At 47.4% G+C, this 60,451-nt stretch overlaps 3 protein-coding genes across 3 annotated transcripts; 1 reads left to right on the top strand and 2 right to left on the bottom strand.

Moving 5' to 3' along the window:
* Positions 1–10,365: 10,365 nt before the first annotated feature.
* LDLRAD1 (low density lipoprotein receptor class A domain containing 1) lies at positions 10,366–15,071 on the bottom strand (the record flags this gene model as incomplete). Its single annotated transcript, XM_078605801.1, has 4 exons — positions 10,366–11,007; positions 11,833–11,955; positions 13,835–13,972; positions 14,933–15,071. Coding segments are annotated over 4 exons (534 nt in total), but the record flags the coding sequence as incomplete, so codon positions are not given.
* Positions 15,072–29,380: 14,309 nt separating this feature from the next.
* Positions 29,381–34,055, top strand: IFT25 (intraflagellar transport 25). Its single transcript, XM_078605683.1, has 5 exons — positions 29,381–29,758; positions 30,768–30,874; positions 31,447–31,515; positions 32,274–32,317; positions 33,023–34,055. The coding sequence occupies exons 1-5, from the start codon at positions 29,667–29,669 to the stop codon at positions 33,128–33,130; spliced, it is 420 nt and encodes a 139-aa protein (XP_078461809.1). The 5' UTR covers positions 29,381–29,666; the 3' UTR covers positions 33,131–34,055.
* On the bottom strand, positions 33,297–56,980 carry LOC144726787 (protein Hook homolog 3-like). The gene is made up of 22 exons (XM_078605682.1): positions 56,700–56,980; positions 52,875–52,960; positions 51,529–51,601; positions 50,872–50,922; positions 49,986–50,118; positions 49,095–49,162; positions 48,557–48,628; positions 47,672–47,755; positions 47,067–47,245; positions 46,594–46,734; positions 46,245–46,446; positions 44,309–44,419; positions 43,072–43,147; positions 42,038–42,095; positions 41,207–41,347; positions 40,477–40,564; positions 39,318–39,352; positions 37,320–37,393; positions 36,513–36,613; positions 35,986–36,078; positions 35,572–35,643; positions 33,297–34,791 (listed from the first exon to the last, which is right to left on the bottom strand). Exons 1-22 carry the CDS (start codon positions 56,742–56,744, stop codon positions 34,588–34,590), a joined length of 2,187 nt encoding a protein of 728 aa, XP_078461808.1. The 5' UTR covers positions 56,745–56,980; the 3' UTR covers positions 33,297–34,587.
* Between the last annotated feature and the right edge of the window lie 3,471 nt (positions 56,981–60,451).

Raw genomic sequence — 60,451 nt, 5'->3', positions numbered from 1 at the left:
CCCAGGGCGTTGCTGGTTATAAACAATCCAAAGACGGCCACTACTAATGATACACTATCCAAAGGCGGCCACTGCATCGTGCTGCGCTTTCACATGTGCTTCTGCGGCCGTCTGGAACGTTTTTCCTTCCAACATTAGGAAGCCACTGGAGCTACGCACTTTTAAATCATCATCTAGTTTTACACACTAATTTCTTTAAAACTGCCTTGTTTGTGCTGAGTGTTGTCCCCCCCCCCTCCGCACCTCCGATTAGTACGGTTGGTTACGTACGGTGTGAAAGAATATAGTAATAGGTTTTTACCATTTTAACTGGCAACAAAACTGACACCTTTATACAAAGGATCATGTTTGCATTAACCACAACACTTGCGGTCAAAATGCAAACAAAAAGACAATTCTGATAATGAATGCACTGTCCTTACAATTGATTGGTCCACACCCGAGACAGCTTTTCTTAGAGCCTAGTCCCACATGGTGTTGGACCAGATGACGCCAAAAGGCGCACGACTCAAAGACAACGCACCATCAGAGTATTGAGAGCTCTGGGTAAGCATTTACATTATGAGACTTCCTTTGCCAGTAGCAAGATATCGTAATAGGTTTTTACCTTTTTAACTGGCATAATGTTGTGAAAGAAGTTAAATATACCCATAGATCCATGGAGGGCCGGGGTGCGAACAGGAGGCGGCAGTAGTGAGAGTGAGGAGCAAAACAGTGGAGGAGAGGGCGGGCAAGGATGAGTAGGTAAGTAGCAGGCAGTTACCAGAGGTGTGGACTCGAGTCATGTGACTTGGACTCGAGTCAGACTCGAGTCATGAATTTGATGACTTGCGACTCGACTTGGACTTGCATAACAATGACTTTGTCCCACCTATGAGATGTGGACTCGAGTCATGTGACTTGGACTCGAGTCAGACTCGAGTCATGAATTTGATGACTTGCGACTCGACTTGGACTTGCATAACAATGACTTTGTCCCACCTCTGGCAGTTACCGGGGGGTTAACCCAAGGGCATTTGGGTGGAAACGAAATGAGGGAAGGCGTTAAAACAAAACGGTGAAGCAGCGGAGAGGAATGAGGAGATGAGCAGGGAAAGTTTGTGTTGGGGGCCCTCCATAAATGATGTCACGCACCTAGGGAGGAGGGGGGTCAGACATTTGTGACGATGTGTGACGAAGGGGGGGGGGGGGCGTGAGAAATGTGACGTCACATCAAAAATGCGCAACTTTAAATACATTTAGACAACACGTTCTACTTAATTAAATAGACTATTTAATCAATGTTTTCTCCTACAACATCAGAGTGCAGCGCCACATTAAATGCGCACTACAATGACAATAGTTTAAAGCGATTTGAAGTATGTTTTATTTGGGGGGGGGGGGGGGGCAGAACTTTGTGACGTCATATTTGAGGGGGGGGGGTCTGACTTTTTGTGACGCCGTGTGACGAAGGGGGGGGGGGGGCAAAAATCGTCCAAAATCGCGTGACGTCATTTATGGACGGCCCCTTGGGGAAACAGAAACGTGATCGGTAGACAGCCACGTTGACCCTACAAGCTAGGAGCGAGGGAATGGCACACTCAGAAGGTGGACATCTTACCCACTGTATGGCCCCAGATGGCTCAGTGCAGCAAATACAATGCTATAACGATTTGTCGTAAGTCTGGCAGGTACGACATCACAAGAACAAAAAAACGTATCGTAACTTAGATTTAGTAACTCGCTTACCATTTCCTCAAATGTTTGTTTCACTCCTCAAAGAGCTTCATAACTCATCGGATTCCTCCCGCGGGTCTCCGTGAAGTAATTCTGAAACGTGGTTGCCCTAGTAACGAGATCGTAACCGGGACCTCCTCCTGTAAACGAGCCGTCGCTAAGGACCAAAGGTCATGAACTCGCACCGCTCCAGCCAATCAGCTGCCGGGAAGACGACCCCCGCCCCCCTCCCTCCCCAGGTGTGCAGGCGCCACGTGCTGCATCGCCTCGCCACTTTGTTTCAGAGTCACTGAAAACGCCTCTCTGTGTGTTTAACACGTCATTCTCTCGCTCTGGTGGTTTTCAAACGTCTTTCTCAGCTCTTCTTTCCTTGGTCGATGTTGAACTATTTCCGCCTTATTCTTAGGTTTTTTCGGTAAAGTCACGTAGGTAAAACATCAAAATTAATAAAAAATAAAATAAAATAAAAATCACGACGTTTCGGAGGCAACACAAGTCTCCGTCATCAGGTGGGACCGTCACAGCCGGATTAGCTGCATCAAGTGAGGCAATGATTCAAGATGTAATCCCTTAAAAGCAAGTTGAGGGGGGAGGAGAGGGGGGGAGCTCATCAGAATGTGGTAGCCAATGAATGGAACGTATCGGGAGGGAGGGGGGGCGGGGCTCAAAGACGGCACGGAGTGCCACGTACAACGCATCGGGAGGGGGAGGGGAGGCGGGGCCAAAAGAATGGACGACGGCTTGGACGCGGTTGCTGCTGCACACGCCAACACAATGGACAGAGAGGGGGAGGGGAGGCCTGATACACATGATATAAAAAGAACGAAAATGCCCATGTTTATTCCAATGCTGGCTGAACAATGAAGAGAGTACTGTTAATCACTAGGGATGTTAACACTCGGTAAAGTAAAGTAAAGTAGTGCCTGTCAGATAAGATGGTCCAAAAAAGTGTAATTAAGTCTTTTTTTGCGTGGTTGATAACATCTTTCCAATGATAACTAAGTTTGTACCCATCATCACGGTTGAAAATATGTCTGTGTTTGTATATTTGTATGGCTTCGTGTACAAACCTTTGATGGTAGCCGGGAGGTTTACAGAGAACCTTGGTCTCGGAAAAGACAATTTAATGAGAGCCCACCGAGTTGTAGCAATGATCGGCAACGGCCGAAGAATCAGTTCTGCCGTGTTTCAGATCTGACTTGTGCTCGCGGACACGATCAGAAACATGACGTTTCGTTTCTCCAATGTAGCAATCACCACAAATGCAACTCAATTTTTAGACTCCAGGATACTGTAAGTCAGGAACGACATCCTTCACAGATGGAATCAGATCACGGATTTTATGCACTGTACTGAATCGGACTTGGATCTTATGTTTGTTTAGAATTTTGGAGATCTTTTTGGTCACGCCTGCTATGTATGGTAACGTGATAGTTTTGGTCGGAGTTTCATGTGGCTGTTTCTGTGTGGTGGGAGAGACAGCTTGGCGGATAGAACGGTCAGAGTATCCGTTCATCCTGAGGGCCCGATGTACATGTCTTAATTCACCGGTCAGGTGGTGTTGGTCAGAAATGCCATGGGCTCTGTGGTATAGCGTTTTGATGAGATAATTCTTTTGAGATGGGTGGTGGTGGGAATCCGGTTTCAAGTAGGAATCTGTGTGGGTGGCTTTCCTGTAGACAGAATGTCCCAATGTCTACAGGAAAGCCACCCACACAGATTCCTACTTGAAACCGGATTCCCACCACCACCCATCTCAAAAGAATTCTCTCATCAAAACGCTATACCACAGAGCCCATGGCATTTCTGACCAACACCACCTGACCGGTGAATTAAGACATGTACATCGGGCCCTCAGGATGAACGGATACTCTGACCGTACTCTCCGCCAAGTTGTCTCTCCCACCACACAGAAACAGCCACATGAAACTCCGACCAAAACTATCACGTTACCATACATAGCAGGCGTGACCAAAAAGATCTCCAAAATTCTAAACAAACATAAGATCCAAGTCCGATTCAGTACAGTGCATAAAATCCGTGATCTGATTCCATCTGTGAAGGATGTCGTTCCTGACTTACAGTATCCTGGAGTCTACAAATTGAGTTGCATTTGTGGTGATTGCTACATTGGAGAAACGAAACGTCATGTTTCTGATCGTGTCCGCGAGCACAAGTCAGATCTGAAACACGGCAGAACTGATTCTTCGGCCGTTGCCGATTATTGATACAACTCGGTGGGCTCTCATGAAATTGTCTTTTCCGAGACCAAGGTTCTCTGTAAACCTCCCGGCTACCATCAAAGGTTTGTACACGAAGCTATACAAATATACAAACACAGACATAATTTCAACCGTGATGATGGGTACAAACTTAGTAATCATTGGAAAGATGTTATCAACCACGCAAAAAAAGACTTAATTACACTTTTTTGGACCATCTTATCTGACAGGCACTATTTTACTTTACTTTACCGAGTGTTAACATCCCTAGTGTTTAATAGTACTCTCTTCATTGTTCAGCCAGCATTGGTATAAACATGGGCATTTTCGTTCTTTTGTCTATCATGTGTATCAGACCTCCCCTCCCCCTCTCTGTCCATTGTGTTGGCGTGTGCAGCAGCAACCGCGTCCAAGCCGTCGTCCATTCTTTTGGCCCCGCCTCCCCTCCCCCTCCCGATGCGTTGTACGTGGCACTCCGTGCCGTCTTTGAGCCCCGCCCCCCCTCCCTCCCGATACGTTCCATTCATTGGCTACCACATTCTGATGAGCTCCCCCCCCTCTCCTCCCCCCTCAACTTGCTTTTAAGGGATTACATCTTGAATCATTGCCTCACTTGATGCAGCTAATCCGGCTGTGACGGTCCCACCTGATGACGGAGACTTGTGTTGCCTCCGAAACGTCGTGATTTTTATTTTATTTTATTTTTATTAATTTTGATGTTTTACCTACGTGACTTTACCGAAAAAACCTAAGAATATGAATCCTTGCAGTCACGAAAGCTTCAAATCTAGAATTATTTCCGCCTTGACATGCATAGCGCAACTGAGAACGAGTGTTGAAAAACATTTATATATATAAACATGTGATTATCCCATGCTGCGCTAGTTGACATTGCCCGTCGAGTTTATTGCGGATGAGAGAATTCGACTCATTGGTTCTTTCGGTAAAGTCACGTAGGTAGAAAATAAAATAAATCACGACGTTTCGGGCGCAACACAAGCGTCCATCATCAGGTGCACCCGAAACGTGATTTATTTTATTTTCTACTTACGTGACTTTACCGAAAGAACCAAAGAGTATGGATCCCTGCAGTCACGAAAGCTTCTCATCAAGAGAGAATTATAGTCCCAAAACAATGCTCCCGCCACTGCACCTTGGCCACCCGCTGCGTATGAAGAAGGGCTCTTGTTGGTGGCAGGCGAAATCCGAGGTCTCACTCGGAGCGGCGTTACGCGCCCATTGACTCCGTCACGCTGTTGTGGCCAGCTGCCCGGGCAGAATCGCTCCCACAAGTCACTCCCACAGCCGTCAACCCATGCGGCTTACCCCGTTTTGCTGTACAGGGGAATTGAGTTTCCAGGTCCATAAGGCGTTTTTACAGCCGTTTCAATAGGGGCAGCAACATCATTTGTTTGTGTGTTTGTGTTTCTCCCTTGTGATGGGACTTTGTAAGATGAACGTCGAGATTTGTAAGGGCACGGGGTGACCAATAAGGTCCGAATTTGTCTGTAATAAGGTAGGGCGCTGCTAAGGATGTTTGACAGCTTTGTAGTACCGGGGTCTATTCCCCAGACCATCGTTTGCCCCCCTCCACCCCTTCGTGACGCTCGCAAGACGCGGGGCCGCTTTTGAGCAGCACCTGCGCCCGGCTTGTGATGGGCATGCTCGGGCCTGCGCACGATGATCGACCCTGGGCGTTTGTGTCTTGCCGCTTGTCTACGAGACTCGCTCGCCCCCCACCCACAGACCGCGTGTTTATATACCAGCAGCGTGGGAGGGGCCTTGGCTTCTACCGTCCCCTGGTGGCCACAGCTACGAGTTGGGGGGCCCCCCTCCCCTTGACAAACCCCAATGTAATTTGTCTTCAACAACGGTGTCTAAATAACACGAACACTTACGTAACGATGTGATTAGGCAAGAGGAGGGGCGATATCGTACAATACGTTAGGTGCGACCGTGCGAGACAAATCAAACCATGGGGCCAGCACCCTGACCGATTCCTGCACCTCGCTGGCCTGACAATGTAAGTCACGACGCCACTGATAACGTCGTCACTACGTCACGGTGTCTAACCACTTATTACCACGCTTATTGAGCCAGAAAAAAAACTCCTCTGAGTCTCGTGACACGTTTTTTGTTCTTCAGGAGGGTCTTGCCAAGATTGATTTGCGTGCTGATGATGGCAAATTTGGACCGTGACTCGGGCGCGCGAGATGACGTCTCGGGCATCTTTTAATGGCCACTGCGAAGGGTATTGTTGTCTGTGGTTATTATGACACCCCCAGCAATAACCAGGGCGGCCACTTGAATTGAACCATGCACCACTGCCACAAGGTGCTCCTGCAAGGCCATGTCACCGCCCCTACGTTCGGGGCCATCACGGTGTGGGAGGGGGAGGGCTAGGCGATATTTTGTCTTAGTGCAGTGTGACGAGCGCGGTGGTTCGTGCATTGTGCCACATTCCCCTGAGCGTCATTTCCAGCCACGCGAGCTGCCGAGCGCCTCGCTGTGCCGGACCCATTTGTACTGCTGGTGGCTGGGCAGAGGCAATGGGGCGGGGGATGAATAAACTCTTGACCCCACCGCTTCAACTGCCGCAACGGGCGATCAAATGGAGATGGCGACCATCGGGATTCTCAGTGTGCTGACCGTTACACCACGGGTAGCATCCCCCGTTGCTGTCACACGCGGACTAAGGGGCCGTCCATAAATGACGTCACGCGATTTTGGACGATTTTTTACCCCCCCCCCTCGTCACACGGCGTCACAAAATGTCAGACCCCCCCCTTAAATATGACGTCACAAAGCTCTGCCCCCCCCCAAAACCATATTTCAATTTTGAAAATAAACATGCTTCAAATCGCTTTAAACTATTGTCATGTAGTGCGTATTTAATGTGGCGCTGCACTCTGATGTGGTAGGAGAAAACATTGATTAAAAAGTATATTTAATTAAGGTGAACGTGTTGTCTATATTTATTTAAAGTAGCGCATTTTTTTTATGTGACGTCACATTTCTCACCCCCCCCCCCCCTCGTCACACATCATCACAAATGTCTGACCCCCCCCCCCTAGGCGCGTGACGTCATTTATGGACGGCCCATAAATCCAGGTTTTTGCCCTAATTCATTTACTACCTGGCACCGAAGCATTACTATTGGGCCTATAAAAGCATTCTCATCTCCCGATGAGCTAGTACCTCGATTAAAAGCCCCAATACTCTCACTGTACTCCCACAGAGGTCAACCCAAGGGAAACAACACACACAAATGGGCATCACAGCACTACACACATTTTTTTTTATTGCCGTAACAAAAACCTCGTACAGAATTTATTACTTTACAATTTTATAGACTAGTACTGTACTTGCATATTCCAGCTTTGACACTCGGAAGATGTTATACAATATATAACGTATGAAGAAATAAGCAAGAATAGACTGTGACATTTATGACCTGCTTCTGGTCTAAATATAAAACGGTGAGAGCTGGGGTGTTTTTGCCACTGGCATTCCTTGTGGAAACGTATCTCAATAACAGTGGTGTAGATCTCTTAGCCTCGATTAAGTGGTGGCGGATATCGCGGATCCTGTAGTATCTCTGCAAATGTGCTCCACTTTTCCGCGATAAACATCTGGAGATAAGCACAGATAATTATAGGATACATTTGCCAATGAACTCTTCTCATCCTTAAACAAATATGAAGTGTTTCCCTGAAGTGCATGCCGTGAAGCAGGGCTGGGTCCAATAGCTGTGGGTAACGCACAAAATTCGCGGGTAATTACGTCTTGCTTGACTCCACTTATGCGTGAAACATTGGCAGATAATTGGAAGCCGTTTCACAGAGAATGGGACAACCCCCGGATAACTGCAGATAGTACGAAAAACGAGGCCTTGGATAATCGGAGTTTTTTTTGCGGGCATTACGGGTTGCGAATAAGAGTTATGTAAATCGGACAAAATAAAGGAAACGTTTGTAACCACATGCGTGTGCACATGTGATGGTTCCAGTAGGTGTTGTGAACATGCAATCCACACCACTGGGTTAGATCACATCTCCTGTAAAGTGCTATCATCGTTAATCATCGTCCACAACCTATCGACTGTTGGATGAAGGCATCCATCCCAAAGCAATCGGCACTCTCTCTACGGTGACACGATGCAACCGTCTTGCTCCTGCATTCCACGATCTCATTCGCTCCATCTCCACGGTGGACATCGCCGTCGGGCACGTGTGTTGCCTCCTTCGGCTACCACTGCACCATTCGTCTTGGCCTCTTACCATCACGGTGCTGTAAACTGCTTTCTTCCACTACCAACTCTTGCGAGCCCGCACTGAAAACCCAACAGCCAACAAATAGCATTGGCGCATTTTCCCTATTCATTCAGCTTTTCTTAAGCTGTCCGATTATAATAGTAAATACAGCATAGTTTTAGTACACACACACATAAAATACAAAAATTGTCAAATTAATAGACAGCAGTGACGGTGTATCTGTGGCACCGATGGCGGCATGCAAGCCAGGCACATCAGCGATAATATCCAGCTCATTATAATTCAGAGGCAATACAGTTCGAGGGTGGAGAAAGTAAAGTTCTGTGTGACATCCCCAGACATATCTGTGTCGCCTCGCACCGCGTGGGTTTCCACCGGCTGCTCTGCTTTCCTCCCACACGCACAAACACTCATTAATTGGCTGAAAACATCTTAATATATAGAAGACTAAAATCAACCAGGTAGGGTGTTGACTGGTGTGTTAGCCGACTCTCTGTGTTGTATTGCATTACATTTCTAAGTTTACTAGGTTTCCACACTCTTTGGTTCTTTCTGTAAAGTCACGTAGGTATAAAATAACATAAATTGTGATTTAATTTAATTCATTTTATTTTCTACCCACGTGACTTTACCGAAAGAACCAAAGAGTATGGATCCCTGCAGTCACGAAAACTTCAAATTTCGATTTACTAGCTTTGTTTTCTCATTCATTCTTACCTGATGACGATTGCTTGTGTTGCAATCGAAACGTCGTATTCTATTATTCAATTTATTTTCTTTCCATGTGACTTTACCGAAAGAACCAAAGAGCAATATAGAGGACTGCACAGCTGGGGCGATTGTTGATAACGCCGGCTCACCACCGCCTGACTGTCGGTGCTCCTTCAGCGATTGCGAGAATAAGTTTGCATGAACGAAAATTATCTTAAACGAAAACGTTATTATGAGAGCTACAGATCTATAATACTGTATTGAAAACACTGGCGCAGTGGTTTGAACCTGGTCACCTCACTTCTACTTAAGTGGCGAGTAATATTTGGCGCTGCATTGACCAGTACGGTGAAGTATGGTCAAACAACCCACGTGACCGACACGGTATGGGGATGCACTTTGTCCAACAGCGGATTGACAGAGGGATGTAAACTTCGCTTTGTTACCATATGGATGTTCACCTATTTCTTACCCATTGGAGCTTGGCATATTATTCAAATTGATGGACACTTGGCACTCCGCTCACATACAGGGCTGAGCAGGGAGCAGCGAGCCGCGGTTGTCGTTAATGAGATCATATTTAACGGTCATTACAAGGAGCCTGGTGGTATCTTCTTTCAAAGTCGGTCCAAGGAAAATGTGACGGAGTGCTCTCTCCATCGCTGTCGTCTCAGGAATGCACATTACCGTTGGGCTTGCTACCATTGCACTCAGGTGGCACAATGGGTGGGATCTCGTTGAAGGCACAAAGCCAGGGAAACTCCCCCAGAGTTATTGCTGGAAGCGCAACTCACTAACGCAACTGAGCTGCAGGCTGGGTTTTAACGAGAGGCTGAGCCATCCCTAGTGTCGATCGCCCCGGGCCCCGCGCTTTTGGGGGGCCTCCACACTTTGACGTCACGGGTGTCAGATGTAACATTTTCGCTTTAGTTTTAAGGAGTCGGTTGTGATTTGCCCCGGGCCCCGCACCCACCTAGGGACGGCCCTGATGACAGGAATAGTGTACAACGTACTTGAACAAGAGCAGGTGATGCGGTATAACCAACGTGACCTCCAGTTGGGGCGCAACCACAAGAATACGGACAAAAACAACCCGTGACATTTCATAAAAAAAATTGTGTTTTTTTTAGTTCGGGTTTTTCGGCTTTCAACAAGGCGAAATAAATGCCAATTATGCTGATGACAGACCCTTTCTATTGCACAGTAGTGCACGGACATTAGGCTCGATACTGTAGTCAGCAGCTCGTCGTTGGCATATATTTAATTTGTAATTAAAGTGCAGTAGAACTCCGAAGTGGGGGAGCAATTGCCAGGGATCCCATCTGTAATCTCACCCTTCGCTGAACACCACCCAACTTCTAAGGTAGTGGTTCTCAACCTTGTTTGGCGACTGCACCCCCCCCCCGCCTTGTTGAATTTTGTTTCAACCCAGTACTCCCCGTGCCTGACCCCAACATGGTTCTGAGAAATGAATGTATGAATAATGAACATCAATATTTTCACCAATTTTCCATTTTGTGAGGTATTCTAACTAGGCTAGTAGTTGCAAGCGAATAAAAAAATAATTTAACGGGCGCTCCGCATGCATGACGTAATTTGTTCGCGCTCGCTGGAAACCCGCGCATTGTTTACGATCGATGCGTTTCTATAGGTCGCTTTATCGTTCTCGGTTACCATACGAATTTAAATTTGATCGTAGTTATTTCATATTGACAGATTCATACATGATTATTCACCAATGACTCTAACGTGTGACATCGATTCACACAGTTCAACTCACTTACCCCCCTGGGACATTGACACGTAACCCCCAGGGGTCCCCATGTCCCCGGTTGAGAACCACCGTTCTAAGATATGGCTGTGCCCCTGACCTCCTTAATGACCTTTGGTGAGACACGTTGACCTCGCAGCTGGCTGTGGCCACAGCGATTCCACCGTGGGGTGCCGCCCTCAGCAAAGTAACTCATCGCTCCAGTTCACGCAGTCCTGCACCGAGTCATTGCAGCGCGTGGTTGGGATGCAGTCGCAGTCCTGAAAGAAGACGGTTGCGCAGCGCCACCCGCCACACACGGGGCACTGCGACGCTGTGGGAGACACACGACAGCGTAGACGGGCGTCAGAGAGAGGACGGCTCAAAACTGTCACGTGGTGTCTGGGCTGCTCAGAGGTCGCAGCGCCGAGATCCCTGACATTGAGTCGACGCAGCTGCCTGCGATTGAACCGGGCTCTCATGGGGTGTGGGTCGAGGTGGTCGGTCACCAGTTACTGCACAACATTATATGTCCCTATTAAATACACGCACACAGTTGTTTAAGCCTCATTTATAATTCGTGCAGAGTGCTACGTTCGGAAAATGACATGCTAATGTTCCATTAGGTAAATCAAACGAGACTGACTAAACAACGAGACGGTACAAACAACACGAAAGCTACAAATCAAGTTTAAAAACAAGCAATTATGGATTCTTAATTGAAATCGTGACACCCAAACTGTGTGCACAAAAACTGCTGTGACGTGTTTCCACCTCGCGAAAATTTGTTTTGCTCCACGACCTGGGAGCTTCTTGAGGAACTGAAGTTGGCATCTGTAGAAATTGAATTCAGTACCTGAACAAGGTCCCACGCATGTGTCGGGAAACGTCGGACATCGTGCCAAACGGTGCTCGGGTACAACCCGAACGCACACTGGAGAGCTTTACAGGAGAAACCGCGAAAACCTCTCCAGCGGGGTTCAGCGATTTCCAATTACGAGCGGACAACGTGATTTGTGACTCTGCACTCTGATGATTGATCGTGATGACACCGAAAAGTGATGGAGATGACGTTTGCTGGGGATGAGTCAAAGGGAGGTGATGATGTGACTGTGAGAGCGCGAGAGAGAGCGCGAGAGAAAGAGCGGCACTCCTGCACCTGTTTCGTCGGAGCAGTCCCCGCAGTCGTTGTGCATGTCGCACAGCTTGTCCGTGTACGTCCACGTCTTCCCGTCCCCGCACAGGAATATGATGGAACTCGGGAGGGTGTTTGCGGGGTCAGCTGCTCGCGCCGACAGTCAAATTAGAGGCGGTTACGCAGTGTGGCAACGCAGGTTGGAACAGGGGAACAGGGGTACAGCAAATGCATAAAAAAAAACGTGCGTGTTTATTACTTAGGAAAAATGTTTCTTAGACCGATGCTGCCACATTGGTGTAGCGGTCAGCACAATGGACTTGCAATCCAGAGGTTGCTGATTCGATTTTATCTCAAGGTGCGGCAGTTGACACAACAATAATTCACGTTTATATAGCTCCTTTCATCAAAAGATCACAAAGCGCTGCCCATTGATGCAAATTCCTTAACCCCCCCCCCGACGCCTCTGTCCACCCAGCGGCAGTATGAGGTCACTAGTCAGTCAATCAGAAGGTCACGTATGGTGTGGTGAAGTGTGGGTACTCCTGCCTCTTCCAAGATGGGGCCTTCGAGAGCACCCTGCAGACGATGCCCTGCCACAAGAAGTCACGTGGCCAAGCAGGCTGCACTTTCATCGCTTACCTTTACGGGATTATGCATATGCATCTCAATGGTTTGGTGTTTTTGTTGTTGCGGTTGTTATCATGAATGAATATTTCTTACACTGCATAAATGAACAACAACAAAAATGCCAACGTTTGAAGGCAGGAAAGAGCACAATGAGGTCTAGGATATGATTTGTGTGTTGGCAGAAAGCCACTTAAGCTGGCGGAGCTCTCCGCCGTGGCGGCACTAATGGAAAAGCACACAGAGCGAGTGCTCTAGCAGGATTAAATGGCCCCATGCCAACCCGTGAATCATGCCCACAGGCCCTAAAAATGACCAAACTTGCGGGAAAAAAATATTTCGCGGAAATGCATCAAAAGTTTTCCCGCTGCTCGTCCGGATGGCGTCCTGCGCACGGAAAATGTTTTCCTCCGAGGCCGGTTTCTCCGCAAACGGGGGACCTACTTGCGCATGATTAACGATATTCGTCTTTGCACATTGCCATGAATATTTATTTACACCTCGAGCAAGTTGTGGCCAGCGAGTGGCGAGGCGTTCCGTGTGTGTTCACCATGTCTGCGAAGACGGAATTTGCTACCACTCGTTTTTATTTACTCGTTATGCTAGGCAGGAAAGCGTTCCTGGCCTTTCACGGTAGGGGGCAATGACTGCTGTCTAGATTCCAATTGAGTCATTTGCCTGCCACTTTCTAATTTGCAGCGTGACGCGAGCACGCAACGGCCTACTCTTCCGAACGACGTCACGGGATCTTTAACGTCCGCTGTGAAGCAGGCGGCCGCGTACTTCTACGGTTAATGCACCAGGCCGGGCGCTAGGAGGTGCGTCCGGGGGTGGGCGCTGTACCACCTCACGTCCCCTTTGCCCCATTCAAGTTCTCTCTCCTTGTCGGTGAATCGCCGCTGTGGTGACCCTTTCCCCCCCCACACAACATCTCTACTGGCTCCCCCATCCAAGAGTAGGCGGGGCCGGACCAGGACATCCACAGTAATAAACTAAAACAAAACTAGTTTTTATTTTACCAGGTAAGGCCCACTGAGCAATATCGATCTTTCTCAGAAGCGACCTGGCCACAAATGATAGCACAACGAAGCTCTCATTATGTGAACATTTATAGCAGCCAAATTCTCTGAACGCATGTCGCTTCTAAACGTGGAGAGAAAAACCGGAATACCCGGAGAAAAATCCACGCGACCACGGGGAGAGAGACACGCAAACTCCAAATACACAGGGGTTAGGGTCGGTTCTTGAACCCACGACCTCCTGCAGACCAGGCGAGGAAGTTAACATCTCGCAACTGTGGTGCCGTAATAACCGGGGCGGCATGCCGGATTCGAACCGCGAACCTTTGGCACGAGCGACGCCGCGACCGACTGTGTTGCGGCGTCCGAAGTGCACTCACAGCAGTACTGCGTGCTCTCGTCAGCGCCCCCGGTGCAGTCGGAGCGCTGGTTGCAGACCTTGGAGGGCGAGATGCAGGTGATGCGGTCGTCGCAGAGAAATCCCGATTGGTTGAGCGTCGTCTGACACTCGCGGTTCACTGAGGGAGCGCACGCGGAGCACAGCGGCGGCACGAGTCTCGAGGAGCACTTGGGGCGCAGGGACGATCGCGGTGCGTGAGATGGATGGCGCAGCGCTTAGCCTTGCCACCCACCCGTTCCTGGTTTTCCAGGAGCATCTTCCTGTCCAGGGAAATCTTTAAAGTGTTCCCCGGTGCATTAAAAGTCTCAGTTTTGTGGTAGTTGCGTAATAATAATAACAACAATAATTCACCACTCAAGGCAATTTACTTTCGTGAAGTTTTTCCGAATTGCGGTTATTTTGAGATACTCAGCTTCCCATGTCAGTCAGCAAACAAGCTCCTGCTTGCGGTGCAAGCGAACGCGATGCTCTGGTCCGTGGAGGTGAAGGATTCTAAGACGCGTTGTATGAATGCGTGTGTGGTGTTATATAGTTGGAGCTACGGTGTAGTATTTTTAGTGCCAACCAACTAAAATTTGACCCCCCCCCATTCCCACTGGCACATCTCAGCCGAGCCAGCACGAGGCGCTTACAAAATAGCAAATAAAAATCTGATTTAAAAACAACTGTCACTTGAGAAATCGAAAATATTGCACAAACACAAATCGGACTTTAGTGTATTGATAAAATATATGGGTACATGTGTGTGGGTATATGTCGAGTGGGATCATAGCAGTCGGCATGATGCTCTTTGAACCTTTTCGTAACGGGTTTGATTCCCACTCACGGCCAACACCGGTGACGATTATCTGCACCAGTTCTTGGTCGACTCAGCTTTAAATGAGTATCTGGTTCAATGTGTGAACAGCACCACTAAGGAGACAAAGGCGGCCGGACAGAGTGCTGGCCACCCTCCCCCTCTGTGTGCTGTGCTGGCCTTCCATAGGTCCTACTCACTAACAGCACTTGCCCCAACAGTTTGCTACGGTGAACGCGGGACGGGGTAGGGGGGGGGTATCTTCGTCTTTATGCGGGTTACCTCCGCTGATTTTCGGCACCCCATACACCACCCCAAGCGCCACGGCCACCGCCACCACCGCCACCACCAGCAGGCAGATGAGGATCAGGCACACACAGCGCTGTGTGCACCAGCGCTGGCACCCGCCCTCGCAGCACCCTGCAGTCAGTCACCAGCAGCCACCAGCAACACCGATGTCAGCAGTAAGGAAAACAAGGTAGAGGTTCAGCTCTGCAATGTCTTGCTCACGCCCCTGCTAGCAGATGGGGCTTTTGTTACGAATGTTGTGGTACCGTCTCAAGCCCTTTGTCAATCCCCTGCTGGATGACAAAGGGCGCTCTTGAGGCTACTTGGTCTACTCTTCCACAGTGGCTACAAATGGGAGTAGGTACCCCACCACACACGACGTGCCAATGAACAAACTTGTGGTGTACACATTCACACTGCGGGGTGAACCTAGCCGTGGTGTGTGGGGGGGGGGGTTAACAAACTTTCCCCACTGCCTTGCCAGGAGATGGAATCGAACCGGTGACCTCTGGATTGCTAGGGACCTCACCTCCCATGTTGAATAGGATTCAGCAGTAGGGGATAGGGTGGTGGGGGCGTTATCCTCCCCCCCACCCCGACACTCTAAAACTTGCTCTATTGATGTTTGGTATTCACGTGGGAATCGATTTAAAGAACTTGACATGTCGTCACCGCCGCGCCAATCCCCCCCCCCCCTCCTGTGAAGTTTCCGATAGGGTCGCGGATTTGAGCAATTCTCCTGCCATGTCAGGCGCCACAGTTGCGAGATGTTGACTACCTCGTCTGGTATACAGAAGATCGTGGGTTCGATCCTGACCCTGACGCCTGCTGCTTCTGTATATTTTGAGTTTGCGTATCTTTCTCCCCGTCGTCACGTGGATTTTTCTCCGGGCCCTCTCGGTTTTCCCCTCCACATTTATAATCAACATCACGCGTTCAGAGTATTTGGCTGCTATAAATACCCAATGTGATAAGCCACACTTCGTTGAGCCATCATCTGTGGCCAGGTCGCTTCTGAAAAAGAACCGTATAGCTCAGTGGGCTTTTACCTGGTAAAGTAAGATAATGCGTTTATGGTTTAATATCAACAGCTGGCAGCGCAGACGCATTGACGGCCGCTACACTGACTGGGCCGTGTCAAACAGCAGCAAGTGCGGGAGGTCTCGCCTGTCTCTCTGTCGAACGTGAGGGTGGAGTCGAAGGACTCCTGGGATGGCGAGCGGCTGCGCTGTGGGAAGAAAACCACAACCACGAGAGAGCGCATGAATAAATCACTGGTCAACAAAAAAAAACATTTTTTTCTGGCCTGGACTTTTGCAGCTGTTTTAGACTAATTTCAGGGTGCTGATTCCAAATCTGATCTTAGATTTGCTCTATCACATCTCATTTTATGCTATCGGCATACCCCATTTTCATTGATTTTACCCGAAATTAACTCTGTCACTTATGATTGCAAGTTGTTGCGAGTCAGTGACTGCTTTATTGTTAGAATATGGTGCTGTATTTTTAGGATAGTGTGTTTATAATATCATTTATGTAGATATCTACATTTATTCAATATTTTTCTTCTGCAGTTTTTATTGAAAATGCAATATTTGATATCTCAAAAACCTGATGTGATAGACAAAAACTGATGCCAGATTTAGAATCAGCACCCCAAATTTACCTTAAAACCGTTGGAATACGTTATGCCAGAAAAAGTGTGTTGACCAGTGTAATGAACAATCAATTGGTGCGCATCTACGCATGTTGATCTTCTTTCGCGCCGTGCGTAGGCAACCGTGCTCATCGGAGATGCGGGGGAAGGACAACAAATTCGATATTCGCGCGATTCTCGGAGAGAAAGGCTACAGCGCGCATTCGTGATGGACTCGACTCAAACGTTTAGGTTTACTCATTAAGCCAGAGCTGTTGTTCCACAGATGGATTTAGTCTGCCAGCAGAGGGGGAATGTTGCATTGTGGTTTTACGCAATGAAGTAATTTGCCAGGTATAAATGTGCAGATGAATAGACAACCAACTATTCGTATATGTATCTATTTATGTGTCAGATTACAAACTGGTCGACAAGAAAACATTTTAAAAAATCATGGGACCTCCTTTTGCCAGTACCAAAATATGGGAAAAGTGTTTCCTCTTAAAACACCTGTTTTGTTGCCAGATAAAAGGGGAAAACAGGTGTTTTATTGCCAGATAAAAGGGGAAAAAGTTATTCTCATTTTCAAAAATGTCATTGTTATCAGGCCCCCATGGTGTAAACAGGCGCAGCCTCCAACTCTTACTATCCACTCCATCTCTCTGGCCCCTCTATATTTCCCCGCACCTCCGATTAGCACTGTTGGCTACGTACGGCGCGAAAGAAGTTCGGAATCAGAATATTTATTGAGACTGGAGAAATCCGATGAGCTATGAAGCTCATTTTCCACAGATGTCCAGTAAGGGCAGGTCAGAAGGCGACATACATACAGACACTGTTGTGACCCATACCCACTGTGCCTCGGTCTTTCCTGGCCGTGATCGGTATTGAGGAACACAGGGCGGCAGTCATCAATAAATGACGAAATAAAAGTTTTGGTAACGCAGCGTAGTTTTCCTTGGTTTCCGCTGCGTGATCCTCCTGCAATACAGCTCGCCCTCGCTCCCAACGCCGGCCACGTGCACATCACAAAGGGGTTGACGAGGTTCTAAACCGGCATCTGTGTATTCGTACGGCTCCCAGCACACAGGTACGCCAACAGACCTGTCATGTCGATTTACCCGTCTTCTTGTGCAGGGAAATTTAGTTTTCAGGTCCATACGGCGTACTACCGTTTCACTTCGAGCAAACAAAGTTTAGTTAATTTTTGGGTGTTTCTCTCTTGTGATGGGACTTTAATGTTAGATGGACGTTGAGATTTATAAGGGCATGGGGTGACCCAATAAGATCTGAATTGGTCTGTAATTAGGCACTGATGACTGGCTGACAGGTATGCGATTGCCTCTCTATACAGGCCTCCCTGTCTTCAAGATCCCATTGTCCAGTGGTCACGCGACTCTGGCAATTGAGTCACTTGCCTGCCTAACGCGCTTTTGACGAAGGGCCTGGCATCTATCCGAAGCCAATCGAGGCCCAGTAACATTCGCAAAGGTTTAACACCCACCAATTTACATCCTCCCTAATACGGTAGTGAGAATATATGCACCATTTATTAGTAACACAACCGCACTGGTGACACTATGAAGAAGGATCATTGCCCAAAGCGTCGCCTCACATATGTTTCCTTGTTTAAGGTCACACGGGTTTTTTTTTATTTTATCGACAGGGTGCTTTTTTGCCCGTGGGGTCACGAGGGAGTGACGTCAGCGTGTGCGCGACCCTGCCGCAGCAAGTGTTTACATTGACAACGCATTCTCACTCCGGCAATCAAAAACAACAACAACAACAAAGCGAAGCAGACGTGTTGACATTCGTTTGTTTGCACGCTCACCGCAAGTATGTGTTGTTAATGCAGACTTGATTCTTTTTGGAAAAGGTTTCTATTTGGTGTTTGAAAATCTTAACACAATTGTGTTCTTGCGAAAAAGGGCGAAACATATTCTTATTTTTTTATACTTTGATACTGGCAAAAAGGTCCCATTTTGTGTTGACATTCGTTTTATAATGCAAAGCAAGCGATGCGTCAATTATTGCGGCGTATTGGTTGTTGTCATATGCATGGTTGGCAACAGTGGAAGTTAACAAACTGATTAATGTACACTCTTTGATTAATACTCTAAGGTTTTTTTTCTACACTTATTTTGCTGTGCCTTTTTTACACCTGATGAAGGAAGCTTGTGTTGCCTCCGAAACGTCGTGATTTATTATTTATTTTATTTCTATTTTTATTTTTATTTTTTGTATTTTTTATTTTTACCCACGTGACTTTACCGAAAAAAACCTAAGAGTATGAATCCTTGCAGTCACGAAAGCTTCAAATCTAGAACTCTTTGAATAATGTAGTAACAGTCCGGAATGTATCCAATGCACCATATTTAATGTTTATAATCCTCGCCAATTGTTCAGTTATTTTGTTTGTTTGTCGCCCAGCATGTCTGTTGGGAAATGGTGTCGTGACTTCGTTTAATTTAGATGTGTGCAGTCTGGCGGTATGACCCGTTGCTCGTATTTACACATTCACTTTCTTTCTGTAAATTATTTTTATTGATCTAACCGGTAAGTGGGGGGTGGGTGTACAGCTTCCGTGACAGGTGAGTGGCGCATAGAGGAAAAGGCGGCTCGGACAGACAACCAACGTGGACGTGTAGGACCGTAGCGTCATGTGGTGCGCGGTGTGTCACATCTCTTTTCTTCGGGAAGGAAGGGGGGAAGAGTGGGGAGTCAGTCTCATTTCAAGTTCCATCAAGTCAACTTAGGGTCTCTGGAGTGGCATTCACGAGAGGGCCCCAGATCTGGGCGAACTCCAACTTCCCGATTCCTCAGTTTCACACTCGGGTGTTCTAAAGCTGCAAGGGCGAATCGCGAGCCAGAGGGTGAATGAGGGGCGCCATGATTCTTCCAGGAACTCAGGATGGTCTTTCTAATCGAAATGTGAAATGCTTGGAGAAGGGTGTGTTGGTGCCTGGTGATACTTTGGGGTTTAAGGTGCAGGAGGGAAGATTCAATGCTGGGTAGTATCTCGGTGCCAGACATCATGTTGACAGATCGGTTATTTTTTTTATCATAAAATGTCCTAATAGTCTCAGAAGGCGTCAATGTACGTTTACATATTCACTTTAATATCACCCATACCACACGATCCTGCACCTCCGATAAACACGGTTGGCTACATACGGTGCGAAAGAAGTTCAGCATACATACAGTAGTATGTAAACAAAGCCTCGCCTCGCCAATGTGATTGGCGCCGTGAAGCCTGTTCACTCAAAGACATCCAATCCTAACTGCATGGTCAGACATCCAATCCCAATTACATGGTCACCCATTAAGCGATGTCCTCTCGTCAAGGCACACTATTCAAATACATTTTGCCTTTTTTATAATTCCATCGCAGTGTGCAAAAAGGGGTGGGGGGGGGGGGAATGAATTGCGTTGGTTTCCAGCTCTCACTTCGTGTGTGGCGTGCGCGTGTGAGTAGACGCGCGTGGAGTCGAGTGTTGTTTTTACTGGGATTCAGAAGGAGGGTTTCCTAATCGCGTGTTTAAAGGCACGCCGAGCGAATGGTGTGACTTTGCCAATGGCTATCAAAACAGTTTCCCCACCCTACCCCCCCGTCAGTGAGCTTTGTCAGCGGGTATTGATTTTACTGAAAAATTAAAGGATAATAACAAAGTAGGATGAGCATAAAATTATTAATTCAATCACATATTGATTCATCATTGACTTCCCCCGTCCCCCAGGGAAAATCGACTATTTGTCACGATTCAAGTTCGTTATTCCACAACGGACTTTTTAAAAATGTGTGGTAACTGTAGCGGCCTCTCGTGGAGGCAGCGATCAAGTGAACACATCACGTGCAACATCCAGCAGAGGGATGACAAAACATTTCTATAGAAAATGACCCACACCATCATGAATCACGAGCGTAACAATCAATATGAATCAACAAATCAGTGCATCGTTACACCTCTAATGTTTGAGTTCAGAACGGTGCTGGGGGCCGTCCATAAATGACGTCACGCACCTGGGGGGGGGGGGGGTCAGACATTTGTGACGATGTGTGACGATGGGGGGGGGGGGGGTTGAGAAATGTGACGTCACATCAAAATGCGCAACTTTAAATAAATATAGACAACACGTTCTACTTCATTAAATAAACATCAGAGTGCAGCGCCACATTGAATTCGCACTAAAAGGACAATAGTTTAAAGCGATTTGAAGCATGTTTTATATATTTTTTGGGGGACGGGGCAGAGCTTTGTGACGTCATATTTGAGGGGGGGTCTGACTTTTTGTGACGCCGTGTGACGAGGGGGGGGGGGGGTAAAATATCGTCCAAAATCGCGTGACGTCATTTATGGACGGCCCCTTAACTACCAGGGAGAACTGTCATGGTGAGTCACGTGTTTACAAGTGTCCCCTTTTAACAACGGAATGTGTAATTTACTGCAGACTAAGTTAGTAAAAAGGCTGATCACTTGGCAATCTGGTACATATTCTACCTGAATGGTAACCATAACTGTAGCCTTATCCACTGCAATCTTCACCCTAACCCTGCCTCCAACCCACATATTAAGTCAACGTCTTAACAATAACTCTAATCCCAAGTACAAGCCTTGTCTCTAACCTGCCGTAAACCTGACATTGACTCTAACCACAACTTAACGTAGAACGCGACCTCTCTCCCACATTTAAACAGCATGCCAGGCCGTAATATCCTCTAACCATAACCCTAATCCCTGATGATATCCCTAATCCCTAAAACGAGGTCGGGTTGGGCTGGACCATCAAGTATCAATCAGGCTTTGTGTAGGCAGCTAGACCTGATGGTTGGGCCATCACTTGGCAGTCCTGAATGTGAATGTCTCTGAGCCGGCAAGCCATTGAAGTGGCGTCAGAGGTGGAAGTGCCCCCCACTAAGAGACACGCACAGGGTTGTGAAAAAAGACCCCGAAAGTAAACACAAAACTATTCAGCGCAGTGCAACCATAGTTGACTTGCAAGACGAGGAGATTTACTCAGCCAGACAAACACCAGAACTCATACGCAGGGGAAATGATTAGCAAATATTACCCGGGAAGGAAGAATTAGAAGAGCTGAGCTGACAATAATTTAAAGTTGGAGGAAATCAACGGAAGCTCCATCACAAGGGTGGCCAACCTTCTCGATTCTACTCGTGGCCACTCACCAACCATCTTCATTTGGTCGAGAGCCACGAGGCACACAACATTTAACATTATATGCCGTAACAAAGTCAATCTTTCTTTGCATTCTAGTGTACGCGTGCATTTTCAACTAAAATCCCGTAAAGTTTAAGTTGCTGAATATGCTTTGAGAAGAGCGTTATTAGTTCGTTCCATATATATGCTCCTAACCTTCTCCTAACCCATGAGGGCCTGATGTGAACCTTAACCTCTGTACGTACGTATCTTGAACTTCTTTCGCACAGTACGTAGCCAACCGTGCTAATCGGAGGTGCTTGAGGTGCGGAAACCCCTTAACCCAGGGGTCTAAATATGTCCGGGAGGAAAGCAAATGTTCGCTGGCGGGAACCGATATTCGGGGGAACCAAGATTCGATCCGACGAGGCCTCTTCGTTCCCTGAACCAACGAGAAGAAGCCTCTACGGGGCGGACACGTGACACAGCGGTGGCACGCACGCCACATTTTGCACATATTGCGGTTCGAGCCCAGTAGCAGCCATGGTTAATACTGCGAGTGTACCTGCCATAAATAGACGCTGTCTGCTTCACAGTAGACGTTAAGGGTCGTTGGGATATGAGGATGCAATGTGTGCAGCAACAACAACAAAAATGCCCCTAAATAATTTCTCACAAATAAGCTCAGTGGGTGAAAGCACGGAGCGACATCGTCCCCCTACCATCGGAGATTTACTCGGTCTGTGACACACAGCGCCTTCGGAAGAATAACACGAACACCAAATGAACGTAATTTTCATGAATTATTTAACGATGTCTTGCGCACCGCGACTACAAAGCTCTCCACCCCCGCCGTGTCTTCTCCACACCGCACTACGCCACCATCCACCCATCTTCTGTATCCGGTGAACTCTCAGAGCAATTACTCTGGACGCAAATTGGGACACTATATCGCGCAGGCACTTCATAGCCGTGGTCGCTTGTGTTTAAACAGAGGTGCTATTTCTTCTTTTAATTTGCTTGTCTGTGTTTAGTGGTTTTGCTCGAGATGTCTGTCCCGTGTCGGCACGGCTCGTTACGGGACTAACACTGCCGCGGTACCGGGTGATTTATCTTTAGATTCTGTTTTATGTCGCCGTCTTCGTTTCGTTACTTGGCAGGCAACAGCTGATAAACGTCACGAGTCACGAGTGTGGCAATAAACACCCGCGTGCGTTTCATTCGCCATCTCGAGTTCATGAAAGTTGTCAATTCTCTTGATCATTAAAAGCAGACTCGGCCTAAATTATCGACGTGCTACAACAATGCTCTCAAAACCGGCCGCTTGTCTCTGAATTGGTTCACATCAGCGGCACACTCTCACCGCCACACTCCTTGCCCTTGCTGGGAGCAACACGAAGGGACAACGCCAGATCTGTGCACTCGACGTTAGGCCGGCAGCATAGGCAGTGCCGGATTATCCTCGTAGCAAAAGTAGCTACACGTGCTACGGGCCCCGCACTTTCAAGGGCCACGCGCTAAATGCTGTTAAGCTATCAATTCCCGGTTCAGTGATTCTGCACTTGCTCTATTACTATAGTACTATACCGCCTTTAACTTTTATGAACGACTGGGTGTTTAAGGTTAGCGATTTGTCGTATTATCTGGCTTCATAGCAAATGAAAAAATACCATTACTCTACAATGCAAGTAAAAAATTGGTGTTTTAATATTTACAAAAAAGATTAGGGCCCCTGTATAACAACATATGCTACAGGCCCCGCACTAGCTTGATCCGTCACCAAGCAGAGGCCTCAAGTTTCGAGGACTGCCGACACCTCGCGGTTCTTATTGGTTACCCTGCGCTTTTGCTCATTGTCCAGAAAGTTGATAGATCCGATCCATCATAGTCATCGTCAGCCATGGTACTGTCGACCACGACACGTAGCCATGCAAAAGCAGTCGGGCACCTACTGCATCGCTTCCCCACGTGACTCGCACTCAAGATCGAAGTTACGCTCACGATAGCAGCAAGAAGTTGAGATAATGATAATAACGGTTCGAGCGATGGTCTGATCACAACTCTGGATAACAATGTCAGACTCACATACGACGCGTGAGTATGGTGCGCTGAAGGTAATAGAAGTTGAGCGTGCGGTACTGGGGCTGCTTCACGTGGGAGTGAGTGTTCTCCCCTGGCTGGTCAAATTGTGTCGTCAAAAAGAATGTCCCCATGTCTCCGTCACCAACAACGGGCAAAGGCGAAAGAACAAATTTGCCAAGAAGACACTCAGTTCCTGTTGGTCCCAACACCCTCAATGCACCCGATCTTGTCATATCTTGGGCTGAGCGAGGTTAGTACTTGGATGTGAGACATGTTCAGTCATTGGATCAGATAATACGAGGTGTCGGAGGCCTGCGCTGTGTGGTGGCAGGATGAATGCTGCACAGCAGTAGATTGAATCCATCTGTGCATAGGTGTCAGTGTAATCCTTTCGTATAGGAGAGTGTTTTTCTAGATACTCTTTTTTTCCTCCCACACGAAGCGACATATTCATGCCATCAGTAAAACATGTCAAAGCAGGACCTTTATTACACATAGTTGAGACTCGGTGAGGCTTTCCTGGATAAGGGCCATTGATTGTATGACACACTCGGCACGACCTCCCAAAATCCCTGTAATTCTCTCGTCTCGGCACTCTTCTTCGACAAGGATTCTGCTGTTTTCCAGTCGCGTCCCTCCCACAGACATCTCGACCTGTTCAGCGAACGCGCACGTCAACTTTCTCTTGCTCACGGTTTTACAAAGGCCAACTTCGAGCCTTGAACATCCATAATACAGGTTTGTTTTTTTGGGGTTACATCGCGTAAATATATAAATGTGTCGTTAAACCCGCCACCACCGATACAGACAATTAGTAAGGTTTGTCACGTAAACAGAACATGCCAATTCGTTACGAGTACACAACACCGGTGTGTTGGAGAGCCAAGATATTATTCTCGCATCTAACATTTCCTGGTAACATTACATTTGTGTGAATTGTGCATGATTAATAGTATGTAAGATGATGATGATGACAGTGATGGTGATCGTCCTCTGTGCTACAATTCATGAACCACAATATGATGCGTAATTATGCAGGCAGACCTCGCCGAACGCGGGGGGGTTACGTTCCTAGAAAATACCGTGTTGGGCAAGACCGCGTTCGACAAATAGGATACCTTATGGGGAAAATGTGTTTGCGTTCCTGGGTCTGAAATGATCACCCCTTCCATCCTTTGTGATGCCACGATGTTGTGTACTGTAGTTGTAAATTAATGACTACCCTTTTATATTGCGAGCGTTTGATGCACCTCCGCGGTCTCTGTATTCACCATAATCATGACGGCGGTGTGTGTGTGTGGTTCCTTGAGGTTAACTTAAGAACTCACCTTGCTCCGCGAGGGATGAACTCGATTGGATTTCATCTCTCCGTGCGGTCACCCCAAGGGCTCTATTACTACAGCACCAGCCGCACTCTACGAATCGATCTAACAGTCCCAAAAGTACTTTTGATTACCAAAAAAAACCCCGATTTTTTTTAGCAACACACTCGAGAACATAAACCAATTTGAATTTTAAATCGCACCTCAGAATCGCCTGTTATTCATTAAACGCGAGGTAAGATGTGAGAGCCGATTTGCAAAAAACTGATTTCGAGCACACACGCCACACACAGAAATGACGCGACTGTTTGGGTTGAAGGTTACTCTTGGTTTCTAAGGAACTGCAGCACAAAGGCAGACTTGCACAAGTTCCTGACATTGTTGATTTAAAGGTCTCCCCCCCCCAACACCACCTGCAGTGCTTCCCCCACCCCACACTCCAACAGTTGGCAGGCATACTGATAGGTCGTAGTGGGTCTACGCCGACACACACTCGTCCCGACGCGCTGTGCGTGTGTGGGAGCCACTGCCTTTGCGGGTGAGTCACCGGGTGTAAAAGCTGCCCCCTATTCAAGCCTCTCTCATCTCTGTGCATCCTGCACGTGGAATATTCCAGAAATACAATCACACGGGGAGGAAGAGCGCACGCGTTCATCTCGCGCAATCTTCCGTGCGCGGGATCCACATGGGTAGAGCCGTCCCAAGGGTACAGCGACTCGGGGGGCTTTGCCCCCCCCGCCTCCCGCGCTTCAACATCACGGTGTCAGATGTCAATGCAGTTTGTGTTGAAGGGGTCTGGAGACCCACATGGTGGGATTTGCTCCGAGCCCCATTACCCCCCCTCCTCCTATGGTTGGCCCTGCATATGGGAGTGTGTGTGTGTATTTTTTTAATCCTTTATATTAAGTTCACCTGCTTGCTTGCACGCTTACGACCGTGCAAATCTTTCGGTCGTTTTTTAACCCACTTCCCGTGATCCAATCGAGCTGACATTTTGCACACAGACTCGTTGTGCGTGACAATTAATTTTCGTGAAAATTTTTTTCCAAAATGTTACACTTTTTAGGAAAAAATAAATTAGATTTAATTACCAATTGCTTAATGGTGGCAGGCAATCATCTGACCCATAGGTGGCAGCCATCTCAAGCCAGAGGACGAGAGGACTCTAGCCGCCACGCATATAAAGGATTTATAGTGAAAAACTTTGTTTTTACGGGTTAATTTTTATGGATGTCAGTTTAACATGTAGTAGGCTTTCGCGACAAATAACTTCCATAATACAGGTTTTGTTTTGGGTTAGATTGCGTAAATATGTGTAGTTAAACCCACTACCACCCACGTAAACAGAACATGCCAATTCCAGCACACCGGTGCGTTGGAGAATAAATCCACATTTACAATTTGAGTATGACGTTTCGCCAGTAATTACAACTAGCTTCATCAGGCGACAGCCAGATCTGGATGTCGCATTTAAATATTTACGCGATCTAACCTAAAAAAAAACCTGTATTATGGATATTATTGGCTGTGTTTCCGACTTTCAAGTTCATCTGGAAAATCCAAACATCGGGGCAACAACATACGACATTTTAGATAATCCGGAGAGAGGAAAAATAAGACAGTTTCGAATTTATCCGAACATATGACATCACAGAAAGTGACATCACTTTAATGCCATCACATCCGTGCTTTTGTTCGTGCGATGCCACGTTAAATAATGACGCAATGTAAAGGATCTGAAATTGCCCTCTAAATATTGAAGTCTTAAACTCATCCTCGCGTATTTAAGAACAGGAAGTGTCCCCTTTGTATCTCCTTGGCCTACAGATGCAGCAGCATCGCCGTGCATTTGCTTTAACAGTTTAAAGGCTGCAATGTGGTTGCACATGCTGTTGTTTAATTAATTGGCACATCTCTAAAGCATGGATGAGGAGCTCTTTCATTACCGAGGTCTTAATAGCACTTTTAAATACAAGTGGCAATTACCCAACAACAACCGCCGTTCACTACAAAGTAGCGTTGACGTCACCACGGCGCTTTGTGCCATGTTAGGTGCACTTGGAGGCCACGTGAAGTATCGAAGGCCCGCTGGCGGGAGATCAGGGAACAGACTCAGGTGCCATGGGTTGACTGAGATGACTGCCAGATGCAACACCTGTGCCCTCTACTATGCCAACTTTCTTCGTTTTAGCTGCCCGGTGCTCCGCTCGTTGTTGTGAGCATCACGCCTCCGCCCTCCGTCGTTGTTGGAGGGCGACTGCCTCCCAACTGCCCAGTCGCGTCCTTCACGAATCTCCTCCAATCGAGGCCAATCTTGGCATAATAACAAGCACACACACATCAGTACACAGAAAACTTAAGGAAAACAATGGGAGAGACGAAATCACAGCATTCGGCTATTTTCTACTCGTGTATGGATAGTCAGTGCTGTCGTGTTTACAAAATATATATTTGACCATGAGCCCAGACCAAACATTTCACTTCTCCGGTACCACTTGAGGTGGCATAACTTTAGTAATTCCAATGTCCTTATGTGGGCCAATCTCAATGAAATATGTGATAACCATTTGAAAGATTGGGTTATCAAGTAATTCACTCGTATTGGCCATACAATTATATGGCTGCAACGTGAGATGTTGCAATCTTAGGTGGTTCCAATGTATGGCGCGGCTCACAGACCAATACTCAGACAGGGATAGAGACCCAAAGCCAGCGTCAGGTCCCAACACCTAAAACAGGGGGACCCAGAACCCAATATTGACACGGGAGGAAGTAATTGGCGTCTAGGAAAGGCCCCCCCAGGTGTGTTTGTGTTTATCCTCATTCACTCATGAATGAAATTGCCCAGATGTTCAACTTTCATATTTTACATCCTCCACTCTATCATTTGAGAGCACATCGGGGAATTGTGTTTGTATTTACATTTTCGTCAATAAATCAGTTGTGTGCCGATGCAAGACTTTCTCATTTTTTACCGCGTCACTTTAGCTTGTAACCCATCTGTGCAGACTTGTGCAAATTAATGAACGATTCTCCCTCGTGTGTGGATTGTCCTCAAGTCCCGAAGTCTGCTTTCCACCCTCATTCAAAATCTAATCATTAAAACGGGACGTGGCCAAATGAAGTAAATTCAGCACTCTGAGGATGAAGTCTTAAAACGCATACTCTTTGGTTCTTTCGGTAAAGTCACGTAAGTATAAAATAAAATAACATAGATCACGACGTTTCAGGCGCAACACAAACGTCGTGATCTATTTTATTTTCTACCCACGTGACTTTATCGAAAGAACCAAAGAGTATGGATTCCTGCAATCACGAACACATAAAATAAAAATCTTAAAACTCAGTTGTGGATTTCTCGTCCTGCTTTTCCTTTGTGTTTTTCCCCCACAAACAATGCTGTTGTGATTTTTCCAAAAAAACAAGTCAAAAGTATTTTTCATATGGATTTATTTCGGATGTATGTTGAACTTTTTGTCTCACATCCAAGTACTGAATGACTGTCTTCTCGACAGACCTGTTCTTCAGAAGACAGAGTCTGAATGACTCTGTCTTCTCGACAGACCTGTTCTTCACCTGAAGACGGCTGCTTGCGTTGTGGCCGAAACGTCGTGAGAATTATTTTATTGTTTTATTTTTATTATTTTCCTTCTACGTGACTTTACCGAAAGAACCAAGAAGAGATATAAATGTTTAAGTGATTTGTTTACCTTTCATATACTTTGCACTCCTATCGTGTGTTATTTGCATTGTTCATAATACAGGTTTTTTTGGGTTAGATCGCGTAAATATGTAAATGTGTCGTTAAACCCGCCACCACCCGACACAGCCAAATCAGTAAGTTTTGTCACGTAAACAGAACGTGCCAATTCGTCACTAGTACAGCACACCGGTGTATAGCGTAGTGTATAGTAGTGTAGTGTATAGTGTAGTGTAGTAGTGTAGTATATAGTGTAGTGTAGTAGTGTAGTGTATAGTGTAGTAGTGTAGTGTATAGTGTAGTGTAGTAATGTAGTGTATAGTGAGTGCGAAGTTTCGCCAGTAATCATGCGACAGCCAGATTTTGCATTGTTGTTGTAACGTTCTGCCCGCCCCCCCGAGTGGACATATGTGTGAAAGAGCTTTACAGCTCACCGGATTCCTCCCTGCAGTATAAATATTCAGAAATGAACGATTCCGATTCCGGCAAAATTGTAACCTTCGTGAATCGAGAAACGAGAAATCGATCCATCACCATTGGCAACGCGCGACTCAGAGACAGTAGGTACAGTAGCTGCGTCGCCTCGACTCGTGGAGTAGCGGCGACAACGATGCAAAGACGAAGCGATCATTCAGAGCAAATAGATCGATAGGGTGGCGTTTCAATAGAGCAATAGACTCACGGGCTGACGAACATACCGGCCGTGCGTTCGACGAATCGAGCTACGTTCATACTCGAGGCGGTGATTCTCACCGGCGTGACCACACGGGCACAGCGAGCGGTAGGCCGGGGTGGTGTTGGAGGGCCTCTTGGCTGCGTCTCCGTGTGCGTGATGGAGGACGTGGCGCTGAGCTCCGCGGGAGCCCGGGTCTCCCTGGCCACGAGCAGCGACGAGCGATACCCCGCGGAGAGCGTGACGGACGGGTGAGAGACCCCGGGAGGAAGGCTCCCGAGTTCACTTCAGTTCCACTGTGGTGGTCACCGGCGTGGTGAAGTATGGTCAGACTACCCCCCCAACCGTGGTGAACACGACGTGAGCACGCTTTCATCCAGCAGTGGATTGAATGACAGATGGCTGGGTGGACTTGGTTGGGGAGCGGTGGGGCAGTGGTGTGCGCAGTGCGTGATCGACCGCTGGGGAGACCCGGTCACGAGTTCACTTCATTTTCACTGTCGTGGTAACCGGCGTGGTGAAGTATGGTCAACCATATTCTTAGGTTTTTTCGGTAAAGTCACGAAAAACCTAAAAAAAAACCTAAAAAAAAACAAAAAAACCTAAGAATATGAATCCTTGCAGTCACGAAAGCTTCAAATCTAGAATTATGGTCAACCAGACTACCCCCCCTCCCAAACCGTGGTGAACACCACGTGAGCACGCTTTCATCCAGCAGTGGATTGAATGACAGATGGCTGAGTGGACTTAGTTGGGGAGCGGTGGGGCAGTGGTGTGCGTAGTGCGTGATCGACTCCCGGGAAGACACGGCCACGGCTAACACCTGTGGCGATTGATATCAACACTGGTGGTCTTGGGTTATCCTCCCCGCCTTCACCAGCTTGTACCGACGGCTGCTTACTTTGTTACGTGGCCCACCAGAACAGATCGTTGAAGTACTCTAATATATCCGGGTTTTGGGAGACATGTGGTTCAAGAGTGCTTAGCTTTGTGAGATTTACCAAAATAGTTTTTTTTTGTGGAGGAGATAGACCCAAACAGTTTTTTTCCCATGGGAGAAACCAAACGCATGTAAATTTGGAAACGGTACAATAACAATGTGTTTAATTAGAATACATTGCACGTTCTAATTAATTGCTCATTTCTCACGGAATATATTATACTCTTGGTGTAAAGGCTCCGGGGAAGATAGCGTGATTATCACTGGAATAAAGAATCCTGTTAGTAGTTTGTGTGTGTTTCTATTTTCTTTCCCTGCAGGAGCAGTTCCACATTCTGGATGAGTACAGGCACATTCCCGCAAGAGTTTATTATCACCTTGGCAGATGTCACCAGCATCCAGTCCATGAGGATCGAGTGCTACAATGGTAACCCTCTTCCACTGATGACACGTGTAGCACGTGCTGCCCGCACAGTCAAAGATCGTGACGCAAAGGACCGTGCGCTGCAAAACTCCAGATAACTGCAAAAACTGCTGCTTTTTGCGCAGCTCGAAGCTGCGGTGGCAACACTCTGAGCGAACGAGAGGGTCGCTCAAAGAACTAGTGGGAAAACGGCCTTTGGTGTGTCGAGCAGGATCCAGTTACATTCACGATGCTTCAAGGGGGTGTCTCATGAAAGAGGGTTCAGTCATAAGTTCTATAATTGCCATACAGTTCAAGTAATCACGAGTGCATTAGATGATGCGACAGTAATTTTGGCAGAGATGTATCGTTTGTTCGATCCAAGTATCTTTATGAAAGATACTGTCACATTTCATGTTGGGGGTGTGAAGACGGGGCAGCGAAGGATGTAATGTGGCTTGCTTTACAATGTGTCAATTTTTTTTATTTAGCTATAATACTGGCACTAATGGTTCACTCTAAAGCTCTGCACAGCTTTTGGTAATTTGAAAACGGTAATGATGCTTTAATGTAAATGTGTGCTTGTTATTTTTCAGTGCGCAAGTTAGCTGTGGAGCACAGCATGTCATCTGAGCCAATCAATTTCGAGCCACTGTCTGAGATAGGTATGCCTGGACGCATTTGGCAGCATTGCATATCATGAAGCAAAATGTTCCGGTTATCACGCCGTGTATGTATATATAAAATTGAAAGTTGTCTGTCTGCCTGCTATTTTTCTCTATGGCGGTCAGTATTTTCTTTTGCTTGCACCTTTACCTGTGGCAATACTCAATCAACGATTCCAGTGAGCTATCCACAATCTGTATTCCATTGAATGTAACCTGCACGTCAAAGTTTCATTAAGGCGAATGACCAAATCACCCTGACTGCTGCGTGATCTAAGCAGGTTTGAGCCTGGATCACCAAGCATGTTAACTGACAGCTCACGAAGTTAACCTCTGCGGGGTTAAGTACAGGCGGAATTGTGAGCACTGATATGTTAACGTTTATCGAAAACGACAGTCACACAGTGGACAAATACTGCACTGGTCAGATATGCAATGTAACATGTCATAAAATAACGGGACCTAAGTATTAGAGTGGGAAAGTGAGCAGTGGGGGTCTTGTAATGGAAGCTGAAGGTCAAAGGGGGGGGGGGGCTTTTACATTCGGGGAAGGGGGCTTACGCTGACGTGTCACAGCACAATCTATTTGTTAAAATAAAGCGTTTTCTATTGCATGCATCATTGCAAAATTAACAAATTCATACATGCACGAAGCTTAAATGCCAAAGGTACCTTTGGTAGTCGGAGGACTAAGGGTTGGTGGTAATCGACTGTTGTATTTACTCTAATAAGAATGCATGACTTGTTTTCCCTACCAGAGCTTGAACACAATGAAAGCAATCTGCAGACTGAAGACATCAATGTGAGTTAATATTAATTAATATACATTGGTTTCTATGAAGCACCAGCTAATTTTCAACACTTTACATCCATTCTGGGTGGCTGAATGGCTGAGTGACTAATCACAGCTATCCACTTCTGCATGCAGCCAATGTGTTCATGCTGCCTTGCAGTACGTTCTGCGAATTACCAAAAGCGTTGCAGAGCTTTAGAGTGGACCCATTAGCACCAGTATTATAGCTAAATAAAAAAAAATCACAAATGTAAAGCAATCCACAAAGATTACAGAAAATTTCCCTTGGGAACTTAAGTTTAGGATTTCCCGATTTCATATGGGGCAAAACTACAGATCCACAGTATGTTCGGTCCACCCAGCAGTATAAATGGGTACATCACAAGCCATCCGGCAGGTCGCGTATGGTGGGGTAGAAGTTAGAGAACTCCCATCTTTACAGGGACTCTGTAAATCAAGACACCCTTTAATCCATCGGTGTCAGCTCGGTGGGTTCAGAAGTGGATGGTCAACGTGTCAGCACTTCCTCTTGTCACAAGCTCTCGTGTTCCTCTCCCGTGCTTAGTTGGGTGCACTCCGTAGTGATTATAATCATAACACTTAAGTGTGGTACTTTCAAAATAATAACGTGCATTTTAATTGACCCCATGATATTGTTTGCCACTCTGAGAAGATGAAACATGATAGCCTAACTACTTTGACCTTTTCTTCCAGGTAAAAATAGTTCAAGCTCAGCATCTGCGATTTATCATTCGCTCCGCGTACGACCACTTCACGTCCGTTCATCGCGTGTCTGTGGCAGGAAACATCCAGCGCAGATAAAACATATACATTTTATCACCCTTATGTATGCCAGCTGAATTCAATTTCACACACACGCAATATCTAACTGTGACCAAATCGCCCAGAACGAGAAGGTCAAAACAGAAGCGAATCCTATCATTCAACGATCCCTATCATTCAACATTTTACACATTTTAAACGCGGGTCATTTATAACAGGTGTTTATTATTTAACATGTTACAATACTGAATCTAAAATATACATTCAATCAATATACAACATCGGTGCTCTGAAGACAATTGTACAAAATATATTATGATTTGGGTAAATTTCAGCTTGATGAATGTGTTTTAATTACCATACAAACCGCGTCATAAAAGTACTTAAGATAAGAAAGTTAGCGTTTCTATTAAAACAGACATGTATAATTAAATCAACAGTGAAATCCATCTAGACAACTTACACACATTTAGCATTAAAAATATCCAGTGTAGGATGCCAGGGAAATATAGAAATGCTTTGTTGAATGGTTGTCCTTCGTTTTCACAGAGGTATGCCGACTGCATAAATTAAGTCCACGTTCCGCATGCATATTCTGTCCATGTTGTACTTCGTGTCATTGACAAGATCAAAACATTAAGAGCTTAAAAGAGATGTTCCCTCTGTAGGGTCATGTGTACGATATTGCAGTTTTTGTTTATTGCTGTCTCTATATCTTAAGGCAAATAAACGTGCGTTAAAAAGGTAATTCACGAACGTATTTTGATTTGAAAATTAACTCTGCCAAACTGTAAACCATTGCATTTTTATTGTTTTTGAAGTATTTATGGAGATAAAAAAAAATAATGGTTTGTCATTGAAATTAAAATCTAGCATATTCCTATGTTAGGTAGCTCTCTTCAAATCTTACATATATTGCTTTTAAGGATTGTATATGCTCCATTAAAAAAAACCCTGAAATTAATATTAACATATCTTATTGAAATTCTTGAAAATGTTAAGACACTGAAGTTGAGGATGCACAATCACAACTAAAAAGTTCATCACAATATTTACCAACAAGTCAAGGAATTGGAAGCTTTTCAAAATAAATTTGGGAAAATAATTACAATGTTTTAGATAATTGCTTTCTTTAATAATGAATGAATAGTGGCAACTGATCAAACATAGTTATTTCCGAAATAGATTTATAGGTTAACAACCATGATGATGTTGCTTGAATTTTTCTAAAAATGTATTATTGCTAAAATTGTATTTTGGCTCCATTATAATTAATCCAACGTGTGAAAGAGTGGGCAAACATACCATCTCTTCAAGTGGCTCTTCTAGAGCTTCCCTCCAGAAAAGACCCTTTCACTCTCAGTGTTGTGAGTGAACAATTGCAGAGATGCAGCTTTACCCTCTTATATTCCAACGTGCACCAATCGGGGTCCAGTTTACATCACACGTTCGCAAGATGTTTAGTTCACCTGACAAAAACCTCAAGAAACTTGGAATCAGAACCTGGAGGACAAGTTGCTCTCTGTTGGTGCGGTGTTGCGCAGCGACATTGCTGGGTTGCGTAGCGGGGTGGCCGGGTTAGCCAGGAAGCTCTGTGGTGTGCGACGTGACACACTGCGCTGGCGCGACAGGAAGGAGCACTCCGTACCGCCCATGGCGGCCAGCCTCTCCTGCACAGACTGACGCTGCAGCCCCATGCCCTGTCACCAGAAAAAACCCCACATCACATCAGATCAACAATCATTACCAGCAGCTGGGCGCTGCTGCAACATGCCTGTAAACCGGAACTTTCGACGGGAGGGTTGGTGGGTCACACAAACCACGCGTGGGGCATTGAACACGCCATCACTTGGCTTGCTAGGGTATTTTTTTTATTCACGCCTTCAGATGTGTGTGTTTTCTCCCACATGTATAAACACTCATTAATGGAGTTGGCCAAACATTCCAATATCGGATCACAGAGCTTGGCGCCGGTTCTGGCTGCCTTCCTGCGCTTTTAATCCTTCCCTTGTTGTGAGTAGACAAAAACTGTTACAAATTATAAATTACTGTTGTAATAAAATCAAAATCATCACATCACCATCATTGTTTGATATCAACTTAATAGACCACAGATCTTGGGCAATACTGTGCATATTACAAGTTGAAATGTATTTATCAACACTCTTCAGAGCAACATTGTGTCATCACTAAGGACCCTGCACTCGTTCTCTGCAATACCGACGTTTTTGTCTTGTTTTTGCGGTTGCTTCTATGCTCGCGAAACTGCTAATATCCGGTGTAAAACAGCCAGGCAACTGGCTAAACGGGATCGTCATCTGTGGAACAAACCAAACTCCAAAGTTCCACAGTTATTTCGCGCGGTGTCTCGGATCAATCCGTCGCGAATGAAGCGTTTGATTTGGGAGCTATTTTAAACACGTCCAATATACTCGCGAGGGATCAAGCGAACAACAGGGACGAGACAGCGGGAGACTCACCATGCTGTACCAAGCAGTCGTCATCAGCTTTTCCTCCTCCTGCTTTTGAGCCAGAATCTGCTCATTTTCCTTCTGAAAAGTCAAAAGGCCAAAAGGTCATCAGATCCTGCTGACATTTAAACTAGAATTGGCATGTAAGCGATATTGTGAAAGAAGACTCGAATGTAATTCCCTTGACTTTTATTGCAGGCCAACGAGGGCATGGCAACCACAGGAATAACTCGTGATGGTGAGACCTTAGACAAGAAGACCATAATGCATTCTTTCAGGAAGTTATTTTTTTTTGCATAATACACAAAGGCCCAAGTGAGTTTTGTGTTGCTTGAAACATAAGGGGGTAAGAAATGAACTTTTTTTTCTTTTATTTTGACTTATAAAATAGCTGATAAGACAATTGGGCGGCCGTGCTCTCACCTGCAGTTGGTTCAACTGCCGCTCGCGCTCAAGTAGCTGCCCTCGGAGCGCTGCCATTTCTGGGCTCTGCTTGGGATCCATGGTGCGGATCACCTGATGCACACGCACACGAACAGATACACAGGTCCTTACAGCACATACACGCGCACAGGCAGGCATTGGGCATGGCTCCGCTGCCTCTTGGATAAGGGGGGGGGAGGCGAGTAGAGCAACTGTAATTGTCATACGATCAGTCTGACACTAATCTGCCTCAGCCAACTTTATCTGCACGGAATTAACGTTGATTAAATTGTGTTTGTGCAATCGTTTGTCTTTCTCATGGGACAGTTGTTTTTGCTCTGATTTATATTTGCTTCATTGCAGTACTTTAATTAGTTTTTGCTCGAGTAATTTTGGTGACCCAATGCAGTCTTGCGAATAATACTCTTGAGTTCTCGCCCTGGTTACGCAAAATAAACCTTGAAACGTGTACATAGCGCAACTGTGTAAGGTGGCTTCTGGCGAAGCGTCATGCTGGAGGCACTCACCAGCTTGGCCTTCTCCAGGTATCTCTTGTAGCGCTCCTCCATGGAGCGCATGTCCTCGGTCTTCTTTCGCAGCAACGACTCCAACTCCTCTTCACGCTCAGCTGAAGCACACAACGATGCCAATCACCACCACCGTGCCAAAGAGCCGCGACCCACCGCAGTTGCTTGATTACCAACGGTAAATAACAAACGCACGTGGAGGTGTGGCTTGGCAGCCGAAAGACCAAAATAATGAAGCCGGTACCGCTGAGATCCCAGTGACGAAACGGACTCTAGCACCGTGTTAGTACCAGACTCTAGTGCTCTAAGTAGCCCCAATCCAAAATAACAAGGCAAGCTCATGAGACCAATGCCCCATCAACTTGAGACCACTAGACGCACCGACACTTGCGGTTGCGAGTTTAATGATATTATGGTGATGTCATAATAGTGGAGAGGACGAGGGGTTGTCACCCGTGTCACGATCCTGTGTGATCTGCGTCACCCCAGCATTGCCACTGGCGTAACGAGAGACGACACATGCAGTGCCGTGTATATAAGGTCAGATTGGTTCAGCGCGCCACTATTAACGTTGATTAAATTAGTGTCATATTAAAGCAAATCTGACATTTTTAATTTGGGTTGCTTGTACTGCCCTGGCAGACAACCGTCTACCCTTGCCAAAGAAGTGGAGGGATCTTGTAGGCCTCATTTGCAAGACCACTCCAAACTGCACTGGACCCAGGTCGTTCTGTGTAGAGTGCAAAAGGGAGTTTTGTTTTTTATTTCAGCCCATAATAGGGTGCCACGGTGGGCTGAGCGGCGTACAGGTTTTAGGGACCGGTGGCTGCTGGGGCTGCTCCTCTTGCGGCTCCTTGCGCCTAGACTCCTGCAATGTCTCCCTACACAGAGCAACGGGCGGGAAGGGGCACAAGGAAACCACAGGGTCGTTTTAAATCGAGGGCATTTGTCACGATTGCAAATATTCAGTCGTAATGTGTGATGAAAAAATCACATGAAGTAGATTTGACCAAATATTTGTTTTTTACCAGTGCACTTGTAAAAGGTTTGCAATTATTGACTTATTGTGCCCCATGGGGCCAAGATAATATATTTCCAGTGGTGGTTTGGTATTTATTAATATTAAAGTTCACCTACAATGGCCTTGACCTATAAGACCCAGATAAGTCTTTTAAAAACATTTCCGAATTATCATCGTTTAGTCCACATAACCACAATTTGTGAAGCAAATTTGAAAGAGGAATAATGATGGGTCACCATCATCAGACATGGTCCTTCTACTGCTTGATTGAGGCCTCTCCATCCCATGACCCAGTAATGCCACAATCAAACCCTCTTATGCAAACAAGGTGATTTCATGACTATATGAGCAGTCATCACTCACTGTCCAGAGCTCCCCGTTGGCTCTCATTCTGTCACCCTTCTCGTCCATCGGCCATCATCCTTTCCTTACCAGTCAAAATTATGTCTCTAATTTGTTTTGGTTCAAAAATTGCAATTTAGGCTTAAGATTCCAGAAAAAAATCAACAGCTTCAAATGATTGCATCGCTTATAAGACCAGAGTGCTTTGGGAATGTTCTACAGAAGCTGGCTATTGTAGGCCTCCTTTGGGTGTTACAACCTACCGATGTGCCGAGATTGGAAGCACATTCAGAGCTCTTTTTTCCAATACACCACTGCTCATAGCGGATGTGTGCTGTATCAATGACAAAGACTCCCACAGCTGGTACACGTGGCAGGGGCAGTCGCTGTTTTACTCACCAAGAGCCAATGCAGCTCATTTTGGCTTCACTCAAAGAGCCGTGACAATATTTAAACTGGGCTTAACAGGATGGGGCTTCTTTAATGTCAATATTAACTTGTCCACAAGCTAGAACACAAACTTACAACCAACGAGGGCATCGCACCCCATCGCGTGTATTGTGGATCTGCGCTGAGTGACTCCAGCAGCGGTGATCGCTGGACTAGCGTCCACCGTACGAGTGTGGCAAGGGTCTTGCAGTATTCAGGCAAGATGTACATGTTCATAAGCATTTTTGGGGGATTAGGTCGAGAAAATGTAAATGTGTCGTAAACTTACCTCCATCTGACGAGGCCAATTAGTGAGGTTTGTCACGTTAACAAAATGTCCCAATTAGTTCATACTTCAGCATCCGGTCGTGTGTACGAGAGTAAGCACACAAACATAACATTTGTAGATGGCTCTGGACATGCAATCTCATATTCTTGGTTCTTTCGGTAAAGTCACGTAGAAGGGAAATAATAAAATAATAAAAATAAAACAAGAAATTTTTCAGCAAATTCCTGTGGTTTTCACACCTGATGATGATTGCTTGTGTTGCAATCGAAACGTCGTGATTAATTTTATTGTTTTATTTTTATTATTTTATTATTTCCCTTCTACGCGACTTTACCGACAGAACCAAGAATATGAATCCCTGCAGTCACGAAAGCTTTAAATCGAAATGCAATCTCAGTTAAATTATATGAAAAAGCCTAGGCCTATACTTACACAATGGATGAGGCTATGCATTCACCGACTGTTATCTACTATTTTCAGCAGTATTGGTGTGTGGCCGATGGGATGTCTCAAAAAAACTACTTACAATGTTTGTGTCGAGAGAGAGGGATAAGTGAAGGATGGCTTATTTTGTTACATTCTCTACAACGACCAAAATTATTACGTTGCGTTCTGTATTGTATAGCTTGCATATCAACACCTGGCAGTTCACCAGCATTGGTTTAAGCAAAGCCACTCTTGTACTGGTATAATATATAAGTGCACCATGTAAATTCAAACTCACAGTTGATGGTCCAGTTTCTTGTTGAGAGCAGTGGCCTAAGGGAAACAATCAGGCAGGTGAGACGTGCAGATTGTATTTAACACAACTGTTCAGTTTCAACAGCTTGTAAGTGGCACCACTAATCGCATATCTGCATTTCCGTATTTCACAAGTAGTACTAATCGCATATCTGCATTTCCCATAAATATGCTAAATTCCTCTTGATATGCAAATGATTTTGTCAAGACGCACTTCGCCCCTCCATCCCAGCATAAATAGTCGCTCCAAGCCTGGGGCGTGCCATTCAGACTCTGCCTTCTCGACAGACCTGTTCTCCACCTGAAGACGGCTGCTTGCGTTGTGGCCGAAACGTCGTGAGAATTATTTTATTATGTTTTATTTTTATTATAAATATATAGTTCGTATGATGTTTGAATGTTTTTGCAAAACAAGATGCACGTAAACTTACGTTCATATGAAAATGGCCTAGACCTTTGTTGGTTGCGGTTAACAGCGATTGGAGCATAACGTTTTCACTGCATGTGTTGTCATTGTGTGGGCACCACACCGCGCGTACAACGTTAAATATCGTCAACTCCCACGTGTGGCTGGGCGATTCTACTCTCACGTACACGATGGCAACGTGTCGAGGAGCTCAATGCCAATGTCAATGTCTGCTAGCCGTAACGAGGGGCTTCACGAGAGTGTGCGTGGAGGAGTCTTTCTCTTCCTCCTCTGCTGAAGGAGCGCTGACTACGGTGGTAAACTATCATGGCTCATAGTTTGGGTTGCATGGCCACAATCGCACTACTGTGGCTTGTCTTCAGTTTTCAATTTATGAAGGGGACGTGCGCATCGGCCTGGTGATGTTCCGGTGTGGTTGATGGTTACACCATTGGTGTCTTCGAGGAGGAATGTCAAAGCCAGGAGGAGCGATGTTTGGGTCTCGTATGACGTGTTTGTTTATTCTGGATGTTGGCATTGATAAAAGCAAGTAGATGGATGATGTAGTTATTTAGTGAGAGGCTGAGCGAATGAGTGACTTACAGTGTGGCTGCAGAGCATGAAGAGCTCTATAGATAACCAACATCCCGATATTAGCGAGTGACCTCTGCGAGTCTGCTGTGCGGGTGAATAAGTAGCGAAGAGGGCAAAATGTTGCAAAGTCCAAGACGCTCACGTTGTCGGCGCGTTCCACCTGCTCTGCCAGCGACGACTGGAGCTCTTCCACACGCGCCTGCAACGCGCTCACCTGTTCCCCTTGTAGCCTGTACCAAGCACGCCGTAAGCGCACGGGCTCAGGAAAACCATCCGGCCGGGCGCCGCACACGCAGCCGTGCAGGACTGCACACAGTCAAGCGCACGCATCTAGCTATGCGGACGCGCGTATTTAGCTATGCGTGTAGAGCAGTGGTGGGGAAGCCTTTTTATTTTTTTCGAGGGTCGAATAGGACTTTCAAATAAACACGCACACTTCGGTTTCTCCTGTTGCTGCAAGAGCTAAAATTGGAAAACACAGCCTTGTTGCCAGGTCGAAAAGGTCCACCCTCTTGCGTCTGACTCACCTCAGTAGATTGAGATGACATCAGATGGTTGAATGATCAATGAGGCCACACGATTTCCCAACCTCTAAGCCCTCACGTACGCCACCACGATTCGCATTTTGACATCTACCAAATCTCTGCCAGGTTAAAAATATCCCCCCTCCAGTACCCGATTAGTGCCGCCAAGATGCTTGCAGTGACGGATAATTATCGTTTTGAGGGCCGTTTAGAAGCGGTGGGCCTCACGCGTCGACGGCCGTACGAGGCGACGTCACGGGGCCGCATCTGACTCATGGGCCCTTTCTGACCCGGGGACCGTAGGCTTTTTCCCCACCCCTGGCGCGGAGCCCCGTGGCGGACCCCCACCTGTTGTCGGCCTCCAGCTGGGCGTGCCGGCACGCCGAGTCGGTGGCGAGGGCGCTCAGCGCGTCCGCCTGCTTCCTCTCCAGCTCCTCCAGCCGGCGCGTCAACGCACGCTTCTCGCTCTGCAGCCCTGCCACCTGCTCCCTGCGCGTGAGGCAAGCGATTGGATGAGAGGCTGAGAGCAAGAGAGTGAGAGAGAGTACGTGCACTACTTTTCCTTTTTCATTGCTCATCATAATCATCATCAGCGTCCACTGCTGGGTGAAGGCCTCCCCAAGAGATCTTATAAACACAACAATCCATCGAGCGCCCGCGCACGGGCCCAGCCGCCACCTCCGTGGCGGTGGCTGTGCCCTCTACATTGGCTACTCGTTACACTCTAGAACTTGTATGGGCAGCAGGGCAAAGAGCAAAACATTTTTCCTCGGGATCTCCCTTCAGACAGCACACGCGGTAACAATGAACAAGTTAAAACTGCACCCCCATCTCGTGGAACTCCCTCCTCCCAGGCAACTCCTCCTGGTTCCCATTTCTGCTGGATTCGCCTTTGTTATTTTGGCGACCCAGGTCACTCTTGCAAATTGCACTGTCGTGGACTATCTTGAGCTCTCACTTTGGTTAACCAAAATAAATGTGAAACTTTAACGGTTCCTCAAGAAGCTCCTGGGCAAGTGGAGCGGAATGTCGGACACCGCTCCAAACGACACGGAACTCATCAAAGCTTGGCTGAGAAGGTCTCTCACCGACAAACTGCAGCGAGGATATTTTATTATTAAACAGCGTAGAAAGGAAAATAGAGGACATGTGACATGAGAGGCAATCAATCAAACTCACTGGACATCGAGTGGCAGGATTTCCCCAGCGAGACTGTCCCCAGGACCCATGGAACTGGCTGAGAAAGACAAAAAAAGTTGCAGTAAACACGTTACATCTGGAAAGCTAAGCAGAGTTTGCACCTGGACAGTGCTTGGATGGGCAACCGCCATGCGTAAGAAGTGCTACAGGCTGCGGAGCTACGTGGTGGGCAGCAGAGGGCAGCGCAGCAAAATCCATTGTTGTGCCATACTCCTATGCTCCCACATCTATGCTCACCTACTTCACAAACCCACACTAACAGCGTGGCGAAGTCGGTTTATTTTTGGTAAGGCCCATGAAGCGATTTCAGTGGCGACCCGTACATAGCCTTTAAAGTAAGGTCAAGCAACTCCCATGACCCACACCGTGTGGTGAATCGCTCATTCAGCAGTGGATTTACCAAGGGCTGTACATGTACTTAATCTTCAAGATGTTTAATCAGAGCACAGAGAGAGACGGTTGTTTCTCCACAGGCAAGTTGAAAAGATAATTACGGTGGCTGTGCCGTAAGCTTAACATGATTCACTCCCACAGAGATTTTATTAATTGACATAATTTGGGCATCATATTTATTCAAGAATGAATGCCATGTCGTTTCATTCTTACAATAATTTTTCGTCTCAATTGTATTTTAATTTGTTCCATTTCATTTAAATGTTTTGTTCTCCCCATTACCATAAATGTAACATCATCATCAGCCGCCCTGGAGTGGAGGTTTGCTAACAAAACTCTCCCGGTCTCCTGATGGCTTGCCGTTCCGAAATATTTGTTTGTAGGCATTTGGGAACCAACCCTCCACTCGGGGGTTTAACCCCAGGGGACCGCGTGTCAAGCCCTTTCCGTCCAAACGCCCTGCGAGTGCCACCAAGGTTGGCGGAGCTCACAGGAGAGGCCCGGGTAAGGCTACAAACAGGCAACTTTACACCGACACACAGTTTGAACATATTATTTTGGCCGTTATTTCCAGGAAATGGGATACTGTCCCGTTCTAACGAGAGTTCCACGCCACTCACCGGCCTGCGAGTTCAGCTGCGAGCAGTGCAGCTCGTCGTTTTCCTCCCGTAGAGCATCCCGCTCCAGTACGAGGCGCTGCCCAGAGCGGAATAACAAAAAGCAATGAGCACGCGCGGGCTCCCCTCCCCCTCACGGCCACTCGTGATCCACACGTGACCTTCCGGACGAGGCCCGCGTGCCGAGCGGTTCCTTCTGTCTCGCTCTCGCTGCATCTCCGCAAACTTGCCTCTTAAAGGATCACATGTTTTTGAAGACGTCAACATCGTTAGAGCAAATGCGGCGAGATGGCGGAGGCCGCGCGGTCGCTGTCAGCGATGTGTCGATGTGGAATGAGACTGCTTTGATTGGGACTCGCATTAAAAATGAATAGAGTCCAATGACTCTTTTTCAGGAGGGTCCTGCAATTTGTTTTTTATTTAAATATGTTTTCAGTCGATTAATGACGAGTGTTTATTTTATGAGTGGGAGGAAACCGCAGCACCCGGAGAAAACGCACGTGTGCGAGAGGGCAACAATATCCCCGTACAGATGGAAACAGATGGTGATTAGTCCACTTGCTGTACTGCCTTCTCCTGGCAAGTCAGGGCATGACACTGACGCCCACGGGATTGGAGTTTCACAACATTTGTGCGATCCAGCAACTGTCGCTGCCTCTAAAAGCCACGTGCATAGCCACAACCACCCTGCCAAAATAATTACGGACAAAATATAATTAACTCATTTAACTTCCTGGTCAGACCTCCTACATTTGGATGGCCAGTGTGAAACGGTGCTGCCACCGTTTGCCATGAACAAGTGTCGACCCTCTGAGCAGAGGTGCAATGGCATCTTCTGGTACTATGTGGATCCAACACAAAATAGAGACGTCAACAATTCACTTGAAAGATGGTCACTGTATCGCGCGCTTTCGGATGCGCTTCTGCGGCCGTCTGGAATGCTCTTCATTCCGATATTAGGGAGCCAAAGGAGCTATGCACTTTTAAATCTAGATTTAAAACTTATTTTTTTAAGCTGCTTTACGTGTTTAGTTTGTTGTCCTTCCCCTGCACCTCCAATTAGCACGGTTGGCCAAGTACGGTGCAAAATAAGTTCAACATACATACATACAAACTAAGGCAATATCAGCTGGAATCGGACGAACATTTTTGCATCCTTTTATATCAAAGGCCTTCAACAGGCGTTGCGACCGTGTCTGCCCAGGGCCTTCACAGCAGAGTGCGGGGGAGGGGGCCTTACCCCCTTCTCCTGCAGCAGGGCGTCATGCTTCTCACTCAGGCTCTTCAGCTCCAGCTCCGCTTGGTCAACGCGCCTCACCGCAATCTGCAGCTGAGACTGGAGCTCCATGGCCTAGGGGGCGGGAGTCGGGGGTCAGGGGTCGTAGCGACCGCAGGCCGGCAGCATGGAGTTGTGAGCAAGCCGCATAGAGACCATGCCACGCTACAATACGAGCACGCTTGGTACAACGATGCAATGCAAATGTATTTTTTTCCAATGAACAAAAACCAACACGTATTTATGTTCTTGCATAGGGCAATAAGTGCTATAAATATTGTGAAATAATCAGATATTTACCACATATTGCAGGGAACAACCTCCCCCCACAGATGTGGTCACAAAACAATTTAGTTATCATGGCTCTAAGTGAAAAACCAAATCTTCTTGGTTCTTTCGGTAAAGTCACGTAGAAGGGAAATATGATGAATCCCTGCAGTCACGAAAGCTTTAAATCGAAAAAATGAAAAACCAAACTTTAGGATTTTTTTGTGCAGTTATTGGTGACCAAGCAGAGACCAGTGGACTCGATACGCTTTCAAATTTGATGCAATCACAAAAAGCTGCCCAAATCCCAACCCATAATCTCCAGGGCGTCGGTTCCATGCTACAGCAAGGGCATCGATACCCGCGCGAGTCATTCTGCCACTTTGAAAAGACCTTCAGGTGCAATCGCCGCATTTCTGTAAAGGTCTGATTCTGCGGGGTCCTCTCGAGACGACTAAAACCATAAAACAAAACAGCGAATGATGGAGCGCTGTGCCGGCTGCATCATCAGTCACAGCGCCTCATCATCGATAATTTCGTTTCATGTTCGTAGTCTCCGAAGCATTATGAGCGATGATGCGGCTATAGAAACTGTACAACAGCAGGAGACTAAAACATGGGGTCGATGGTGAACGTAGCCCAGAGACGATCGTCGAATGGTGGCGTTGTTTGACAATCTGGTAACCAGAGGTGACCCGGTGGCTCAGAGGTCAGGGCGCCGGGTTGCCACTGATGAGTCTCCGGGGTTTAAATCCAGGCAGCTACCCTGTGATTAAACCGGGTATCTCACGTGTAGCGAGTTGATTGGTTTCAGCACCGGCCACCAATCCCACCACAACAATCGCATCAAATTAATGTTTTCATTTAATTTGGCTAAATTCCAGCCCTGATAATTGAACATATGTGTTTCATTGCCATGTTACAAATATTACTGTCAGTGGCAGCGCAAAGGTTACCTCTGCTGTGTGGACCAAAGATAATATTAAGGGATCTCGGAGGTAGTGCTGTGATATAAACTTCCACAGCCCATTCTCTACCACAGGGTTGTACTTTCTGCGCGAGTGATTCAGATTCTTGGTCTCGTAATGTGACACGCTGGAAGCACAAACGCTGGTGAACTTGAGGAACGACAATTGACTTCTTTCCTCGTCTTCTACCAAACACTTGGATGGACATCACAAGTAGTTCTGTGATATCTGCTTCGATGGACCATGATTAAAAACAATCAGCCGTCAGAGGCATTAGCTGTATGGAGGACATTTCGATTTAAAGCTTTCGTGACTGCAGGGATTCATCTTCTTGGTTCTTTCGGTAAAGTCACGTAGAAGGGAAGTAATAAAATAATAAAAATAAAACATAATAAAATAATTCTCACAACGTTTCGGCCACAACGCAAGCAGCCGTCATCAGGTGAGGTGAGGACGGCTGCTTGCGTTGTGGCCGAAACGTCGTGAGAATTATTTTATTATGTTTAATTTTTATTATTTTATTACTTCCCTTCTACGTGACTTTACCGAAAGAACCAAGAAGATGCATGGAGGACAGTTGAGGACTTGCAGAAGAGGAGGAGGAGGACGTTAACGGACGATGATGACGCGAGGATGAGCGAGTGACGACCCAGGGGACGGCTCACCTGTGTGCGCGAGATTTCGAGCTGGGCACGCGTCGCGTTGGCCCGACGCAGCTCTTCCTCCAGGCCTATCGCGCGCGTCAGCGACACCTCGTTCCTCTCCTCCAGCAGTCGCACCTGGCGCCTCAGCTCCCCCAGCTCCTCCAGGCGGCGCCTGTACGACTCCACCGTGCCCTCGAGCTGCGCCACACGGCTGGACGAGTGCCTGTCACGTGCGGAGATAGAGAGAGAGCGAGGACGAGCGAGGGGTGAGAGATGGCAGAACCAGGCGTGGAGCCATAATTTTAAGATAGTTTCTGGTGCAAATTTGTATACGCGAGCGGTGTGAACGATTTCCGTTGGTGCTGCGCACCTCAGGATGTCCATCTCGTCCTTGAGTATCTGCGTTTCCTCCACCAGCGAGGACATCTCCACGTTCTTCTCCTGCGCGTCCAGCAGCTCCCTGTGCAGCTGCTCGTTCTGTATGCGACACTCGTCCTTGGCAGCCTCGAGCCTGAAACGCGGGAGGGTTGTCAATTAAGAGCTGGTGGAACACCTGGGTCGCTAAAGTAGGTTTCCTTTTGCATTCACCATTAATGGCATTAACCATATCCTCAAGTCAGCCACTACACACGTGTGCCGCAGACGTCACACGTTGGACGCATGTGATAGTCGGCGACACGCAGCTCGGGTTCTGCAGCGGGACAAAACCCCCTGGCGCCTCCTGAACCGTGCCAAGCTTTTACTCGGCACAGCTCGGTTGTAACGTGGGAAACGATAGTATGGGAGACACGCCAGGCTGCGCGTCCAAACACGCACACGAGGCACCCCGGACGGCAAACGCACCGGAAGTTCTCCTCTCGCAGCTCCTCCAGCTGGGCCTGCACGTGGAGGAGGCCCCGTCGGCTGGAGCTGCCCGGGCCCCCGTCGACGCAGTCCTCCCCGGCCTCCAGCATGTGCAGCCGTTCAACCAGCGCCTCGTTCTCGGCCAGCAGGGCGTTGCGTTCCTCCAGCAGAGCGGACGCCTGCGAAGGGGACGGCCCGAGATTTAAAACTGGAGAGCGTTGTCGCAGAGCGAATAAAGTCGTCGGCACGTTCGTGCGGAAATTGGCGCAGTTCTCGCAGCACAAGGCTAATCTCACGAAGGTGCCACCGTTTTCACAGACGTGAGTCGTCTCAGTAATTTCAGAGCATGCAGGGCTATGCTGCTTGGCGATTTTAAAACACCGAAGTAAATTTGTGAGTACGCTTCAACCTGAACAAACCGTGGACAGCAAGAACGGCACACGTGGCCCACTCTTTTTCGCGTTTACGTTACTTGACGTTTAATGTCCGCTCGTGGATTTCCAGGTGTGTGCTACCAGTGCCCGCATGCGGAGACATGAGCTTGAACACTTGTTATCAAGGGCCGGCGTGCGCCCGGAGAATTTGTTATATTTCTTCATTCAAACCTGCTGATCGAGCACGTGGCAGCGTTGCGTGATCTCCGCCTTCTCCGCTTCCGTCTCCTGCAGAGCGTCCATTGACCTTTTCAGCTGCGAGGTCATGCGCAGAGAACGGGGGAAGCGCAGCATCTCCAGTCAACCGCTCATATTTCAGCAGCACCCGGCAAAAAAATAAAGAAATGGAACTTGACGAATAATGTAACACGTTTAAACTGACAATTTAATTTGTCAAGGTTTGTTTAGTGGCGTTTTAAAAGGCAGTCTTGAGGTTTGAATTATTAGATACTTAATTCCATAAATAAAACTGTGGCAGAAAAGTTAATCACAAGCGTAAGAATTAATAACACTGACAATTCCTACGATAATGAAAATAAAGCTTATGGATGCAACGTTCATGAGATTACAATGATGCGTATCTCAGCCTGTCACGATTCAGCATTGCATGTGAAGTAGCAGAATGCTGCAGTGATGTAACGATTAGCACACCGGACTTGCAATCCAGAGGTCTGTTATAATTCAATCTCTTGGCACGGCAGTTGAAACGACTGTGCGAGTTTTTTTTTTATTCCATTCGATGCTCTGGCCACCCAGCAGTAGGAATGGGTTCGCCGCAGTGAGGCGATCACCAGATCGCATGTGGAGGGATTCAAGTGCAGCTACTACTCACCTCGTTCCAAGACGTCTGACCAGCGGGAAGAGTAGGCCAAAATACCTATAACTAGGGCTCCATTAGTGCTCCCTCTACCGAAGACCCTTCTGCTAGCAGAAGCATGACCAAGAAATTTCACGACTTCACCTTTAGCCAGTGTATGGTTTGGATAACAGCCGCTTGGGCAACAAAGTCAAAGCAGTGGTTCACTACGCTCACTCGCTCGCTCACTCACGCCATACCTCGTTCTCCAGGGCTTCCAGATCCGCAGCAGACATTGAAACCGACGGCCCCATTCCTTCTCGACTCAACAGCTGTTGAAACACAGCACGCTCACTTCAACACTACCACGGTCATCATAACCACACTTCATCTTACTTCACATTACTTGAATAACACTTGCACGGCCCACCACCATGTACAGCACAGGTGCTATATAGACTGCTGTGACGCTACGTAGTGGGACGCAGACGGCGTTGCCCCCCATGTTCGCAACCCGCACCGGGCGGCGTGAAGTCTGATCAAACAACTCCCATGACATGCACAGCATGTGGGGGCGTGGGGGCGGGGGGCCGGTGGGGCCTTCATCAAGTAGTGGATAGACAAAGGGTTGAAAATTATATGTATTTTTTAAGCGTGTGTTTAATACTGCACCATACAGGGCATTGCTTCTGCTGCAAGTTGCCACAAACGGGTGGCGAAACGATCGGCACACGCATTCGCTATGGAGCTGCCGCGTCCACGGTGATCGCATCATCTCCCCGTTAACCAAGCGCTCACCTCTTGTATCGCAGCCATCACCACGTGCTGAACCGACTCTTCCAGCTGCATGATGTTTTCAATGTGCTCTGTAAACAAAAGATAAAGATTACCGATGAAGGCTGGGATGGCACACTTATGAGGGAGTGGTGTGGCTGGCACCCACGCCCGCCCGCCCGGCTGCTTTTGTCTCCTCAGTGCTGATGTTTACACACCGCACCAGGTACTCATTTAAGATTGAGTGGACCATAGGGGAGGCCCAGGACTGGTTCAGATATTCATGACCCATGTTGGCTACGAGCGGGAATCGAACTCGGGTCGCCATGTTCGTAGCGCAGGCGCTAACCACTGCACCACCACTCTCCACACACATACACACAACCTAGGAGGCTAAGAGTTCCCAGTAGCCCATTGTCAGTCACACTGTGGCCTTAACTGTAAAGATTCATAATAGGTGACTTTTGGGCAAGAGAAGGGCCATTGCTTGAAATGTCACCCATTGTATATTTTTCCTTTTAAGGCCGCAGTGTTATTGACGAATGTGTTCGTTATTTTTTAATTACGCACCACTGCCAACTCGGCGTCACCAAGTAATGCATCAGTTGAGGATTTGATTCAACAATCCAGACAGGAGCTGCTGCTTTGCAGCCTCCATATTAACTATTCAGCCACTGCACTGTTGTCCCCATTCACATTTCCATACTAAGCTTTCACGAGCTCTACGAGTCCACCCGTAACGGGGGGCGGGGGGGACGAAACTCCATGAAAGATGATCCAATAAGAACGAGCCAGACGTGTTGGAGATGTGTTGCTATTAGGGAACTTGCCCTATTGACGGACCAGCCACAATGATCAACCACGGGTGGCTGGTTAACCCGACGGTCACTCAGACTGTGCGCGAGCGCAAAGCACCTTGCTTGTTCTCGCAGTTGATGGCGCAGCCCAGCACCAGCTGCAGGAGCCTGCCCATCTCCGCGTGGTCGGCATGCTCCCCCACCGCCGCCACGTCTGGCACGCACGCCGGAGACACCTGCACGCCGAGCACCTGCGCGCACACACACACACACACACACACGCGCGCGCACACACACACACACACACGCGCGCGCGCACACACACACACACACACGCGCGCGCACACACACACACGCGCGCGCACACACACACACACACACGCGCGCACACACACGCGCGCGCACACACACACGCGCGCACACACACACGCGCGCACACACACACGCGCAGACACAGAAACCTCCCGTTTAGTCTTTGACAGACTGTTGGGGCCAGTGATGTTAGTGAGTAGTACCTATGATGGTCGGCACGGCGCACGAGACAGTGGGTGGCCAGCAATGTGCCCGACCGCCTTTGTCTTACCAGTGCTGATGCGCACTCCACACCTTTCCAGGTATTCATTTAAGGCGGAGTCGACCTAAGGGAGGCTCAGTTTAAATATTCGCCACTTATTGGTCGTGAATTGAATGCGGGTAGCCGGGTTCGTAGAGCAGCGCGCTAACCACAGCGCCACGCTCCTCCCAAAACACACAGCCACTCAAACGTACACACACACGTACACACACGTACGTACACACACACACAATTCTGCGGCTGTCCAGTTGTATGCATTCGTGAAACTAAATTGAAGTGAGGAGGGTGGCATGTCAGTAAGTATCGGGTATTCCAAGGTTGTCAGATAAAGACTTTTTTCCAGTGAAGTTCCACAAACTGAGAGTTCAATCCCGTGTTTTTACGATGGATGTGTGTGTCTGTCTTTATTCTTCGGCCCTCATTGCCTCACCTCGCTGTAATAGTCCTGAATGCCTTGCAGAACTTTTTTCAGGTTGCTGACCTAGGGATTCAATATAAAACGCATTAGTACAGTCTAGTGTAGCAATACCACTATATATGCATACATAACACAATGTATAGGCGTGATACATCATATGCAAACTACAAATAGTGTTGCAACTTCATGCATGTCTTTTATGTTCTTAATAAAAGTTAAGTGACGTTCATTTTCCCATATAAAGGGGGCAATATGCCTCATGACTGATTTGCCCATTGCAACCGAACATTGGCTTGAACAAGAATGTCTGGAGTACGCTTTCTCAACTGAGCATTACCTTGAAACTATAACTTGTGATTTAATAACGTTTTAAACTCAAACTGCACGTTCATCTCTTTTGTGCAATGGTGAACATTACATGGGCACACGCGCAGTCAGTCAGTCGGCAGATCGCATGTGACGGAATACAGTGTGGGTAACTCCAAACGCTTCCACGACGTCTGGCCTGCATGGAAGAGTAGGCCTAAAACACCCACTAGAAGGGCTCTCTCTCGAGCTCCATCCAGTGGAGGCCCTTCTGTTAGCAGTGGCGTGAGCAAGACAAAAAGAATCACAAATAACTAATTTTATGTTCATGTCCTTCGGCTACGCAGTCCGACGTCTCCACACCTTTAGCCGCCAGCTGTCCCCAACGTCCTTCCGTACGCGTGTGACCCAGGCGGCGTCAAACCACCCGGGGTCTCTGTGGAATCACAGGCATCGCAGCTCATTAATAATGAACTCCACTCTTGCTGCACGTTCACAAACACACATGCATCATAGTGCATGCTGCTTTCGGGCGCCGCAGAAGCAGCAGATGCCAGTCTCCGACTTTCTCTCCCCGACTGAGTTCCAGATTTCATCGGAAGCCAGTGGGAGGAAACGGAGGATTGGCGAGACGTGGACACGTGTACAGGAGCGGGGTGACAAGTCTGACAGCGGCATTCCGAATCCGTCCGGAGGTGTGGGGTGCAGGATACATCGAGCAGAGAGAGTAGTCAATGTGAAGAGTCTTCAAAGCAAGGAACATCATTTAAATTTCCAACTCTCTCTCTCTCGTTCTCAAATTGTTTCAGATACGGTACTGTCGATTCCTTCTTGCCAATCGAGAAATCTGGCAGAGGCAATTTGAGGAAGCCTTCATGCCAGAGTGACACTCCTATATTCTGAATAATAACGAGCCACGCGATGGGATCGTTGTGTTTGGGGAAAGCTGGTGAATTTAACGTCCTCACTTTAGCTCAAGGTCGTTTTGGAGTGGGGGGGGGATTCCCTATCACTGAATGGAGGATGTGTAATGACTGCGGTTACCATTTCAATTGCGTCTGTTATTTTGTGATTGGCAAACATAATTTAGCAAAAAGGCATGCCAAGCTAAATGTGTTGTCAGTTTGCCACTTTCCTAAAGTCAATGGACTAGATCTGTAATTAATTATGCCTCTTTCATGCAGGTTCGCTCGAGATGGCAGTAACTTTAGTAGGCCTTCATCCAAACAGGGGATGGACCGTGGCCGACGATGATAATCCATGCACACATGCCACGTAAAACAAATGATCCCATTCACACAACAGAGAGACTTTTGATTTGAAAAGTATTACTACGTGCGGTGCACAGCCCATGAAATGGTGGTTTGCAAAGCACTTAGCACACTTTAGTAATCCGAGTAGACCAATTCATTTCCCCCCTACATATGTCAATATGTTCAGGCGCTAAATGCCAATGTTGAGGTCTGCTGGCCACGGGAGAGCTTCAGGAGAGAGTTCATGTAGTTTTGTTATTCCTCCTCCATTGAACGAGTGCAGACTCCAGTGGTTTACTGTACGGTCGGGTCGATAGTTTGGGTTGCATGGCCAACAATGGCACTGTGGCTTGTCAAGTCTGGTGGGTCGCAGGCTGGCCACTCAGCCACTTTGAACAAATCTCACACAGTCAAGCAATTCGCAAAGCGACACGCGGCACAAGCAGAGAAGCTTACATTTTCTGGAGAACGTCGGACAGAACCACTCCATCGGCGAGATTTTCGACAGTGAGACATTGCTGGTTCTCGGTGAATGTTGTCACCTGCGGCAAAACAAAATGTATTGGCCGACGATCGAGTTTGCATGCCACACGTTGCCGTCAACTCAACGGGATGACAAAATTCACGAAATGACATTTCATCGCAAGATTCCCAACTCTAGCCCAAGCTCAATAATTCCACCAGTTGACTTACTCCAGTACATCCCCTTTTCTTGTACCAGACGATAACTTCAAGACATTTTGTTGTTGTAACGTTTTAATAAACATATTGATTTTATTACTCTGTCTTTTGTGTCGTTCCTGTGCTCACGCACCCACGGATCTCCCTTGTAAAATAGCCAAGCAACTGGATAAACGGGGCCATATGTATAACAAATAAAATACACGGATTATTTCTAGTTACGCTCGTTTATGCAGCAAAGCCCGAGTCACAAGACTCTTTTTTAGCAGCGGGAGACGTTGCTGCCATGTGCGTTGCCAGTAATTTTTTATTTGCATCGAGATGCTTGGCCAATAGCACGACAACTGGGGCTTTTTTTAGCTATGGGAGGAATCTGCAGGACCCGGAGGAAACCCATGGAGAACAGAGGGAGAACATACAAACTCAACAGAGAAAGGCACCCGAAACAGGAATCAAACACAGGTCCCTCTTTCTGTGAGGCACAAATGTTACCACTACACCATCCTGCCTCGTTACCACTACACCACCCTGCCTCGTTACCACTACACCACCCTGCCTCGATAGTTGAACCTGCAAAATATGTAGCTGGTTTGGGACATCACACTATAGTTTAAAAGCAGCAAGAGTACTTTGAGACCCCCCCCCCCCCCCATAACCTACGCATTCCACAAGTAGTGACTAATCCCATATCTGCATTTTCCATAAATATACTAAATTCGTGTTGATATGCAAATTCATTTTCAAGGCGCCCTCCTCCTCTAACCCAGATTAAATATACGCTGCCAAGCTTGGTGGTGTTCATTCAGACGCTGTCTTTCCGACAGCCCTGTTCTTCACCTGAGGACGGCTGCTTGCGCTGTGGCCGAAACGTCGTGAGAATTATTTTATTATGTTATATGTTTATTAATTTATTATTTCCCTTCTACGTGACTTTACCGAAAGAACCAAGAAGATGACAGCAAGAGTATATTGTGTTGAGAATATCATACATACCTACCTGTCACACTCATTGTTTTATTGCTTGCATTTATAAACTAGCACATTCGTTCCCAAGATGATTTTCCATTTAATATCTGACAAAATGTAACAAAAAATTGCTTTGTTCAATTTCCCATCTTGGCATTAATAACCAATTTCAAAGGGTGTCAAGATGGAGATACACCAGTAACGTTGCCTTAAGCAAAGAAGACCGACTTCAACTTGCTTAAAAATAAAACGGACTTCAAGCAGGATGAGTTATTAGCAGTGACGTTACTCAGAGGAAAAATGAATCACAGATGGAATAAAAATGAATAGATTAAATTGGGTCGGGGTTAGATCCAGATAATCAGCATTTTATGATCTGATGAATAAACAGGATTCATGTCATTCATGGACATGAGCCCCTACGTAGATGAAGAAGAGGAACGAGTGGAGAAGGGTAGACAGTGGCATTGCAACGAAGCTGCCTCGTATGCAGAGGGGATTAATGCGTGTATGTGTGTGTACGCAGTACTGTATTATGCATACGTACATATTACTGCGTCAATATGCATTTACGTATGTATTGGCCTCGAATGTGCCGGTGGCAATGCCTGGGTAAGGGTTATTTGACATAATCTTGACAGGCTTGCTGAGAACCGTGTGGAATCCCCAGTGTGGCTTCAGGCAGGGGTGGTCCCATATCCACTTTATTCTTGCTACAGCAGCAGAGATCAGAACCAGAATATGTATTTATACTCTAGGAGGAATCCGAATCGCTATAAAGCTCTTTTGTACAGATGTCCAGTAGGGGCTAGTCAGAACGTGACAACAACAGATGTAGTAAAGGATTTCCTAGGACCTACCTCTCCGCTGCACAGACCCCAGTCAGAGCCCCTACTAATTAAGGACCTTCATTGATTGGCAGATGTGTGTAAAGCTGCGCAAGCCATAAGAGAAAGCCAATGTCGATGCATGTATGTGGACTTGTGTAGGGAAAGCACTCTAGCTCCCACACTATTTTTGTTGTCGAATTCCTTGATTATGGTCTGTGCCTGTGGAATTTTTTTTTATTTGCAACCCTCATTAGAAGGCAGTCAACACCCTGAGCCAAAGAAAGTCCTCTTGAAGATGATACCCCAGAACTACTTCTGAGATTCCTCTAAACGCCTCTGATTTACGCCTAGAAGCACCGCATTTTCTAATGCTCCCTTCTAAAGAGAAGTTCATCTCGTGGGCGTTAACGTGATATTTATTAGTCCTCAGAACTTAAAATATTCCAAATTAAGTGAACCAAATTGAATATGAAACACACGATAATAATTCCCGTCGTTGTGAAGAATACACGCAACAAAATAAACAAGCAGGCAATGCATCTCCTTCACATGTCTGTCCCTCCACGAAAGGAACAAGCGCTTTTTTTGTTTACCCCTGTGGGAATGTAACATCACCACCATTTGCCATCGGCAGCAGCAGCAGCAAGTGGCAGCGTCAGCAGCAAAGACGAACGGTGACAAGAGGCGGTGGTGGCCAAGACAGACACCGTCGTAGCGATGCGGCAAGGTGCTCTACAAGTTGTGACAGAGGAGGCCCCGGGGTTGGGGGGAGACATAGCACGCAGGGCTCAGCGCCATCCCCGCCCGCTCTGCCGCGAAGGGCAATCATGCCCGTCTCATGACGGACAAACCCGATGTTGTTGTTTTTACATTCCGAAAACCGGGAACAACACACGCGGGTTAGTTTGTCGGCAGGTCGCGTGTGGTGGGGTAAAGTGTGGGTATCCCCCCCCCCCCCCCCCATAACGACAAGTATGAATTTCCCCCGAGCGCCCTCGAGTCGAGGCCCCTCCGTGCGGGGTACGCCCCAACGACCGGCGTGGTGAAGTATGGTCGAACACCGACTGCGTCGTCCGCGAACCCGCGCAAGACCTAGGGAGGAGGGGGTGTCCTCATCATCCAGCAGTAGATTGGCGAATGTCAGCGAGTTCTAATCGGTTCCCCGTCCACACGAGCGTGGCCCTAATCGCCAGCGATGGGCACCGCCGTCTCGTCAGATGGGCGACCACCAACCACCACCACGAGCATCATCATCAGCAGCAGCATCAGCAGCATCAGCAGCAGCAGAGGAGAAGTGGTGCAGCGCCGTCTGTCGTTGTGCTGCACTTCCTATGCTCCCCGCCATCACCAACCCCACACTGGACCAGCGTGGTGAAGTGTGGGCAAGTGACAACCCACGCGGCGCGAGGATTGAGGCCCCCTTCGTCCCGCAGTGGAGAGACCACGGGCGGTGACGCGGTTGTGGTGAATTACAAAGACAAGGACGGACATGAGTTTGAGGGAGCAGAATGACGATGAATGGCAAGGGGGTGAGGGAGACTGATGAGGTCCATGTGAGGGTGAAGATGACGACTGATGAGGTCCAAGTGAGGGTGAAGATGGACACTGATGAGGACCACATGAGGGTGAAGAGGGTGAGGATGAAAAACGATGAGCTGGAGGGTGAGCAAGATGAGAGAAGTCCGAGGCGAGGGATGATGATGAAGAGGTTGGCGATGAGCGTGAGAATGAGGAGATTGTGGAGGTGAAGATGAGGCCGAGCGGCAGGTGTTGGAGCAGCAGGTGTTGGAGCTGCGCCTCTCACCCAGACGAGGAGGCTGCAGCACAGCTCCGGGTTGGCGGCCTCCATGAGTGGCGCGGTGCCTCCTCCTCCTCCTCGCACTCCGCTGGGACTCGGGCTGCAGCAGGAGCCGTGGTGAGGCGAGCGAGGCGAGGGAGGCGAGGTGAGAGACACGGTGATCCAGGGGCCACCGACTCGATCGTTCCGCACCTGGCGCACACGGGGGGAGGAAGGTGATGGTGGTGGTGAGGAGGAGGAGGGACTCACCTGCGCGTAGGTTAGTTCACCTGTACGCAACTTCCTCAAGAGCGCAGCACTGCGCATGCGCCAAGGTGCGCGCGGCGCCAGGTGGAGGTACGTGGGGGGTGGGGGGCGAGCGGTGGTTCAGTGGTTGGCGCACTGCACGCGTTTTATTCCTGGAACTCGCCAACTACTCGAGTATGTTTTGCCTGTGTGCTGTATAAGAAGGATAGCCATTGCCCGAAACGTCGTCTATTATAATGTTTTTATTTTAAAGCCACTGTGTTGGTGACGTATGTTTTGAGTTAATGTTTAAATATTTGGCTCAACTGCTTTTATAGACAGTTTCCACATTGGCCTGACCAATTCATCCTGGACGTTCCATCGTACGTCTTCCCTCGTCGTGTTTGCTCATCACAGGACAACCTTGCAGGTGTCCAACCCTGATTAATCAACGGAGGAGACGGGGCCCCCCACCTGTTTACAAAGTACAGGGAGCCAGGGGACTGGGGTAGTTAAAACAATGCGACAGGTTTCTCTTGAATCCCACCACCTCTGTCCACCCACGAGTTAATACCATCGTGCCACGTGCGGTGGGGTGAAGTGTGGGGCGCCTGAGTGGAAGAGTAGGCGTAAATACACTCCCACGGGTGGACGCCCTCACCGCCACGGTAGTGGCGTGAGCAAGTGATTGCAGGCGGTGCCGGATTAAGCTAGTGCTGGGCCTGTAGCACATGGTGTTATAAAAGGGCCCTAAATAAAAACAATTGAAGCACTAATTATTAAGTAACAAAATATGATAATTGAGTTTTCCCTTTTTTCTGGCAACAAAACAGCTGTGTTAAGATGTTAAAACACCAAACTGAAACTTTTTACAAGGAATCATGTCTGCATTAACCACAATACTTGTGGTCAGAATGCAAACAAAAAACATACCCTGATAACATATGCATTGATAGCTTGAAAGCATTTAGCGCGGGGCCCTTGAAAGTGCGGGGCCCGTGGCACATGTAGCTACTTTTGCTACGAGGATAATCCGGCACCGATTGCAGGGCATCGCGCCTGTACCTCTTTAACTCGCCTTCTGGGCGATGGGAAATTACTGGAGAATGTTAGGGCCTCTAGCGACCCCTCGTGGCGACAACAAGAAATACACCGGCATCGTTCGAGAGACAAACACGTGGAGCAACCTCCTCGTGGCTTTGACGTTTCATTGTGCGAATGAGACTCATCCCTGAGCGTTCTCGACGTCTCTCACCTTGGTCAAACAAAATACAAACCGGAACACTTGAAACGTGGCTCGCGGAGCCCAACACAACTGAACGAATGTTACTAATAAATGTTTCTTTTACAGGAACGTCTGTCTATAATACGATATATTAAAAATAAGTGTCGCTGGCTGACTGGAGGGACGGATGGCCGGACGAATACGTCCAAAGGACATGCGGGCCGTTAATTGGATGAAAAATAAAAATCAGACATCAGTTCAATTGTCTCAATGACGATGAAATCGTTGAACACCTGCACCTAGAATATTTGGGGTTTGCATGTCTCTCTCTCCGTGGTCGCGTGGATTTTTTTTCCAGGTCCTCTGTGTTTTCCCTCCACATTTAGAAACATGCGTTTCGACTATTTAGATAATTTTGCTGCTATAAATGTCCAAAGGATAGGCCACTTTGTTGAGCTATCATTTGTGGCCAGGTCGCTTTTGAACAATACGTTCATACCTCAGTGGGCTTTGTCTGGTAGGATGGTTTCGTTTTATTTGTTCGTGTTTGGGTGATTTGTTTACCTTTCCTGTACTTTGCAATCCTATCGTGTTGTTTCTATTGTTTGTTGTTGTAACGTTCTTACCTGTGAAAAAAGCTTTATAGTTAATCGGATTCCTCCAGTATAAATACTGATTCTGATATCGCTCATGTGAAGTGCGGTAGGGCATGCCGGGCGGACTGACTGCCCACGTGTGGGAGGACGAGGCGGCTGTGTGGGCTGACGTCCACTCATCAAAGGACATCTCGTCTTGTCTGTTGTTATCCTGATGATGATGACGATGCTCGGAAAGCCGAATGGAGCTCATAAGAAGTAACACACAAAGAGCCGATGATGCAGAAGATCTCTGGCTTCGATTCTTCTGGGCCGCAACAAATCTGAAACTTATCCCTGGTATCCAGATGCCACAGCCATAACGAGGAGGGCATCTCCACCAAGAGTTCAAGGGCCCCACTTTTTAACATTACACTCTGATGGGATCGGCCATACATGTAAGGGCAGGAACCTCCTGAAAAAGGAGTTTGGGAGTCGGTGAGGCCGAATTTCTTGGACGAACAAAATGGCAATAATTTGAAATGCCTGCTTCAATAAGTGTTACGCCGCCTAATTTGAGTAGCCTCGTGCAATATTGAATCTGGCAACATAAAACCAAATATTAAAAGTGTTGTGCCAATGTGTTTGTAGACGATCTCCCCTCTTTCCCCCACCACCTCTCTCCTCCCCACCCGGTCCCCCACTCCGCACGTCCTCAACTGGAAACGGAGATTGAAACAAGTCAAGCGGGATTGAAATCGAGCTGGACACGTGGGCGTGCTGTGTGTACCTTCATTGTTGTCCAGGGATATAAATAGACGCCCGTCCAATGAACACGCGGGCCGTTGAGAAGCGTTGCTTCATTCACCCGTTCTGTTTAAATTACAAGAGCACGCGTTCTGTTAGGATGTTACAACGGCACACGTTTCACATTTTATTCCATTCTATTGCCTCGGGCAGCAATTGTGTTCAGGGGCTCAGTTGACCACGAAGAGAGGGCTTCAGGAGAGAGAGAGTTCGCGTGCCTTTGCTGTCTCTCCATGGAAGGAGTGCAGACTTGAGTGGTGCGCAGGGCTACATTGTCCATGGTTTGAGTTGCGAGGCTTCACGAGTTACTCTCGGATGCCGCAGCTCCCCCCCCCCCCCCCCATTGCGACACGGTCATGAGCGTCAGGCACAATCTAGGCAGAGAGATTAAAAATGGAAAATACGATTTTTGCAGCGTTGTTTGGTCTTAAACAAGGGCTGAGATACCGTTAGCTTGACCATAATCAGCATCGCTCTTTAACGTCAAGTCGCAGCCGTATTCTCCGGGCTATAAGACGCATTACCCCCTCTGTTTTACATCACAAGTTGGGGGTGCGTCGTATAATCCGGTGGGTGTGTCTGTCTGTGTGATCAGGTTCGTGTAATTTTATTGACACCAGGCACAAGCTTTAAGGGAGGGTGCGCATCTTACTTTCTGGAACATTTTGATTTAAAGCTTTCGTGACTGCAGGGATTCATCTTCTTGGTTCTTTCGGTAAAGTCACGTAGAAGGGAAGTAATACAATAATAAAAATAAAACATAATAAAACTATTCTCACGACGTTTCGGCCACAACGCAAGCAGCCGTCCTCAGGTGAAAACCAGGTCCGTCGAGGCGACAGAGTCTGAATGAAACAGCACACGAGCTTGGAGCATACATATAAGTATATTGTCAAGGCGCCCAGCTTATACATATGCTCCAAGCT

The sequence above is a fragment of the Lampetra planeri genome, chromosome 24 (genome assembly GCF_965212315.1).
Source record: "Lampetra planeri chromosome 24, kcLamPlan1.2.h2, whole genome shotgun sequence".
Taxonomy (NCBI): domain Eukaryota; kingdom Metazoa; phylum Chordata; class Hyperoartia; order Petromyzontiformes; family Petromyzontidae; genus Lampetra; species Lampetra planeri.
Note: the sequence above shows the minus strand (reverse complement) of the source record. Positions and strands in the feature narration are given on the sequence as shown.

Bases quoted from the DNA above. Each gene is read 5' to 3' on its own strand.
- IFT25 (XM_078605683.1), top strand. From the start codon at position 29,667: ATGGAGGACGTGGCGCTGAGCTCCGCGGGAGCCCGGGTCTCCCTGGCC. The intron at 30,875-31,446 runs GTAACCCTCTTC...GTTATTTTTCAG, and splicing joins GAGGATCGAGTGCTACAATG to TGCGCAAGTTAGCTGTGGAG. The intron at 31,516-32,273 runs GTATGCCTGGAC...TTTCCCTACCAG, and splicing joins CGAGCCACTGTCTGAGATAG to AGCTTGAACACAATGAAAGC.
- LOC144726787 (XM_078605682.1), bottom strand. From the start codon at position 56,744: ATGGAGGCCGCCAACCCGGAGCTGTGCTGCAGCCTCCTCGTCTGG. The intron at 50,119-50,871 runs GTGAGGCAATGA...GTGTGCGCGCAG, and splicing joins TTCAGGACTATTACAGCGAG to GTGCTCGGCGTGCAGGTGTC. The intron at 39,353-40,476 runs GTGAGCGTCTTG...TGTTTCCCTTAG, and splicing joins AGGTGGAACGCGCCGACAAC to GCCACTGCTCTCAACAAGAA.